The sequence below is a fragment of the Nicotiana sylvestris genome, chromosome 1 (genome assembly GCF_000393655.2).
Source record: "Nicotiana sylvestris chromosome 1, ASM39365v2, whole genome shotgun sequence".
In the NCBI taxonomy this organism is placed as follows: Eukaryota; Viridiplantae; Streptophyta; class Magnoliopsida; order Solanales; family Solanaceae; genus Nicotiana; species Nicotiana sylvestris.
The window spans coordinates 13,393,898-13,465,409 of NC_091057.1; the positions used below are offsets into that span (position 1 = coordinate 13,393,898).

The following is a 71,512-nucleotide window of genomic DNA, read 5'->3' on the forward strand; positions in this document are numbered from 1 at the left end:
AAATCAAAGGTTATAAACCTCAAGGCCAAGGCCCGGGGACAAATCAAGAAGAGCAATGGGAATGATTTGGGAAATTCATACGAGAATAAAAGGTCGGGAAAATGACAGTTTCCAAACTATGCCACAAAAGAAGAGGGATATCCCCAGCAGAAAGGGGTCATTCCCAGCAAATAATATCGTCCCCAGCAAGTTTTTTGGAACGCAGAGCACGGAAGGAGAAAGGGAAAAGTCATCCCCAGTAGGAGTATCACAACCAACCACCACAGTCAAATCTTAAAAGGAAATGGCATTGATGGCGGAAAGGCATGCCACAAGGGAGATTATCAAACTGGGGCAGAAAATTTTCCTTTCATTTAGAAAATTTTCTGGAAGTCAGATACCCATTCGGGGAAGAATAAAGATAGCACCAGTCTCAAGGGAAGTAGTCTTTGAACTAGTTTTACCCCCAGTATAACAAATTTTAATAAAGGAAGTTGTTCCCCAGCGGACAGAACAAAAGGATGAAACTTGTGCTTGGAAAAAAAAAAGCAAAAGGCCAGTATCATTCCCATCAGCCTTCAGAAGAGTGAAGCACTAGTTTTAAAGGAATCAAAATCTCCCAGCAGTGTTATCCTCAACAGCGTTATCCCCGGCTGATAACATTTTATCCCCAGCAATGTTGAGAGAGAAAAGTTTTGAAGGAGGTAGTTTTGGAGAAAAGGGGAAGAAAGGAGACTCCCCAATAATATTATTCCCCAACAGGTAAGTAAATAATTCCCCAGCAGTGTTGTCCCCAGCAGTCTCGGGGAAAGACAACACGAGCTTTTAAAGAAGAAATCCATCCCCAGCAAGGCCACAAATCGGCCACCATTTTAAAAACTGATAAAATTTTCTTTGCTTGAGAGTTGAAACAGGAACAAAGCAGCGCAAGAGAAAAAGAAAAGAAAAGAAGGAATTACAAAGGTAAGTTTCTCAAACCTTTGATCTTTACATTTTCCTCCTAGGATAAAAGTCCTAGTCTGATGAAATTTTCTTCTGAGATATCAAATCTTAGTCCGATGAATCTTTCTCCAAAGCTCGAAAGGAGCTTGATTTATTTTTAAAGTATTAGAGTTGAAGTCAGGATCCCGCCTAGAGAATGGAGGTGTTAAAATTTAAGAAATTGTTAAGGTCAGGAGCCCGCCTGAAGAATGGAGGTGTTAAAATTTAAGAAATTGTTAAGGTCAGGAGCCCGCCTGGAGAATGGAGGTGTTAAAATTTAAGAAATTGTTAAAGTCAGGAGCCCGCTTGGAGAATGGAGATGTTAATATTTAAGAAAGTTGTTGAAATCTCGCAAGCCTAAAGAAAGGAATGGCGTTTTATTTTTCAAAGTTGTCGTTGAAGTCAGGAGCCCGCCTGAAGAAAGGAAAGGCGTTTTATTTTTCAAAATTGCTGATGAAGTCAGGAGCCCACCTGAAGAGAGGAATGGTATTTTATTTTCAAAGTTGTTGAAATCAGGAGCCCGCCTGAAGAGAGGAAAGGCGTTTTATTTTTAAAAGTTATTGAAATCTCGCCAGCCTAAAGAAAGGAATGACATTTTATTTTCAAAGTTGTTGTTGAGGTCAGGAGCCCGCCTGAAGAGAGGAAAGGCATTTTATTTTTAAAAGTTGTTGAAATCTCGCCAACCTAAAGAAAGGAATGACATTTTATTTTCAAAGTTGTTAAGGTCAAGAGCCCGCCTGAAGAAAGGAAAGGCGTTTTAATTTTAAAAGTTGTTGAAATCTCGCTAGCCTAAAGAAAGGAATGACATTTTATTTTCAAAGTTGTTGTTGAGGTCAGGAGCCCGCCTGAAGAGAGGAAAGACGTTTTACTTTTCAAAGTTGTTGTTGAAGTCAGGAGCCCGCCTGAAGAAAGGAAAGGCATTTTATTTTTAAAAGTTGTTGAAATCTCGCCAGCCTAAAGAAAGGAATGGCGTTTTATTTTTCAAAGTTGTTGTTGAAGTCAGGAGCCCGCCTGAAGAAAGGAAAGGCGTTTTATTTTTAAAAGTTGTTGAAATCTCGCCAGCCTAAAGAAAGGAATGACATTTTATTTTCAAAGTTGTTGTTGAAGTCAGGAGCCCACCTGAAGAGAGGAAAAGCGTTTTATTTTTGAAATCTCGCCAGCCTAAAGAAAGGAATGACATTTTATTTTCAATGTTGTTGTTGAAGTCAGGAGCCCGCCTGAAGAGAGGAAGGGCGTTTTATTTTTTGAAATCTCGCCAGCCTAAAGAAAGGAATGACATTTTATTTTTCAAAGTTGTTGTTGAAGTCAGGAGCCCGCCTGAAGAAAGGAAAGGCGTTTTGTTTTTTTCAAAGTTGTTGTTGAAGTTAGGAGCCCGCCTGAAGAAAGGAATGGCGAATTTATTTTCAAAGTTGTTGTTTGAAGTTGGAGCCCACCCATATAATAGAGGAATACATTGCAAGTCAGTAAAGCAAAAGAATCCAACAGGAATCCCCAGCGGGAAACAATAAAAATCCCCAGAACCGGAAAGCGGAAGGTTGCAACAAGAGATCCCAGCGCAAAATCAAGCGCATGAGTCAAAAGAGACTTGAAAGAAGCGGCCTGTGAACATTGAATTATGCGCAGCATAACAAATCCTAAATGAATAAAGCCATATCTCCAGCGGACCGAACCAGACAGTGAGAATTGGTATTCAGAGTAGCAAAAAGTCGGTGTCACCCCCGTCAATTCTCGGAAGAAAGAAGCACCAGAATCGACACGAGCCAACAAGAAAGCAAGGCATCAAGAACAAATGGAAGATAGATGGGATCTCGTAATCCGTAGTCTAGCCTAACTTCTTGATTTTTCTTTTAAGCATGGTGTAATAAGGAGGTCAGCAAACAAGTAAAAGTAGCATACAATAGCAGTAACATTGCAGTCCCATGGTAGTCCCAGCTACCAAAACTTCCCGAACTACATTGACCTGATTCCTGTTTAGCCCAGGATATGTAGGAAACCTCTGAAGCAAAGGTTCGGTCAAATCTTTTTCAAGAAAATGCTTCATACGGAGTACTCGGATGGGCAAAAATCGCTCACTTTATCTTTGCACGAAAACCCTTCGTGTCTTCAGGCAAAGAGGGGCATCTGTAAGCACGTGATTTTTGCCTTATATGAGAATTACTCCCAAAAAATCCCAAATAAAATAATTTTCCTTTGTGTGCAATTTTAGAATTTTTGTGGCATTTTTGATAATTATTTGTATTTCTGTCTGTGCGTGTTTATTTGTTAAAACTAATAAAAAATACAAAATATGTCACATTTGCATTTAGGATTTAATTCTACAATTAGGAGTAATTAAGTTTGTTTTACAAGAATGAAAATTACAAAAATATGCATCGTTTGCATTTTTAGCATTCAATGTCAAATTGTGCAATTTTGTTTTAATGAGTGTTTAATTATATATGATAAATGTTGCTAGGAATTAGTTAGTATTTTTGACAAGTTAATTTAGTTTATAACTTAATTTAGAATTTTAGTTTTATTAATTAGAAAGTAAAAGAAAATAGAGCAAAAAATATATAAAAAAATCGGAATTGGGCATTTTCTTCAATTTTAAATCACAGGCCCAAAGATACCCAACCTTCCCCTACGACCCGGTCCATTTCAAACCGGGTCAACCCAGTCCATAACCCCAAAGACCCACCCCCATTTTCCCATTTTTTATTTTCCACTCCAAAAAACCCTAACACCTAAAACTACTCGCCCTCTCCCTCTTCTTCTTCTCCAAAATCCCAAACACCCCAAGCAACCATGGCAGCCCTTCCCCCTCACACCCCTACCCCCCACATCATCCATGCACGACCAAACAACCCAGCCACCCCCATCTTCATCTTCTTCGTCTTCACCAGTCCAAACGACTTCCAGCCTCGTCGACCAAACGACCCCTCACCGCGAACCAGCACCATGAACGACCTCGAACCCCAGTCCGCCATGGTCACTACCTCTTCTTCTTCGACGAGCTCCAACAGCCATCGCGCAAGCTGCCCATCATCATGTCATCATCTTCGTCGAACCAACAACCTTCATCGTCGCCATCTTCTTCGAGCTCGAGCTGAGCTCTCATGGCTGCGTCTTCTTCTTCTTGTTCATCGCACAGCTCAGTCCATTGAGCTCCATAGACATCCCTTCCCTTATCTTCCTCATCGTCCCAAACAGCCCCCAGCTGAACCCACCGCCATCTCCGTCTTCTTCAGCTCGTGCTGCTGCTGCATCTTCTTCAGCTTCGTGCTGCTGCTGCTTCTTCTCCTCCGTTGTTTGCTGCTATCCGCTAATTCTTTCTTCAAGTTCTTCGTTTGTCCGTTCGTGATCATCTTCGGCGTCAAATGGTTTTGGTGCAATATTTGTTTCCGGGCAGGTTTGTTTTCGTTCGAGTTCATCATCGTTCCGATCCGGTTAGTTGGTTTAAGTTTCGTTCCCGTCCGTAATTTGTTTGATATTTTTCGGATCTGAAATCATTAAATGTTTGATTCTTGTTCTTGATTTTTATTCAGTTGTTTTATTTTTCTTGTTTATTTTTGTAAGAATTGTTAGTTAATTATAATATTGTTAGATTTAAATTGAAGTTCAATTAATTATTTTTCAGTTTGTTTTATTAATTTAAGAGGATTTAATTTTAATATAGAAGAGTGTTGGTTTAATCATTTGGATCCATCATGTTTGTTGTTTAATTCATGTTCATTTTGTTTGAAGTTCGTTTTTAATTCAGTGATTTAATGTGAGTTTATGTTTTGGTTTTTAATTTTTTTATTTAGTTTGAATCAATGTATCTTTGTTATAATTTTGTTGGATTTAATTTAAAAAGATCAATTGATTATTTGAAGTTTAGTGATTTGAATATGTTTATTTGTTTTGTTTAAGCTTAATTCGAGTTTAATTCGAATTTGAATAAAACTTGCTTGTTATTGTTGTTGAATCTTTTCATTTATGTCCATACTTTGTTTGATTGTTCTTGAATCCGAAATTAGTATAAGTTTGATCTTCTTGTTTGTTGATTATCATTTTTGATTATTTCTTCAGTTTGTTTCATGATCTTGTTTAGTTTTAATATAGAAATTGTTGGTTGTAATGTTGTTAGATTTAATTTTAAGTTCAAATGATTATTGAATTTAGAAATCTGAATATACTTGTTTGTTGTTGTTGTTGTTGAATCTGAAAGTAGGTTTGTTTGTTGTTAAAAAATATTGTTCAATCAAAATAATTTTAGTTGTTTCTTTGTTGTTCATCATTTAGTTTGAATTTGTTGTTGAAAATTGTTTAGAAATTGGTTGTATTTGCTGTATTTTGGTTGGAATTGATTAGGTGAATTGGTTATAGCTGATGGGGGTAGATTGGTCAATTGCAATATTTTCAGGGGTAAACGGTAATTTCAATAAGGTCAAAGGGGTATTTTGGAATTAAAATTCTGAACAATTGTTTATTTTGAGTGCTCTATCCATTAAGATTATATAATTTGTTAATAATATTAAAATAATGTAGGCATGAGGGACAAGACATAATGGCGGGGAATAATGTACTTGTTTAATCAAAAGTGGGGAACAAGACATAGTGGGATTGCGGGGCTCAAGAAAAGTTGTTTAGATAAAATAATAATTGTATTTTTAAACTAGTAGTGAGTTTGGTAGGAGAAAGTGATTGTTTTATTAATTGATTAAAAGGTTTGGGATGAGAATAAATAAGAAGAAAAACTTGATCAGATTTTGGGGAGAGAAGACAGAAAAAGATAGAGAAGAAGGAGGAGAGAGAGAAAAAAAGGGAGCTGAATTTTAAGAGAGAGAAAATTCCGAAAATACTAAGAATCCAAAAATAAAAAGAAAAAACATTCTGGAAATTCAAGAGAAGAATAGTATACACCTGATATACAATTTAAATATTTTGATATACGGATTCAGAAATTAAGGGTTGAACATTAATTAGTCTTTCAAATCTGAAAAGATTCCCTTGGCTTCTGTCCGTTGATTGTTGTTGGTGTTTCTGGATTTTTATCTTGAGTTTTAAAATCCATCATTGGTTTCTCATTGCTGGTTGCTGGGTGTCGTTGTTGTTGTATGCTACAGAATTTCTGCTGATCTCACTTTTCTTTTGCTTCTAATTTTAGGTACACAACTGACACGTTGGTTACTGTAAACTGAAACATGAAGCATGAATACGAAAATGCAGAGTTGAAGTTCTAAATTTATTTTAATTATATTCTGAATTTTATTTGTAAATATGAATTATTTAGCTTACTCTAATCAGAATCATGTAGTTGTTTAATATATATAGTGGAATATCTGACGATAGCTTAACGGACGAACTATCTATATATTGACTAATAAATAAATAAATGGTGTAGTAACTCCGTCTAGTTAATTTATTATTGTTGGATGATTACCATGTTTTAAAAAGCACGTTAGTTCATCAAACGAATAAATCATTCCTGAACTTATAGGAATATTGTTTAGTTAAATACTATTGGTTAATTTCAGTATGTAGATGGTCTAGAATTAAAATTAGATTGCTAAGTTTTTTTTTAATTTGATAAACTGTAAACATGCCTAGTATAATGTAACTAGGTAGTAACATGTGAATAAGATGACCCAGGTCTAGTTTTATGCCATACACGTTGGGCCTGGGCCCGCATTGGCAACGGACCGTCCTGTTTGCATCATTTTCAGATTTTATGAATCATATTCGAAACCCAACTATAATAACTCAAGCATGTAAATTAAGACATTTTCTCTTTCATTTTGTAGAGACAAATTTAATAGAAAAAAATGTAGGCATTTTAGGATTGTCCTTTAAAAATAAATGAGATGAGCCTCGCCCAATAAAACGCACCAATTGCGGGGCCCTCATAAAATGTATGTGTTAATTACTTAGAACTCGGGATCGTCCGCTTAGCGAACTCCACGGCCTTACCCAAAAAAATAATAAATACGCTAATCGCTTTAGGCGCGCATTTTAATAATCTTACCTTCTTAAACTCGGGTGTGCATTTCATGCGACCCAAATCCAAATCCCAAAACATTGAATAAAAATATGTTCCGGATTGCGGGTGCATTTCATGTGACGCAATCCAAAGACATGTTTTTAAACGATGTTCACATTCTTTTGAAATATAATAATAAAAGCGGTAAAGAGTTAAAACTTGCACATGAGCGCATAATTGTATAAAATCAGATAAATAAGCCGAATATGACAGTTGAGCGACCGTGCTAGAACCACGGAACTCGGGAATGCCTAACACCTTCTCCTGGGTTAACATAATTCCTTATCCGGATTTCTGGTTCGCGAACTGTAATATGGAGTCATTCTTTTCCTCGATTCGGGATTAAATTGGTGACTTGGGACACCCTAAATCTCCCAAGTGGCGACTCTGAAATAAACAAACAAATCCCGTTTCGATTGTCCTTTAATTGGAAAAAACTCCTTCACCCCTCGCGGGGCGGAAAAAGGAGGTGTGACAGTGACTAGTAGTTGTTCATCTGGAAAAGTTTCCAAAATCTTTTCTACCTCAACCTTCTTTTTAGTTCCTTCCAGCCTGGATAAATGGTCAGCTACTTGGTTCTCTGTTCCCTTTCGGTCACGGATCTCCAAATCAAATTCTTGCAGCAGTAGCACCCATCGAATCAGGCACGGTTTTGACTCCTTCTTTTCAATTAAGTACCTGAGAGCAGCATGGTCAATATAAACAATTACCTTTGAGCCTATTAGGTAAGAACTGAACTTGTCAAATGCGAATACCACTGCTAGCATCTTCTTTTCGGTCACAATGTAATTTAGCTGGGCTCCACTCAACGTTCTACTTGCGTAGTATATTAGATGCATGATTTTATCTTTTCGCTGCCCAAGCATTGCTCCCACAGCATAGTCACTAGTAGCACACATCAGCTCAAACGGTTGCTCCCAGTTGGGGGCAACTATGATAGATGTTGTTACCAGTCTTTTCTTTAATTCCTCAAAAGCTACCCTGCAGTCATTAGAAAATACAAAAGGGCGATCTTTTTTAAGAAATTTATACAAGGGGTTAGCAATTTTGGAAAAAACTTTTATAAACCTCCTATAGAAACCGGCGTGCCCAAGAAAACTTCTGATTGCTTTGACAGAGGTGGGTGGTAGAAGCTTTTCTATCACATCAACTTTTGCACGATCCACCTCAATACCTTTACTTAACACTAGGTGCCCCAAAACTATACCTTCATGTACCATGAAATGGCACTTTTCCCAGTTGAGTACCAGATTAGTCTCGATACACCTTTTCAACGCTCGCATCAAGTTCACAAGGCAATCATCGAATGAATTCCCCACCACTGGGAAGTCATCCATGAAAACTTCCATTATCTCCTCTACCATATCTGTGAAGATGGGCATCATGCATCTTTGGAATGTGGCAGGTGCATTGCATAGGCCAAACAACATTCGCCGAAAAGCATAAATTCCATAAGAGCAGGTGAACGTCATTTTCTCTCTATCCTCCGAGGCAACAAAAATTTGATTATACCCCGAGTATCCATCCAGGAAGCAAAAGTGAGACCTCCTTGCCAATCTATCTAGTATCTGATCGATGAATGGTAGTGGGAAATGATCTTTCCTGGTAGCCAAGTTCAACTTCCTGTAATCCATACAGATTCGCCAACCTGTGACTGTTCGTGTAGAGATCAACTCGTTCTTCTCATTTTTTACTACTGTTATACCTCCCTTTTTAGGTACACACTACACTGGGCTAACCCAGTTGCTGTCAAAGATAGGGAATATGATTCCCGCATCTAACCATTTAATCACTTCCTTTTTCACTACTTCTTCATGTTGGGGTTCATCCTTCTTTGATGTTCTCTAGAAGGTTTGTGCCCATCTTCTAGCCGAATCTTATGCATATAGAAGGCAGGGCTGATCCCCTTAATGTCCACAATGGTCTACCCAATTGCAGTCTTGCACTCAGTTAGTACCTGCAAAAGCTATTCTGCCTACACATCTAACAAACTGGATGAGATAATAACAGGTAAGAGTTGAGTTAGGTCCTAAGAATGCATACTTGAAATGAGAGGGCAGTGGCTTCCGTTCCAACTTTGGTGGCTCTTCTATTGCCGACTTAGTTGGAGGAGTTTTTCTTTCCTTCAAGTGCAAAGGCTAAAATTCAAGCTCCCTTTTCCAAAAACCTTGGCCTCTAAGAGCCAATACCCACTCTGCCAAGTATTCACCATTAGCCTCGTCTAAGTTCATGAGACAAACTGCTAAGGGGTCTTTAACGTTCAATGCTTCATCGCCCTCCTCCAACAGTACATCCACAACATCTATTAAAGAGAAATTGGCAAATTCACCGGGTCTGCGCATAGATTTCTGCGCTTTGAATGTTATCTCTTCATCATTTAACCTCATCTTGAGATTTCCAGTTTCATAATTAATTAAAGCTCTCCTAGTGGCCAAGAATGGTATTCCCAAAATTATGAAAATTTCCTCGTCAACCCGACAGTCAAAGATGACAAAATCTGTTGGGAACACAAACTTCCCAACCTGCACCAATACATCATCTAAAATCTCAGAGGGCCTTTTCACTATTCGGTCAGCCATCTGTAATAGCATAGACGTGGGTCTAGCTCTTCCAATGCCTAGAATTTTGTAGATAGATAGGGGCATAAGATTTATGCTAGCTCCCATATGACACAATTCCTTAGCAAAAACAAGGTTTCCTATTGTGCAAGGGATTGTGAAACTCCCTGGATCAGACAGCTTCTCGGCTATATGTCTCGTCACAACAGCACTACAGGTTTGAGTTAGTGTAACCGTGGCCAAGTCTTGAAAGTTGAACTTGCGGGACATCAAGTCCTTCATCATCTTTGCATACCCAGGCATTTCCTTTAAAGCATCAATCAATGGAATGTTTACCTAAATTTGCTTCAACATCTCCAAAAATTTCTTGTACTGCTCATCTTTTTGATACTTGGCCAATATCTGTGGGAATGGTGCTGGAGGTTGCTTCTTCCTTGTGATTTGGTTCTTCTCTTGTTCAGGCACTGCTTTTACTGTCGGTTCCAGTGCAGCTTCAGTCTCTTTCACAACCTCTTCTTCTTTATTGGTGTTATCTTGTGCATTCTGTATTGTCACCTCAGTTAAACCTACTGAATCATCTATTTCAATGGGTATGGGCACCAGTGTCTCAGTCGGCCTACTTTCGTGAGCAATTTTTTGCTCCAGATCTAAGTCCTTACCATTTTGGAGACTCACTGCCATCAACTACTTTGGGCCCTGCTCTTTTGGATTGATTTGGATATCTGTAGGTAACGTCCTATGAGGACGATATTTAGGGCCATTGAAATTTGTGCTAACTGGATCTCGATATTCTTAATCGCTGACTCATGTGAGTCTACTCTATCAACTAGTTTTCCAGTGGACCCAATCACTTATTGCATCATACCCTCGAGTTTAGCAAACCCATCTTCATGTCTCACAATCCGTTGTTGTGGAGTTTGTTGATACACCTGCTGCTGATTTTGCTAGTAGTAACCTTGTTGTCTTTAGTAAGGCACCATTTGCCCCTGTGGTCGCATAGGCCTATGGTTATTGTTGTTATTGTACTGATGCTGAACTGGTTTGTATTGTTGATTCTGCTGACCCCAATTCTAACTACCTGGTCTTGGTCCCCCGCAGTTAGCCACATAATTCATGTTCTCTTGATATTGTTGATTTTCACCTTCAGCATTCCATGAGCAAACATATGGCTGATTAATGCATGATGTACATAGACCCCCCATTGGTTGCATCAACTATGTGTACCTGCTGCTTCTAGCCTGATTCTTCAACCTTTTTGGGGAGGATGCTTATTTGTGTCATCAGAGTGGCCATATTTTCAGCTATGGAGTTAGTCGGGTCTAGAGCCACTGGGCACTGAGTGAACCACATGAGTGATTGGAGCGTTCCTTGTTGTCCATCCTGAGTTTTGTGCCATCTTGTCAAGTAGGATCTTGCTCTCTCTGAATGTTTTGCTCAAAAATACTCCACCTGCTGAAGCATCAACGTTGGATTTCAAACTATCTGCCAAACGCATGTAAAATCTCTACCCCAACATCTGCTCCGGAATACCATGATGTGGACACGTAACCAGCAGACCCTTGAATCTCTCCCACGTTTCATGTAGTGTCTTAGTTGGTTTTTGTTTGAAGATCAATATCTCATCAATTTGCTAAGTCGTCTTATTGGGTGGATGAAATTTGCTCAAATATTGCTTGACTAATTCCTCCCAAGTAGTGATGGAGTTTATGGGGAGTGAATTAAGCCAAGTTTGAGTTGTTCCTGTCACCGAGAATGGAAACAACAACAAACGTATTGCTTCCCGTGTCACGTTGTGTTGCCTCAACGTGGCACAAATTGAAAAAAAAATTCTTGAGATGCTGCTGAGGATTTTCAACGTATGACCCTGAGAATAGTCCGTTGTTCTGCAACAGATGTGGCATGTTATTTGTGATCTGGAATGAATCTGCTTGTATCTGAGGGACTACAATAGCAGTTGCTAAGTTGTCAGCTGTGGGTTGTACCCAATCATATAGTGCCGCTTCTGGCACAAGAGGTGCCACACCCTAATCATTTGGGTCATTTGTGTTGTTTCTGTTGTTTGGGTCATTCACGTTGTCTCTGTTGTTTAGATTATCGTCTTCCATGTCTGGTTCAATTCTTTCAGTTGAGTTCTGTTATTGTTTGCCTTTCTAGTTTGCACGGTTCAATACCTTGAACACCTTATCAGGATCTAATAATGCTTCAAACAATTCACCAGTTCTTGAGGAGTTTCTAGGCATGCACCTGTAACAACCATGACTACAAACTTTAGAATTTCAATGGTTAGTTTAAATTGAAGAAAATTGACTACACTAAGAATTCTTGCACTTCTTTTTAACTACAATCAATAACACCATAAACTCCATGACAACAACGCTAAAATTTGATCACGCCCAACTATGCCTTATAAAAAGGACAAAGCGGTCGCTGCAAATATATTCCGGTTAACAAGTCCGGAGTCAAATCCCACAGGGAATTATCCTATCGATCACAACTATTGGATTTACAGAAATTCATGTATTCAATCTTCAAAGATATTTGAGTATTGGGTGTTTATTAACTAAATATTACGTAATAAAAATGCAGTAATTAAGAACTAGCTATAAACTGGTTGTAAGCAAGAATGAGAAAGGTCTAAGGTTCTGATTTCCCCTTTTGTCGGAATCCTTTCCGCTATGTTTGCTATAAATTTGCCTAAATCTTCTCTATAGATCATGAGCACTCTGACTGTCGTAACTCTATCCTGAGTAAGTACAACAATATACTAGACATATTCTTCCGAATTACGCTAGCTGGCCTTGATACCTTCTTTTTGGGCGAGCTGGGCTTCTTATAGATTAAGGGGATTTGCCCCCGAACGTACAAATTTACCCCTGAAAATAATGTTCCTCGAAGTGACGAGTACTACCGCGCTTGGACCGCACATTTGCATTCTTTTCTGTCTGACGAGCGCGGCCTGAGTGCGGCCGCGCTTGGCCCGCGCTCATAGAGTTCAGCTGTCTTCCATTTTTTTCTTCTTATTTCACATGCACTCACCTCCGATTGGCCTTCCTTGCTCCAAAATAACTCCAAACACTGTTTAATGTCCTCATCATCAGGACTTGCACCTGCAAAGCAGAAAATTCATAATTAGAGCCATTTGTTATCATTTAACCTTCATATAGCAATAAAGTGTAGCTAAGTTAGGGCGTAAATGGTCGCTAAACTACATGAATATAGCCTATTATTAGTAGTACAGTCCCTTAGGAATATGGTATCCATTGATAACACAATCTTTTACATATAGATGTTGTACTGACAAAGGTACAAGTAGGTGGATGTAATTGTAATACTTCTTTAACAATTGCTTGAAAATACACCAAATTCTTGATATCACCCTCCTCTACCCATCTATCTCTACTAACAACGGTGTCCATCTCTTCTTGTGCTTTCTTCATGACATTCTTATTGTTTATCATTAACGCCATTACCCACTTTATATGAAGTGCAAGTGTGTCTGTTGCATCCAAGACCAAAGTCTATATATGGAAAAAGAACAATTAAAAAGATGACTTACAAAGAAGAAATTAAAGAGATGAAGATTCACGATTGTTCAAATCCTAGTATGCATGAGTTGGGGTTAAGAAAAAAATGAAAATAATCTAGTCAAATCGAACAAATATGTAGATCTTTAATAAAGGTACAAAAGATTCTTTTTTTTTCTTTCAGTGAAATCAGTTGCTACAATGGGTAATAAAAATTCATTACACTACTAGAAATCAAGTGATTTCCGATCGAAATCGGTCGGAAATAAGAGTATTTGGTCGCAAAAATCAACAAAAAATTTTTAAACCCGCATATAATGTATAAAAATAATTATTTATTAAAATTTTTCCAATTCCGACCGATTTCGGTCGGAAAATGGTCAAATATTTGGTCAACCAAAATAATTATTTATTAAAACACAAGACAAAAAAAACCGAAATAATCATAACTCGATATTTCCGACCGAATTCGGTTGTAAAAATGCTTTTATACAGATTAAAATATAAATTTAATAATATTTATGTGTGTAAATAATAAAGAAGTTTTAAGTAAACAATATTTAATACTTATATCAGAAAAAAATAACATTTTCGACCGAATTTGGTCGGAAATTGGTCAAATATTTGCTCAAACCTGTATATAATGTACAAAAATAAATATTTATTAAAATTTTCCAAATTTTCGACCGATTTCGGTCAGAAAGTGGTCAAATATTTGGTCAACCAAAATAATTATTTATTAAAACACAAGACAAAAAAACCGAAATAATCATAACTCAATATGTCCGACCGAATAATATTAAAATATAAATTTAATAATATTTGTGTGTGTAAATAATAAATATGTTTTAAGTAAACACTATTTTTAAGCTAAAATAACAAAAATAAGCTAAAAGCCAAAAACTAGAAATCCTAACTTATGGCTTAAAAGCTATTTTGGCTTAAAATCTACTTAAAATAAGTCCATCCAAACGGGCTCTAAGTAGAAGTAGATTTGTGGTATCTATAAGTGATAATTAATTAGCTGATAAATTGAAAATTATGGGTCATTAATTTTGGTTTATATAATTACGTGTTAGATTCTAAATAATTATAAATTTGATATTGATTCTTGCTAATTTGTTAGTTAGAATTTTATTAATTATGCATTATGATTTCTGTTATACAATATAATATTTATAAGTGAGAGAATTGTTTTAGAATTTAATCATTAAGTTTTCCAATTATTTTAAAAAATAAGTTTGTTTCGGTAATGGAATGTGAGGCAAAAACCCTAACTTTGTTATAAATATATTATATTATGGATGTTCATTTAGTACTCCGTTGTAAATAAGCTTCCTGAAGAAGCTTATCCATATGGGACTCCACCGTAAATATGTTTATCTATTTAGTACTATATTGGAAATAAGCTTCCTGAAGAAGCTTATCACTTCGGTACCCGGTTATGGATAAACATTACCCCCAGTATAAGTTTATCCATACCGGGTATAATAGGCTTATCTTTTCAGTACCCAGTTATGGATAAACATTACCCCCGGTAAAAGATTATCCATACCGGGTATAATAAGCTTATCCATTCAGTACTCCGTTATGGATAAATATTGCTCTCAGTAGAAGATTATCCATATCTGGTATAGCAGCAGCTTACACAGCAGCTTGTAGCAGCTTACACAGCAGCTTGTAGTAGCAGCTTACACAGCAAGCTTATAGTAGCTTACACTGCAGCTTGTAGTAGCAGCTTACACAGCAGCTTGTAGTAGCAGCTTACGGAGCAGCTTCCTTTCTTCTATAAATAGAAGAGATTTCAGTTCATTATGTACATCAGTTTGAATTCGAATAATATATCAGTTTCTCTATATACTTGTCTTTACTTTATAGTCTTTATTTTATAACACGTTATCAGCACGAAGCTCTACCATCTCGAGCAAATATTTTGAAAGTATCTGAGGTAAGAACTTTCTTTTCCTAAATAATGTCAAATCTTTCTAAACTTGAATTTGTAGCCCTGGATATATCGGGCAAAAGCTACATGTCTTGGGTACTTGATGCTGAAATTCATCTTGATGCGATGGGTCTGGCAGACACCATCAAGGATAAAAACCAGGCATCAAACCAAGACCGTGCCAAAGCAATGATATTCCTACGCCATCACCTTGATGAGGGCCTGAAAATGGAATATCTCACTATTAAAGATCCAGTCATACTGTGGAATAATTTGAAAGATAGATATGACCACCTGAAGATGGTCGTTCTTCCACAGGCACGTTATGATTGGACTCATCTAAGGCTACAAGATTTTAAATCTATCAGTGAGTATAATTCTGCTATGTTCAGAATTATTTCCCAATTAAAATTATGTGGTGATAATATTACTGATCATGATATGTTGGAGAAAACTTTCACCACTTTTCATGCCTCGAATATGCTCCTGCAGCAGCAATATCGAGAGATGGGATTTAAAAAGTATTCTGAACTTATCTCACATCTTCTTATAGCAGAGCAACATAATGGGCTATTAATGAAAAATCATGAAAGCCGACCTATTGGTTCTTGTCCATTCCCTGAAGTGAATGAGACGAACTTCCACCAAGCTAAACGTGGAAGAGGTCATGGCCCCAGTCGTGGTCATGGCCGTGGTCGGGGAAGAAACCCCAATCATGGTAATAATAATGCACCAAAGAAGCCTCCTCACCACCAGCAGTGGAAAAGGAAGGAACAAAAGCATGAAGCGGTGCAAGCGCCAAATGCAGAAAATGCATGCTATAGATGTGGAGGAAAAGGGCACTGGTCACGTACCTGTCGTACGCCAAAGCATCTGGTTGAGCTTTATCAAGCCTCCCTGAAGAAGACAGAGAAAAATGCTGAAGCAAATTTTATTTCTGAAGATAATTTAGACTTCATGCATTTGGATGTAGCTGATTACTTTGCACTCCCAGAAGGAGAAATAAGTCATGTAATCGGTAGTGAATCTGTAGAAATGTAAATATTTTAATTTGTGTTGTTTGTAATAAATAGTATGGTTATGTAATTATTGTACATAAATAAAAGTTATGTTTTGATAATGATATTTACTATAATATATTTTATTTATGTTATTTTGAAGAATATGGATAACCCTCAAATTATGTTTGGATCAAAGACAAATCATGAAGATATGTGTGTTATTGATAGTGGAACAACACATGCCATATTCAACGATCAGAAATACTTTTCTTATTTGCATAAGGAAAAAAGCAAATGTTTCAACAATTTCTGGTAATATAAGTTTGATTGAAGGCTCCGGAAGAGCCATAATATTTCTGTCTAAGGGAACAAAACTTATTATAGACAATGCATTGTTCTCCTCCAAGTCCCGAAGAAACTTGTTGAGTTTTATAGATATCCGCCGAAATGGGTATCATGTAGAGACAATAGATGAAATGAACAGGGAATATCTTTGTATTACAAAGAATATTTCTGGCCAGAAATGCATTGTAGAAAAGTTACCAACTTTATCTTCTGGCTTATACTATTCAAAAATTAGTACAATTGAAGCACACTCTATCGTAAACCAGAAGTTTACGGATTCAAATACTTTTGTGCTTTGGCATGGCCGTTTGGGCCATCCCGGATCAATAATGATGAGACGAATTACTGAAAATTCGAGTGGGCATCCATTAAAGAACCTGAAGATTCTTACAAATGACGAATTTTCTTGTGATGCTTGTTATCAAGGAAAAATGATCACTAGACCATCACCAATGAAGGTTGATATTGAATCCCCTGCCTTTTTAGAGCGTATACATGGGGATATATGTGGACCTATTCACCCACCAAGTGGGTTGTTTAGATATTTTATGGTCCTAATAGATGCATCTTCAAGATGGTCTCATGTGTGTCTACTATCATCTCGCAACCTGGCGTTTGCAAAGCTATTAGCCCAAATAATTCGATTAAGGGCACAATTCCCAGATTATCCTATAAAGGCTATTCGCCTTGATAATGCTGGAGAATTCTCATCTCAAGCTTTTGATGATTATTGTTTATCCGTTGGGATAAAAGTTGAACATCCTGTAGCTTATGTTCATACTCAAAATGGCCTTGCAGAGTCATTTATTAAACGCTTGCAATTGATAGCAAGACCACTACTTATGAAAACAAAATTGCCCACTACTGTTTGGGGCCATGCTATCTTGCATGCAGCATCACTTATCCGTCTTAGACCGACACATTATAATAAATATTCTCCGTCACAATTAGTTTTTGGTCATGAACCAAATATTGCCCATCTACGAATTTTCGGATGTGCTGTATATGTGCCAGTAGCACCACCACAACGTAGTAAGATGGGACCACAGAGAAGGATAGGAATATATGTTGGGTTTGAATCACCCTCTATTATTCGCTATCTTGAACCATTGACAGGAGATTTATTTACTGCTCGATTTGCAGATTGTCGGTTTGATGAAACAAATTTCCCACAATTAGGGGGAGAGAAAAAGGAAATCAAAAGAGAAATTGTGTGGAAAGTTTCATCATTATCTCACTTTGATCCCCGTACCCCTATATGTAATCAGGAGGTCCAGAAGATCATCCATTTACAGAATATAGCAAATCAAATGCCAGACGCATTTACTGATTTGAAAAGGATAACTAAGTCACATATCCCAGCAGAGAATGTGCCTATCCGAATTGATGTCCCAATGGGACCATCTACTAGCATGAGAGCTAGTGAACCTAAAGCACGCCTGAAGCGTGGTAGGCCTTTGGGTTCTAAGGATCGAAATCCTCGAAAAAGAAAATCGACAAATGATCAAAACGATACTATGAAGGGATCCCCTGAAGAGACCCAAAATCTGATTAGTTCTGAGATTCCTGAAGAAATCAATGAACCTGAAGCTCATGTGAGTGAGGAACTTTTAATAAGTTCGAACGGTGATGGGATTAATTTAAATCGATTTGAAATAGTGGTGGATAATATTTTTGCATATAATGTTGCACTTAATATTATGCAAGATAGTGAGGATCTTGAACCTCGATCTGTCGAAGAATGTCGACAAAGATTTGATTGGCCAAAATGGCAAGAGGCAATTCAATCGGAATTGAAGTCACTTGCTAAAAGAGAGGTCTTTGGACCAGTAGTCCAAACACCTGCTGGTATAAAACCAGTTGGTCATAAATGGGTTTTTGTGCGAAAAAGGAATGATAAAAATGAAGTTGAAAGATACAAAGCTCGCCTTGTTGCACAAGGATTCTCACAACGACCTGGAGTCGATTTTGATGAAACATATTCACCTGTTATGGATGCCATAACATTTCGATATCTCATCAGTTTAGCACTACATGAAAAGCTTGAAATACATCTAATGGATGTAGTTACAGCTTATCTGTACGGTTCACTTGATAATGAAATTTATATGAAAATTCCTGAAGGATTTAAAATGCCTGAAGCAAAATCTCAGGAAATGTATTCAATCAGATTACAAAGATCTTTGTACGGTTTAAAGCAATCTGGGCGCATGTGGTATAATCGCCTTAGTGAATATTTGCTGAAAGAAGGTTACATAAATGATGTTATTTGTCCATGTATTTTTATAAAGAAAATGGCATCAGAATTTGTTATACTTGCTGTTTATGTTGATGACATAAATCTTGTTGGAACTCCAGAAGAGCTCCAAAAGGCAATTGAATATCTTAAGAAAGAATTTGAGATGAAAGATCTTGGAAAGACAAAACTTTGTCTTGGTCTGCAAATTGAACATTTAGCAGACGGGATCTTTATCCATCAATCTGCCTATACAGAAAGGGTCTTAAAACGCTTTTACATGGACAAAGCGCACCCATTGAGTACACCAATGGTTGTTCGATCACTTGAAGTGAATAAGGATTTGTTCCGACCTCCAGAAGAGGACGAGGAACTCCTTGGTCCCGAAGTACCCTATCTCAGTGCAATTGGTGCACTAATGTATCTTGCTAATGCTACAAGGCCTGACATAGCATTCTCTGTTAATTTACTAGCAAGATATAGTTCTTCTCCTACACGGAGACATTGGAACGGGATTAAGCATATATTGCGATATTTAAAGGGAACTCTTGATATGGGTTTGTTTTATGCTAACAAAGATAGTGCAGACCTTGTTGGTTATGCAGATGCAGGTTATTTATCTGATCCCCATAAAGCTCGATCTCAAACCGGCTACGTATTTACATATGGAGGTACTATCATATCATGGCGCTCCACAAAGCAATCTATTGTTGCTACTTCTTCAAATCACGCTGAGATAATAGCTATTCATGAAGCAAGTAGGGAATGCGTATGGTTGAGATCAATAATTCATTTTATTCGAGAAAAATGTGGTTTGGAATGTGAGAAAAGACCCACAATTTTATACGAAGACAATGCTGCATGCATAGCCCAATTGAAGGGAGGATTTATAAAAGGAGATAGAACGAAGCACATTTCACCAAAATTATTCTACACACACGATCTTCAGAAAAATGGTGACATTGATGTGCAACAAATCCGTTCAAGTGATAATCCAGCAGATTTATTCACTAAATCTTTGCCAACTTCAACTTTTGAGAAGATGGTATACAAGATTGGAATGCGGAGACTCAAATATTTGAAACAAGGTTTTCATCAGGGGAGTAAAATACGCGATGCACTCTTTTTCCCTTACTAAGGTTTTTTCCCATGGGGTTTTCCTTATAAGGTTTTTAATGAGGCACCTAACAATGCGTATTACTAAATATGTGTACTCTTTTTCCTTCACTAGAATTTTTTTTCCCACGTGGTTTTTCCTAGTGAGGTTTTAATGAGACACATTATCTTTTAATGAACATCCAAGGGGGAGTGTTATAAATATATTATATTATGGATGTTCATTTAGTACTCCGTTGTAAATAAGCTTCCTGAAGAAGCTTATCCATATGGGACTCCACCGTAAATATGTTTATCTATTTAGTACTATATTGGAAATAAGCTTCCTGAAGAAGCTTATCACTTCGGTACCCGGTTATGGATAAACATTACCCCCAGTATAAGTTTATCCATACCGGGTATAATAGGCTTATCTTTTCAGTACCCAGTTATGGATAAACATTACCCCCGGTAAAAGATTATCCATACCGGGTATAATAAGCTTATCCATTCAGTACTCCGTTATGGATAAATATTGCTCTCAGTAGAAGATTATCCATATCTGGTATAGCAGCAGCTTACACAGCAGCTTGTAGCAGCTTACACAGCAGCTTGTAGTAGCAGCTTACACAGCAGCTTATAGTAGCTTACACTGCAGCTTGTAGTAGCAGCTTACACAGCAACTTGTAGTAGCAGCTTACAGAGCAGCTTCCTTTCTTCTATTTCAGTTCATTATGTACATCAGTTTGAATTCGAATAATATATCAGTTTCTCTTTATAGTCTTTATTTTATAGTCTTTATTTTATAACAAACTTATCAATTTTCCTTTCTCTTTCGTTCTCCGCCTCACTGCTTCTGCCACTAATCACAGGCTTCACCATCGTCGTCGGCACTCATCCAAGCGGCCATCGTCATCATCGTCGGAAATCCAAGCGCCCATCGTAGGTACTCAGGCTCCTCTCCATCTCCGGTAAGTTTTCTTTTTCTTCCACCTCTTTAACTATTTTAGAGATGCGTTTTTCGGATCTGTTTTGGGCCGTTTCAGTCTAGAGAAAAACGGAACCCTAGTTAGGCCTTTTACGGAGCCTCTTGTTATTCTGATTTCTCTTTTACGAACTAGCTAGGATTGAGGTCTATACAAAGTTCAATCCTTTCTTTCTATATTTTGTAATGGTGCCTAGTACATTGTCATTTGTACATGCTCATTTGCTCATTATTTTTTGAAATAAAATTTTGATCTGTTGTTTATGTATGTTCCATCTCACTGCTTCCCACATAGGAAATATGCTTGAGAACTTGCACTAGATTATTAGCTAACTGATTTACCCAACTTGGAAAATATGCTTGACCACTTGCAGTTGAGTGTTATGATGAGGACCTAGATAGTCCATGAAGATCAATTTCAAATAAGGTCTTAATTGATTGATAGAATTAGAGCATTGCAAACAAATGCGCTATTTTTTGGCAATGATTGTATTTCTTTTGATGGTTATTTGGCTATGCTGGGGGTTAATTACTTAGGTTCTTTTTTTAAATATTAATTGATTGTAGATTGATGTACATGTTTGTGCTTTTACTCCTCTTTAAACCGCAGGAGTTTTGCTGAAAATTGTTTTCTTTTTTCAAGTAATAAAATAAGGCCTGTTAGTGCAATTTGGATAGAATTTTCATTGAATGGATATGTAGTTTAGTAGTACTGTGTTCTATCAAATAAACAAATTCATATCTTACTGCCCTTGTGTTAATAGTTTGCTGCTGCAATCATTTGTCAACAATATGGTCATTTTCTTCTGTCAACACTGCTGCTGCAATCACAATTAACTATGGTTAATATAATTTATTCGTTCTTTATGTAGATGGAATCTCGTAGTTGGATGTATAATAGGAATTATCCTAATCGTCTGTTTTTGAGGGAGGAATTTATAGAAGGGGGTTAAGGAATTTATTACGCATGCAATGTCACTTGAACCGTTTCGGATTGGACGGTTGATTAGGTCTCCTTGTGTGAAGTGCAAGTGTCTGCATTATTTTGGACCGGCGGATGTTAAGACTCATCTTTATAAAAAAAGGTTTATGGATAATTATTTTGTGTGGACTAGTCATGGAGAGATTGATGGTACTGATGGTGTATTTCATAATGTAGTATTGGTGAAAGTAGTAGGTCGGTGGGGAATAACGTTCAACATCCGAGATACCATGAAATGGTTGCGGATGCTCTAGGGATGCCTTCGATTTTTAAACCCACGAAAGTGTTGAACAACCTCCTAATGAAGAAGCAAAATATTTTTATGAACAGTTAGAGGCTGCTAGTCCTCCACTAAAACACGGGAGTATACACTCTCAGTTGTCTGTTGCGGTTAAATTATTAAGTATCAAATCAGATACCAATATTTCTCAAGCAGGAATGGATTCTTTCATTGGCCTTATGAGTGAACTAGTTGACCCAAATTTCAACGTACCTGAAGATTTCTATAAGGCTAAAAGATTGGTTTCTAAGTTAGGACTCTCGTCTATGAGAATTGATTGTTGTGAAGATGGTTGCATGTTGTATTATAAGGGTGATGCAGATGGCCGGTAGGGGTCGAGGTAAGTCTAGGAAGGATAAAAGGCCTACTGATCATGATGATGGTGCTACACCCTCGTTTCCTTCCACTCCACACTTTCATCCCTCTGCTGCCGATGGTCGGCAACAATCTTCTAGGCATAGATCTATTTAACCACATCCATCTACTCATTATACTACCCACCATTCGCCCGTCCAACAGTATTATCACAATTCTCCGCCATAGGGCTATACCCCGCTTCCTCCTAATGATCCTACCAATAGTTACATGGGTGCATTGAGTCACCAGTCACAGTCACAGAGATATGTGATACGCCCGTCATCTGCTCCATTTGCTTCATCTCCAGCCGGATCGCACCCATCTAGATTTCAGATGGCCGGATCGCAGCAGTGGTCTGGATCGCAACAGGGGTCTAGACCTATGCAGGGATGTGGATCGCAGCCATCTTCACGGACCCCGTCTCCCTCTCCGCAGAGTTCGTCTCCTAGTGTTTCTAGACTTCGTCTTCGGGATAGTAGCACTGATCCAAATGCCCTCTCTTCTGTGCATGCTTCAGATTCTTCAGAGGATGATGATCCGGATGATGTGCGTTATGATCATTACCATAGGATGATCATCAGTCCTGAGGGCAATGGGTAAGATTTATTTATTACTTCTTTATTTTTGTTGAATTATAATAGCTACTCTTATTTATTTAATGTAATTGCAATGTTGCAGGTTTATTCCTAATAATCGGGTTACAAAGATAATCACTGATATACTTGGCTCGTTGTATTTAACACCCTATCCGACTTGGAGTGACTTTCCAGAGAGTCTCGTGCAACAGATGTTCAACCAATTTAAGGTTTTAATACAATTCTTATCAATTTAAGTGTTATATTAACAATATTTTCATCTAACATTACTTACTTTATTTGCAGACTAAGTGTTCATGGGAGGACCAGTATAACCGTGAAATTTGTAAAAATTAGAAGTACAAATACCGTAAGAGACTCTCTGATTCCTTCAGCTCCGCTCGAAGGGTTAAAAAGAAGCCTTCATGGGTTCTACCGCATATATGGGTGGATCAGGAAAAGTATTGGACCACCGACAAATTCAAGAAGCAGAGTGAATAGGGAAAGAAGGCCCGATCATCTGAGAAGGGTGGCTCCTTGCACTGTTTGGGTTCAAGGAGCATGGGGATACAAGGAGGCATCTGGTAATTCCTTAAAATATTTCGGTCTATTTTTATCGAACTATATTTATATATCTCCCAAAAGTTTGGAATATCACGGTAAGTTGGCGTTTCAAAAATACACACATAATACTTCGGTACCTATGTTGGTTGGAGGTAATAGGTACGCTGCAAACTCATTTTATACCATCACATTGTACCATCTGCATTTCCAATTTTCTTAAGTCTGCTTGACTAATTTCAAGAATTCATATCTATCATGTTTTTCTCAATTTTATACTGTCTAGAAAAATGGGTCACTCTTGTTTCCCACATGAAAATTACTAGCTATTTAAAGTTAGATAAATTCTAGGACCTTATAAAATCCATAAGGGTCTGGTTTCTTTAAGTCAAGTTTGGTTTTCTTGATTTGACAGACTTGAAATAAGTTACTAAAAAGGGGCTTTATCACTTATATATATGGATTCTTGAATAAAGTTCCAAACTTTATTCCTCTTCTGTGTTACTGAAGTGGTGGGAATGAAGTTTCTTGGGGCAGTGGCACTATTTGTTTTCATTTTGGTACTGCAAAAATTTGATATTAGTTCTTGTACTACTCGACTGAGTCTTTTAACATTCACTTAAGTAAAATATGACCTTTTGATTCCTCTACTAATGGTCTTCCACAAATCTGAAGTAGTATATATTATTAACTGCAGAATTATGTGACTACCATATTTATACTAAATGAGGTTGCTTTTGTTCAGCTTCCTTGCTTAGAGAAATATATATATTACCATACAAATACAGTACCATAATATACAAGTATAGGAAAAATAAAATGTGTGCATTTTAATGGATTGATAGTAGACTGTGGTTAGTTTGTTAGCTGGATGAACGAAATTTATATACAGTTTGAAATCATCAATCCACTCACTGAAAAAAAAAATCAATTCATAGGGGATAATCAGTGAAGCTCAAGTGGACTCCATATAATCCCAGCTTCATGTTGTATTTTTTATTCTATATTTCTCTTAAGGATCTAGTTACTTAAAATTCCTATCTCTTAAATTGCACTCTTCTTTTACAACAAAATAGCTACAGTTTTCGTTAACACGTTTATTATATTTGTAGAAAAAAAATTGGGGAGGAAGATGATTCATGATGAGTTCTTCATGGAGACTCACACCTGGAAGAAGGCACCGACAGATCCAACTAGATGGGTCGAGGACCGGGCAGAGACTACACATGTAAGTTTCATAACTACTATAAATGTTTATAATATTATATAGTTAGTAATTTTCTATCTTCTAAATAAAGGGTTGCTACAAGATCAATTTGGAGGAGTACACTCAGAGCTTGCCACCGAATGAGCAAGGCGAGCGACCGCCCATTTCAGACGAAGAAGAGAATAGGATATGGTTGAGTACTGTCGGTGGTCCTAAAAAGGGGATAGCATACGGCCTTTTAGATAAATTGTTTCGGCGCTACAAGGCTGGATTGCAAGGTATAGGGACTTCCGCCCAAGGCGAGGCGATTGATAGTTCGACTATAGCGTCTAGGGAAGATAAGATTGCAAAGCTGACAGCAGAGCATGAAGAGACCAAGGCTAGTGAAAAGAAGAGATTTGATACCCTTCAAGGTCAGCTAGAAAGGAGGGACAAACAATTTGATCCCCTTTAAGGCCAACTGACCAATCTTCTTGCTTGTGGTGCTTTCTCCATTCCCCGGTCTCCTCCCCCTTCCCCACCTGCCGGCGATGAAAGTCCTAGGATCGAAGATGGAGATGATGCTACATAAAAAACTCATTGAATGTTGTGTATTGTTAAACAAAGTTGTAAACTTGTCAATATTTTGTTGTTGGTTATTTGAATGATGATTATATTATTATTTTGTTATTGAACACTTTAGTAGTTGTTGTGGTTATTAGTTGTTGGGTAATTGTTGTTGTTGGTTGTTATTAGTTGTTATTAGTTGTTATTTTGTTGGGTTTTCATGGTTGAATGGCTGTAAGCTGGCATTATAGGATGTATATTGGTTTAAATTGGCAGGTGGTGTAGCTTAAAAACAACCATTTTCTGCCCAATTTTTACCCAGATTTCCGATTGAATTCGGTCGAAAATTAAATTTTTTTGCCCAGAAATTCATGATTTCCGATCGAATTCGGTCGAAAATTTCAAATAAATTCCCCAGATTATCGAAATTTCCGACCGAATTCAGTCAGAAATTATGAATTTACATTTATTTTTTAAATAAATTAATAATTTACAAATAATTATTTAATTAAACAATATTATTATTTTTTAAGAGTTTCGACCGAAATCGGTCGGAAAACTAAAATTAAAAAAAATAAATAATAATATTTTCCGGCCGATTTCGGTCAGAAATTTGATTTTTTTTTTTTAATAATTTCCGATCGATTTCGGTCGAAAATTTTCGACCAATATTTTCCGATCGATTTTGGTCGAAAATTTCCGACCAACTGCGATCGGTACACGTTTGCGACCATTATTTTTCCGCCCAATTAAAATCGGTCAAAATTTGGTCGGAAATTGCGGACGGAAATTTCCTGATTTCTTGTAGTGTTACCTACGGTAATAGTGTTTATCAACTGAATCTATAAATTAAAATTTTAATTACTTCGAAATACTAAAAGTTTAGAAGAATCTATACACGACTAAGCCATTTAAAAAATAACAATATATATGTAACTGTCTATAAAAATTAAAGTGATATTATATACGAATATAGTAACCTAAAATATAAGATAAATTGCCTCCTACAACATGTTAGAATACAAGCAGAGATTAATTTACTTACGAATACGGTTGCTTTGATGGTAGTGTCATGAGAGTAACCATCACCAAGATATTCGTTGCTCTTCTTGGAAAGCACCACATCAATAAAATCTTGTTAATTTTCACCTCCAACATCCTTTGTTTCTCTCTTCTTAGTGTACACATCTAACCAACCTTGGATAATATTATCAATGCCTTTGAAAGTTTGTTTCATTTCCTTAATATTCCCTGTAAGATCTAACCACTTGAAAAATGGAATGTGAAAAATATCATAGAGCTCAATCTCCATAGCTTGAACCATAAACTTCTGAAAAGCTGCTTTGAGTATTTCTCCATGTCTATTATTATAGCTCTTCCCAACAACCATTTACAAAATGATGTCGAATGTCAATTTATCAATCCAATCACTAAGGGTTATCTTCACCATTGGTGAATCACAATTATACAACTGTTTAATATTTTTCTGAACTATAGAAAATCTAATATGTTTGAATTTTTCGAGCCGACTAATGGAGAGAAGTTCTTGATTGACTAGCTTTCGATTTTTTTCCAGTAAGGGCCATATTTGGCAACAACAAGCATGGCATTGTTATAGCAAAGATATTCTTCGTAAAGTAAAGCTGGCCGATCAGCGAAATGGATATCATTGGTAAAGAAGCATTCTTTCATAGCTTCATAACTACTCACTGCCAAAAATGGCGAAACCCTAACCAGAATGTGAAGACGGGACCATATTTTTCAGCTAAGTCTCTGAGTTTTTGAGAAAAATGGCTATCATCATTGCCATTGTTCTTGAAATAAAAGAGATGGTCGATTACTGGTTTAACAACTTAGCCAGTCGTTTCATGAGTTATCACTCCGTTTCTCCTATTTCTACTTCCTTATATGTTGTTCAGCTATATTTCATCATATCGTATTGGTTGTTCTGTGTTCGGAGTGGTCATGGAGTGAAATGTGACACTTAGTCTCTTATTTGAAAATTTAAGTCGAAAAAGTCAACCGGATGTTGACTTATGTGTAGAAGTTCATGGATGTGAATTCTGATGATTTGGATAGCTTTGTTAGGTGATTTTGGACTTACAAGCGTGTTCGGAATGTAATTTGGAGGTCCGTGGTAGATTTAGGCTTGAATTAGCGAAATTGGAAATTAGGCATTTTCCGATCGGTAGTGAAAATCTTGATATTGAGGTCGGAATCCAATTCCGGAAATTGGAGCAGGTCCATTGTGTCATTTGTGACGTGTGTGCAAAATTTCAGGTCATTCGGATGAGGTTTGATTGGTTTTTGGATCGGCTACAGAATTTGGAAGTTTTGAAATCCTTAGGCTTGAATCCGAGGGTGATTTGGTGTTTCGATGTTGTTTTGAGTGTTCCGATGGTTGGTATGAGTTTGAATGATGATATGTGACTAGTTTGTATTTTTGGTTGAGGTCCCAAAGGCCTCGGGTTGATTTCAGGAGGTTGGCGGATCAAGGATTTGATTTGAGAAAGTGCTAAAGAATTCTTTTAGCTGTCATAACCGCACCTGCGGAGTGGGAACCGCAGGTGCGACGTTCGCATGAGCGAGGAAGCATCCGCAAATACGGCCATAAGTGAGAAGGCCAGGAGCCGCATGTGCGGAAAAAGGAACGCACTTGCGAGACCGCAGGTGTGAGTAGGGAGTCGCAGATGCGGTTAAGGGAAAATAAGTGAAAACCGCAGAAGCGGTTGGCTGGAACGCAGAAGTGTTCTCACAGGTTTGAGAAATGGACCGCAGGTGCGAAAATTGTCGGGCAGAAACTTTATAAACCTCACTTCGCGAATTTCAGTCTTTTATCCACCATTTTTGGCCGAGTTGGAGCTTGGGGATTTCAATTTCAAGGAGGAATTTAAGTGTTTTCAGTGAGGTAAGCTACTTGGACCTTGTATCTTACGTTTGTAGCAATTATTCCATGGTAATAATCATGAAATTAATGGAAACATTAGAGAAGAAATTGGGAGATTAGGGCTTGAAATTGGAGATTTTTTATTGGGGATTTGAGGTCCAATTTTGATGTTCTTGATATGTATAAACTCGTGGGAGGATAAGGATTCTAGTGATGTAATTTTTATCGAATTTCAAGATGTGGGCCCGGGGTCGGGTTTGACCAATTTCGGAAATTTTGAGTTAATTTGATAATTTTCGCATGGGTTGCATTCCTTTAACGTATATTGATGATAATATACTGATTTTGATTAATTCGTAGCATTTGGAGGCCGAATTGAGAGACAATTGCATCGCGGGCTAGAGTTTTGGCTTGACTTGAGGTAAGTTACGCTTCCAAACTTGGTTCTGAGGGTTGGAAACCCCGAACTATGTATTCTATGATTACTATCGAGGTGACAAAAATGCCAAGTGACAGGTGTGTGGGCATGCATCGTGAGAATTGCAGCCTGCATCACTCCATGGCACCACTTAGTGACTCTTTCTTGCTGATATCTGTGTTATAATTATATGATTAAGTTAATGAGCTGTAAATCATGCTAATTATCATGTTAAGGCTTCACGCTGATACTGTTGAGACTCGAGAGGTCATTTCTTGCTGTTATATCATTAGCTTTATTGATATTCTATACTCAGTCCTGTTCATGCATATTATATCATGCCTCAGTCTCGATTATTGTTATTTGGCACATCATATCATTGTGTGTGCTAGTATCATGACATTTTGAGCCCGTGTGTGTGATACTGGAGAGTGATGACTGAGTGAGGCAAAAAGCCTAATATTGAGTGACAGTATAAGATCGGGCTGTACGCCGCAACGAGATATTGATTATGCCTTCGTTGGCTTGTTATAGCGTTTTGGCTGAAAGGAGCCCCTCCGGAGTCTTTACACCCCCGGTGAGCGCAGTTGATGATATTGAGGGATGGATCTTCCCTTGACATGGATCTTGTCCGAAGTATTGATACCTGGAGATGGATCTTCTCCATAGGGCTGGAATGGCCATCTTCAATACTGGATGACTGCGGTTAGTGATGTGTATATATTCCGGGATGGATCTTCCCTGGGCCAGATGGCCATATACAGTACCGACTGGTTGAACACTTGTGAGTGGAGGTACATGGAACATTGTTCATGCTATCTGTGCATTGGGACATAAAGATTTCCTGAGTTTTATACTCCGCACTGTTCAGATTGTATTTATTTACTGTAGAGTTTTTACTTAAATTGCAAGCATGTCTACTTTTCTGTATAGTTTAATTGTATTACCTGTTGAGGTTTGGTTCGTCACTACCTGTCAGTCAATAGTTTGGACTCATTACTTTCTGAGTTGGTATACTCATGTTACCCCCTGCACCCTGTGTGCATATCCAGGTATCTCAGGACACGGTAGCGGCTGTTGACTATTCCAGTCGTAGACTTCACGGAGATAGCGAGGTAGCTGCCTGGCAATCACAGTTCCGCTTTTTCTCCTTCTTTATCTTCCTATTAGTACAATGTTATTATTTCCAAACTATTTTAGTCTTGTCTTGTTTCAGAACTATTATAGCGTTGCTCATGACTTAGTGACACCCGATGTTGGACTTGTATTTTCCGCTTTGTTAAATTTTGATTTTATATCTTTATCGGATTTCTGTTGAAAAATTATTTTACTTAAGTTTTAAATGAAATGTGGATTATTTTGGAAATGAGTTGGCTGGCCTAATTTCACGATAGGCTCCATTACGACTGGGTCGGTTTTGAGGTCCTGACAAGTTGGTATCAAAGCATAGGTTATATAGGTTTCACGAGTCATGAGTAGGTTTAGTAGAGTCTCGTGGATCGGTATGGAGACGTCAGTACTTATCCTCGGGAGGCTGCAGAACCTTTAGGAAAAACTTCACATTCTTGAATTCTTGTCGTGCGAATCTATCGACCCTAGTAACTAAACTTCTGTTATTCTATTCTCTCACAGATGGTGAGGACACGTGTTAACGGTCAGGGTGGACGAACACCAGTACCACTAGTTGAGGCCACGAAAGGCCAGGGACGCGGTCGAGGCCGCGGTAGGGGAAGGGGTGTAACTCGCAAGGGTAGCACCTGCAGATCCACCAGCCGCCCCAGTTCATGATCATGTCCCAATTGCGTATACTCCAGCAGGACCAACTCAGACACTGACTGCGCCTATTGTTATTCCGGGTCATCAGGAAACCTTGGCTCAGATCTTGACCGTGTGCAATAGCCTTGCTCAGGCGGTCGCAGTTTCTACTACAACAACTACTTCTCATGCTAGGAGAGACATTCAGACTACTACCGCCCGTACACCCGAGTAGGTTGTTTAGGGACTGCAGACACTGGAGGCACCACCAGCCCAGCCGGTTGCTCCTGCTCAGGATTATGTGGTTCCAAATATGCCTGATGACAAACAGTGTTGATTGGAGAGGTTTGGTAGACTTCAGCCTTCGACTTTTAGTGGTGCTGAGGGCGAGGATGCCTAGGGTTTCTTGGACAAGTGTCAGAAGATGTTATGTACAACGGGTATTCTAGAGACTAGTGGGGTCTCATTTACTACTTTTAAGTTTTCTGGAGTTGCCTTCACTTGGTGGGAGGCTTATGAGAGGCGTAGGCCTATTGGTGCAGTGCCCCTTACCTGGCATCAGTTCTCCATTCTCTTCCTAGAGAAGTATGTACCGCATTCGCGTAGAGAGGAGTTGCGTAGGCAGCTCAAGCAGTTGCATCAAGGGGATATAAACATGACGCAGTATGAGATGAGATTCTCTGAGTTGGCCCGTCAGGCTATCTGGCTAGTTCCCACGGATAGGGATAGGATCAAGCGGTTCGTTGATGGCTTCACTTATCAGCTACGGATTTTTCTGACCAGAGAGAGCATTTGGCACTTCTTTTAAACAGGTGTTGACATTTCCATAGAGATAAAGTCAGTTCATCGCCAGGAGCGAGATGAGAGGGAGGCCAAGAGGCCTCGGGAATGTGGTAGTTTTGGTGGTGTTCCTTCGGGAGGTTCATCCCAACAGAGGAGTCAACCTTCGGTTTCAACACCAGTTACTTCCCCACCCACCCAGTCAACTAAGGGTAGAGGTCAGTTAGGAAGGGGTCACCCTAGAGGGGGAGGTCGATCAGGTGGTGGTCAGGCCCGTTTCTATGCACTCCTAGCCAGACCAGATGCTATTGCTTCAGATGCCGTAATTACAAGTATTGTCTCCATATGCCACAGAGATGCCTCTGTATTATTTGACCCCAGTTCCACTTTTTCATATGTGTCATCATATTTTGCTCATTATTTGAATGCGCCCCACGAGTCTCTTGTTTCATACGTTCAAGTATCTACTCCGGTGGGCGATACTATTATTGTGGACCGCGTATATTGGCCGTGTATGGTGACTATTTGTGGTTTGGATACCCGAGTGGATATCTTGTTGCTTAGTATGGTTGATTTTGGTGTGATATTGGGCATAGATTGGTTATCTCCATATCATACTATTTTGGACTGTCATGCCAAGACAATGACGTTGGCCATGCCGGGGTTACCACGGATTGAGTGGCGAGGTTCGACAGATTATGTTCCTAGTAGAGTGATTTCATTTTTAAAGGCCCAACATATGGTTAAGAAGGGTTGTTTTTCTTACTTAGCCTTCGTGAGGGATGTCAGTGCAGAGAATCATACCATTGATTCAGACCTGGTAGTGAGGGAATTTCCGGATTTGTTTCTTGCAGACCTGCTGGGCATACCACCAGATAGGGATATTGACTTTGGTATTGATTTGGTGCTGGTAACTCAGCCCATTTCTATTCCACCGTATCATATGGCACTGGCGGAGCTGAATGAGTTGAAGGAGAAACTTCAGGAACTCCTCGATAAGGGGTTTATTCAGCCTAGTGTGTCACCTTGGAGTGCGCCTATTCTATTTGTGAAGAAAAAGGATGGCACGATAAGGATGTGCATTGATTATAGGCAGTTGAACAAAGTTACAATCAAGAACAAGTATCCTTTTCCTCATATTAATGATTTATTTGACCAGCTTTAGGGAGTGAGAGTGTTCTCCAAGATTGATCTCCAGTCAGGGTATCACCAGTTGAAGATCAACGACTTGGATATTCTTAAGACGACTTTTAGAACCTGATATGGTCATTATGAGTTCCTTGTGATGTCTTTTGGGTTGACCAATGCCCTAACAATATTCATGCATTTGATGAACAACGTGTTTAGGCTTATCTCGACTTGTTCGTTATTGTATTCATTGATGATATTTTGGTATACTCGCGTTGTCAGGAGGAGCACGCGGAGCATTTGAGAGTGGTATTGCAGTGGTTGAGGGAGGATAAGCTTTATGCAACATTCTCCAAGTGTGAGTTTTCGCTCGGTTCAGTGGCTTTCTTGGGACACGTGGTGTCCAGTGAGGGTATTCAGGTTGATCCGAAGAAGATAGTGGCGGTTTAGAGTTGGCCCAGACCATCCTTAGCCATAGAGATTCGCAGCTTTCTTGGTTTGGCTGGCTATCACTGTCGGTTAGTTTAGGGATTTTCATTTATTGCATCACCCTTGACCAAATTGACTCAAAAGGGTACTCCATTCAGGTGGTCGGATGAGTGTGAGGCGAGCTTTCAGAAGCTCAAGACTTCCTTGACCACAGCTCCAGTGTTAGTTTTGTCATCAGCTTCAGGTTCATATACAATGTATTGTGATGCTCTGAGAGTTGGTATTGGGTATGTGTTGATGCAGGATGGTAGAGTGATTGCCTATGCTTCTCGTTAGTTGAAGCCCCATGAGAAAAACTACCCTGTTCATGATTTGGAGTTGGCTGCCATTGTTCACACATTGAAGATTGGAGGCATTATCTCTATGGTGTGTCTTGTGAGGTGTTTACTGATCATCGTAGCCTCCAACACTTGTTCAAGCATAAGGATCTCAATTTGAGGCAGCAGAGGTGGTTGGAGCTGCTAAACGACTATGATATTACTATCTTGTACCACCCAGGGAAGGCCAATATAGTGGCCGATGCTTTGAGTAGGAAGGTGGTGAGTATGGGCAGTCTTGCATTTATTCCTATTGGGGAGAGACCTCTTGCAGTAGATGTTCAGGCCCTGGCCAGTTGGTTTGTGAGGTTGGATATTTCGGAGCCCAGTCGGGTCTTAGCTTGTGTGGTTTCCCGATCTTCCTTGTTTGATCGCATCAGAGAATGCCAGTATGATGATATTCATTTGCTTGTCCTCAAGGGCAGAGTTCAGCACAACAATGCTAGAGATGTAACTATTGGTGATGATGGAGTGTTGAGAATGCAGGGCCGGATATGCGTGCCCAACGTAGATGGGCTTCAGGATTTGATTATGGAGGAGGCCCATAGCTCATTGTACTCTATCCATCCGGGTATCGTGAAGATGTATCAGGATTTGAGACAATATTATTGGTGGAGAATAATGAAGAAGGATATTGTGGGATTTGTAGCTCAGTGTCTCAATTGCCAGCAGGTGAAATATGAACATCTGAGACCGGGTGGCTTGCTTCGGCGGTTAGATATTCTAGAGTGGAAGTGGGAGCGGATCACCATGGATTTTGTAGTTGGACTCCCACGGACTTTGAAGAAGTTTGATGCCATTTGGGTAATTGTGGATCGGCTGACCAAGTCTGTGCACTTCATTCCTGTGTGTACTACCTATTCTTCAGAGAGGTTAGCTGAGATTTATATTCGAGAGATTGTTTGCCTGCATGGTGTTCCAGTTTCCATAATTTCAGATAGAGTTACTCAGTTCACATCGTAGTTTTGGAGAGTCGTACAGCGAGAGTTGGGTACTAAGGTTGAGTTAAGCACAACTTTTACCCTTAGATGGACGGTCAGTCAGAGCGCACTATTTAGATATTGGAGGACATGTTGCGTGCTTGTGTTATTGATTTTGGAGGGTCATGGGATCAGTTTCTACCGCTCGTGGAGTTTTCATATAATAACAGTTACTAATCAAGTATTCAGATGGCTCCATATGAGGCTTTTTATGAGAGACGGTGTAGGTCTCCAATAGGTTGGTTTGAGCCGGGCAAGGCTAGACTTTTGGGTACGGACTTAGTGCAAGATGCTTTGGACAAGGTGAAAGCGATTCAGGAGCGGCTTCGTATAGCACAGTCGAGACAAAAGAGTTATGCTAACAGGAAGGTTCGTGATGTGTCTTACATGGTTGGGGAGAAGGTTCTACTGAAGGTTTCACCCATGAAGGGTGTTATGAGATTTGGGAAGAAAGGTAAATTGATTCCTCGGTTCATTAGGCCTTTTGAGGTGCTTCGGAAGATTGGTGAGGTAGCTTATGAGCTGGCTTTGCCACCTAGCTTGTCGAGTGAGCATCCGATATTTCATGTTTCTATGCTCCGAAAGTATATTGGTGATCTGTCCCATGTTTTGGATTTCAGCACGGTTCAGTTACACGGTGATTTGACTTATGATGTGGAGCCAGTAGCTATTTTGGAGCGTCATATTCGAAAGTTGAGACCAAAGGATATAGCTTTAGTGAAAGTGCAGTGGAGAGTCCGTCCTGTAGAGGAGGCTACCTGGGAGACCGAGCAGGAGACGCGGAGCAGATATCCTCACCTATTTGAGGCTTCAGGTATATTTCATGACTCGTTCGAGGACGAACGTTTGTTTAAGAGGGGGAGGATGTAACGACCTTCCGGCCGTTTCATGAGTTACCGCTCCATTTTCCCTATTTGTGCTTCCTTATGTGTTGTTCAGCTGTATTTCATCATATCATATTGGTTGCTCTGTGTTCCGAGTGGTCATGGAGTGAAATGGGACACTTAGTCTCTTATTTGGAAGTTTAAGTTGGAAAAGTCAACCGGATGTTGACTTATGTGTAGAAGTTCTCGGATGTGAATTCTGTTGATTTGGATAGCTTCTTTAGGTGATTTTGGACTTAGGAGTGTGTTCGGAATGTAATTTGGAGGTCCGTGGTAGATTTAGGCTTGAATTGACGAAATTAGAAATTAGGCATTTTCTGGTCGGCAGTGGAAATCTTAATATCAGGGTCAGAAAGAAATTCCAAAAATTGGAGTAGGTCCATTGTGTCATTTGTGACGTGTGTGCAAAATATTAGGTCATTCGAATGAGGTTTGATAGGTTTTTGGATCGGTTGCGGAATTCGGAAGTTTTGAAATCCTTAGGCTTGAATCCGAGGGTGATTTAGTGTTTCGATGTTGTTTTGAGTGTTCCGAGGGTTTGTATGAGTTTAAATGATGATATGTGATTTGTTCGTATTTTTGGTTGAGGTCCCGAGGGCCTCTGGTTGATTTTGGGAGGTTGGCGGATCAAGGATTTGATTTGAGGAAGTGCTGAAGAATTCCTTCAGCTGTCATAACCACACATACGGAGTGGGAACCGCAGGTGCAACGTCTGATAGAGCGAGGAAGCAGCCACATATGCGGCCATAAGTGAGAAGGCCATGAGCCAAAGGTGCGGAAGAAGGAACACACCTACATGACCACATGTGCGGGTAGGGAGTCGCAGATGCGGTCAAGGGAAAATAAGTGAAAACCACAGAAGCGGTTGTCTGAAACGCAGAAGCGGTCCCACAGGTGCGGGAAATGGACCGCAGGTGCAAAAATCGCCGACCAGAAACAATATAAACCTCACTTCGCGAATTTCAGTCTTTTATCCACCATTTTTGGCCGAGTTGGAGCTTCGAGATTTCGATTTCAAGGAGGAATTTAAGTGTTTTTAGTGAGTTAAGCTACTTGGACCTTGTATCTTACGTTTGTGGCAATTATTCCATGGTATAATCATGAAATTAATGAAAAAATTAGAGAAGAAATTGGGAGATTAGGGCTTGAAATTGGAGAGTTTTCATTAGGGATTTGAGGGGCCATTTGAGATCCGATTTTGATGTTCTTGGTATGTATAGACTCGTGGGAGGATAAAGATTCTAGTGATATGATTTTTATCGAATTCCGAGACATGGGCTGGGGGTTCGGGTTTGGCCAATTTCGGAATTTTTAAGTTAATTTGATAATTTTTGTATGGGTTGCATTCCTTTAGCATATATTGATGATAATATACTGATTTTGGTTAGATTTGTAGCATTTAGAGGCCGAATCGAGAGGCAAGGACGTCACAAGCTAGAGTTTTGGCTTGGCTTGAGGTAAATAACGCTTCCAAACTTGGCTCTGAGGGTTCGAAACCCCGAAATATGTGTTCTATGATTACTATTGAGGTGACGCAAATGCCAAGTGATAGGCATGTGGGCGTGCACCGTGAGAATTGCGGCCTGCATCATTTCATGGAACTGCTTAGTGACTTTTTCTTGCTGATATATATGTTGTGATTATGTGATTAACTTAACGAGCTATAAATCATGCTAATTATCATGTTAAGGCTTCAAGCCGATACTGTTGAGACCCGAGAGGTCGTTTCTTGCTATCATATCATTAGCTTCATTGATATTCTGTACTCAGTCCTGTTCATGCATATTATATCATGCCTCAGTCCCGATTATTATTATTTGGTACATTATATCATTGTGCGAGCTAGTATTATGACATTTTGAGCCTGTATATGTGAGACTGGAGAGTGATGACTGAGTGAGGATGAAAGCTTGATATTGAGTGACAGTATGGGATCGGGCTGCACGCTACAACGAGATATTGATTATGCCTTCGTTGGCTTGTTATAGCGCTTGGGCTGAAAGGATCCCCTCCGGAGTCTTTACACCCCCAGTGAGCGCAGTTGATGATATTGAGGGACGGATTTTCCCTGGACATGGATCTTGTCCGAATTATTGATACCTGGAGATGGATCTTCTCCATAGGGCTGGAATGGCCTTCCTCAGTACTGGATGACTATGGTCAGTGATGTGTATATATTCCGGGATGGATCTTTCCTGGTCCGGATGGACATATACAATACCGAGTGGTTAAGCACTTGTGAGTGGAGGTACATAGAACATTGTTCATGCTATTTGTGTATTGGGACATAGAGATTTCCTTAGTTTTATACTCCGTACTGTTTAGATTGTATTTATTTACTGCTGAGTTTTTACTTGAATTGCTAGCATGTCTACTTTTCTGTACAATTTAATTGTATTACCTGTTAAGGTTTGGTTCATCACTACCTATCTGTCCATAGTTTGGACTTGTTACTTACTAAGTTGGTGAACTCACGTTACCCCCTGCACCCTGTATGCAGATCCAGGTATCTTAGGACACGATAGCGGTTGTTGACTGTTCCAGTCGCAAACTTCACGAAGATAGCGAGGTAGCTGCCTGGTGATCGCAGCTCTGCTTTTTCTCCTTCTTTATCTTCCTATTAGTACATTGTTATTATTTCCAGTCTATTTTGGTCTTGTCTTGTTTCAGAACTATTATAGCGTTGCTCATGACTTAGTGACACCCGAGGTCAGGCTTGTATTTCTGATTTGTTAAATTTTGATTTTATAACTTTATCGGATTTCTGTTGAAAAATGGTTTTACGTAAGTTTTAAATGAAATGTGGATCATTTTGGAAATGAGTTGGCTGGCCTAGTTTCACGATAGGCGCCATCACGATCGGGTCGATTTTGGGGTCTTGACAAGATGGTATCAGGTTGGATTCCAAAACCAATTGCATATCCGGGCTCAAGGGTGAATGGGTAATTGGTGTTTGGTCTGAACTTCGAGTCTTGACCAAGCGGGCTCGGGGTCGATTTTTGACTTTTTGGGAAAAGTGGTAGAAAACCTTTAGATATGCATTGTAGTTGAATTATTTAGTATTTATTGTTGTTATTGAGTTAATTATGACTAGATACCAGTAAATTAGTGGTGGAATCGAGAGGTACAACGGTGATTGAGTGTTGAACTACCCGTTGTCTTGAGGTAAGTGTTTGGTCTAACCTTGACTTGAGGGAATAGGAATCCCCAACTTATTTGCTATGTGAAATTTCATGTGTGTGGCGTATAGGTATGGTGACGAGTACCTATGCGCCACCAAATTACCATTTTTAGTTTATTCCCTGTCCCATTTCCTATTATACTATTTCTTGTCTTAATTGCTACTTGCTTATAACCGTTTCTATGTCTTAATTTCTACTTGCTCACAAATGTTTCCATGCCTAATTGCTTCGTATTAACTGTTGCTCTCTTTATTGAAGTATCTAATTGTCTCATGGTTTTGCTTTATTATACCGTTGGCTTATATTGGCTTGTTGGCGCTTTATGGTACACCTTGGTTGGTCTCGCTGAGTAGTTTTCACTGGTGAAGTTTCATAATCATAATGATATTCCGTTGTGTGGGTTGAGGTACAAGTATATTGGAGGATTTGAATTAATCTGTGAAACACTTGTCTTTATTTTTTTGTGATTGGTGTTGATTTATATATTGGGATCAGGTTGCACACCTCAATAGGAGGAATAAGGAAGAATGTGATTTTTAGTGGGATCGGGTTGCACGCCGCAACAAGGTGTAATAAGGGTGAACAGGTGGGATCGGGTTGCGCGCTGCAACAGGAGGAATAAGGGTGATATGTGTTGAGGAGTAATAAGGGTGGATAGGTGAGATCGGGTTGCACGCCGCAACAAGGAGGAATAAGGGTTAATATTGATACTGTTGTTGATTATATGATGGGATCAGGATGCGTATTACATCAGTTGTTCTTATGTGTAAATATCCGTTGAAGTTCATTATTGTGATGTTGAAACACCCTTAAGGATTGGTTATAGTTGAATACTAGTAGAACAGTTGAGTACCGAATTTACTTAATGCCAGTTATTACTTTATTACATTTCATATTTCCTTTCTATTTAGTATAAACTGTTGCAGGTTGTATATGTTGTATGCCCCGCCGTAGCCTCGTCACTACTTCGTCGAGGTTATGTTCGGCACTTACCAGTACATGGGGTCGGTTGTACTAATACTGCACTCTGCACTTTCTGTGCAGATTTTGGAGCTAGCGGCTGATCGTGAGGTTGGTTGCTATCACTGCGTACCGGAGACTCAAGGTAGTCCTACAGGCGTCCGCAGGCCCTGACGTCCCCTTCTATCCCATTCCATTTTCTGTTTTATCTACTTTCAAGACAGATGTAAAATTTTCGTTCAGACCTTTATTTGTAGTAATCTTAGACGGTTCATGAGTTGTGACACCAGTTCTGTGTGGATGTTATTTCGATTTTCTTATTGCATAAAGTTAAGCTTTTAAACTGTTTTCTTCCGCATTTATTTCCGCTGGTTTATTTTTGTTAATTCTTAAATATTTGAAAGATAAAGGAAAAAGGTAGGATATTCTGAAATGTTGGCTTGCCTAGCAGGTAAAATGTTAGGCGCCATCACGGTCCCCATGGTCCGAAATTCGGTTAGTAAGAAATTAAGTTGTTCAAATTTAAAAGAAGTGAAAAAACATTCTGACAAAGGGTGTTCAATATGTGTTATATACCTCTAAAACATAATATTTTACCTATATACATAGTATAATTTTTCGACGAAGGCAGGGGCGGCTCAACAACATCCAAAACCTAAGGCAAAGCCTTAATAATAATAATAATAATAATATATGTATATATATATATATATATATATATTAAATAATATATATATATATATATATATATATATAATAATAATAATAATAATAATATATGTATATATATACATATTATTTAATGAGCATAAGTTTTTGAAAAATTAGAAAAGTGAGTATGTGAAATGAAAAAAATGAGAACTTGGTTATATAAAGTACAAAAAATTAAATGAATTTAATGTTGATTGCATCGCAACTGAAATGAGAAGACTCAGAAAACATATTTTCTCCGTCCCAACTTATGTGACTCCTTTTTTTAGTCAGCCCCTTTCTATATTTGGTAATAATTCAACTTTAGATTTTTCTTTTTTACCCTTAATGAGATGATTTCGAATCACACAAGTTCTATGATTTATTTTAGATCACAAGTTTCAAAAATGTTCCTTTATTTATTAAACTTCATGTCCAGTTAAACACTTTCATATAAATTGGGACGGAGAGAGTATAATTTATATGGGAAAAATAAATGATAAGTTAGATTATTAGATATAGTTTAGTGACAAACTAATGAATAGAGAAATATAATTCAGTTAAAACAAAAAATAAATTGACAGAAAATTATTTTTGTTATATAATTAGAGGAAGAAATTGAGTTATTAAAAATAATATGACAATAAAGACATAAATTTATTAATAAAAAGAAATAATTTTATAAATAATATACTACTCCCCCCGTTCCAATTTATGTGAACCTGTTTGACTTGGCACGAAATTTAAGAAAAAATAAAGACTTTTGGAATTTGTGGTCCTAAACAAGTCAAAAAGGGGTTTCGAGTACTTGTGTGGTTATAAAAACTTATCATTAAGGGTAGAATTGTATGTTTACATTAAATTGTTTCCAAATTTAGAAAGGGGTCATTCTTTTTGTGACGGACCAAAAAGGAAATATGTTCACATAAACTGGAACGGAAGGAGTATATATAAAGAAACATTAATTTTTGGAGGCTAAAGCAAGTGCTTCACTTGCTCTGGCCGCCCATGGACAAAGGGTGGTCAGTTGACCACCCTTATTACCATGTGTCTTCGCCACTGCTTACAGGAGAGGGACATTGTTCTAATAAGAAACTTCTCTATTCAAAAGATGTACAGGAAGATTAGAAAAGAGTTTCCAAGATGTTCTTGGAGAAGACTGATATGAAATAACTATGGCTCTCCTAAATGGGCGTTCATATTGTACCTAAACTTACAAGGGAGACTGCAAATCAGAGATAAAATTGCCAAATGGAGTCCAATAGAAAATATGGCACATGCCCACTGTGTTGAAGTGAGCCTGAAATAGCTGACCACTTATTTTTTAAATGTGCAGTGTCATAACAAGTTTGGGAGATGATCTTAGAAACGGCATGGTATTATAAGGAGGGCTCAAGGATGGTCTGATGAGGTCCTATGGACATTGGATCAAAAGGCCATTCAGCTGCGACAAATGTGTATAGTATGTGCATGTCTGCTAATGTTTATCACATATGAATGGAAAGAAATTTGAGGGTCTTCAAAGGAATGTCCAGGACAATGGATAGCATTATATATACGAATGATAGCACATGATCAGGTGCATAGTTGTGGTAATATGAACAGAAAGATAGCTGGAAAACTACAAGACATGAAATGGTATCCTAGAGGATGTGTACATCCATACTTGTAATCCATTAAGAGTTTACTGGTAGTATAGGATGATGTTCTTTTTGAATCAAGGACTTGGGGCATGATGTCCAAATTCTTAGATGAAGTTGCTTTGTAATCGATTTTGGTTTATATATATTATTTGACTCAAAAGATATTGAAACTTTTTTGAACAAATCATTCAAAGATGAAGGGGTAAATCTTAGTCAGACGTAATAAATTCCAGATCAAAGAGCTAGCTGTATGAATCATATGTAGGATGAAGGGAATGCAAATGATCTTATTGAAATTCAATATTATATCTCCCATCAATCGATGAGGAGATTGCTTTACATATTTCTCTATAAATTCATTCTTATCTCTTAGGAATAATAGACGAAAGCTATTTTTGGCATTTCTAGAGAGATAGCCCCTGCAACCCCCTTGGTTGAACGCTTTCCCTGGCTATATATAGTCGTGGCACCCTTGACCTTTGCTCGACTCGACGTCCTCTTGCTGCTAATATGTCTTAGTTGTTCTTTTAGAGGCAACTCTTACCGACTCGTCAGATGTCAGGGAGGAAAGATGGAGTAGGCTATATCAACTTACTGCCTAGTTACTTAGGTGGGATGTCGGTCAACTTGGTCGTGACGGTCAGATTTTGACCAATACAGTTAGTCCCTCCGTCTGTCGGGGTCGTCCTATGTCGGGCTCGGTAGACGAATCATGATTGTCACGAATTTGAGAGAAATTTGACTTACGACTATTCGTTCCTTATTACCTTTTATGGGTTGTTAGCGGAGTGGCGGCGTTCTATCGATTCCCATGGATTGTTGCGACGGTTTCGGAACCAAAACGTCGTTTGGTATCGAGGCATTGTTTTGTGGTTATTGCCATTATAACATACGTTCCTGGGGAACTAAAACATTTCATGCCCTATCATATTCGACTGGCGACTCTTGGATTTCGTGCTCGGGGGATTTATGTCTCTTATAAATAGAGGAAGCTTGTCATTCAATTGACACACTTCCTTATATTTCACTTGGGAGAATCCTGCTGATATACTCTCTTTCTGATACCTCGAATTTTTGCGTGCCCCCTTGTTCACTGATAACTTTCATCTCTTCTTTTTTGTTATTTCTTTGGCGTATTTTCTAATAAGAATGGCTGGTGATTCTTATGACAATCTCCCTGCCACTAATCCGGTGCCAAAAAGTACCGCTCAGGTCAACGGAGGGGCAGATGCGGTAGAGGATAAGGCAGTCCCATCAGTGATTGAGATCCTGCCTCGCCCTGGGAGAGAATTGACTAACTTTAGTACTCCCTCCAGGGTCGAACCGGAACCTGTTCACTCCGTTATAAGGGATAGGGATATTGCAGAGTTGAAATAAAGGTGGGGAATCCCCGGGTACGTTGATATGTGGCAGGCAGTGGGGAAAGACATAGTTCATTTCCACCGCCCCAGGTACTGTGTGTTCTATGCCTACCCCTTCATCATAGGGTACACACTTCCTCTTCCTCTATTGGTGGTGGATTTTTGCCATTTTTACGAAGTGTGCCCCGCCCAACTTTCATCGTATTTGTACAAGTTATTCCTTATGTTGTTCAAGTATGTGGAGATCCCCGCCCGCGAGGTCACTTTGGATCACATGCTCAACATCTTTGCTCCTCAACTTATTTGCGGTTCGATGATTCACATGCGTCCTCGGGGGTCGAGGAGTATGGTGGTGAAGATAGACGACAGGACCAACCGTTGTTTCTAAGAGAATTACTTTTATGTGCGGACTGAGCACATTGTGGGGGACCCAATAGGATTCCCTGAGCAGTGGAACTTTGCGCGTAAGTTTGTATTTTTAGTTGGTGATATGCTCGACCGTTTTCCATTGGTACTAAACTTTATTACGTCCTTGCAGCTTAGAGATTGCCCCCTCCGTCTGTTGAAGGTATCCATGAATGGGTGGGTGCCATATTTCCCCGTACAGTGGGGAGGCATACATGGTCGACCTTTCATGAAAGGTTCGAGCGCAGGCCCCTTACAGGTGAGATGACGTTTCTGTCTACTATTCTCTCTCTTTTTGCTTACCTTTTTATGTGTCATTTGTTGATGTCAGGGAGAGTACGGAGAGGAAGGGCCCCTCCGTTAGCTTTTCGTCAATCGGCCGCATCTGCTCACCCTATCATGGTACCCATTGCCCGACCTTTGTCGAGGGATGCTTTAGTTGAGTCTGCGGCCTTGGTTACTCATGCGAGGGCCGCTTCTCAGGACGAGGCCCAGACCGATGTTGTTCGCCCAATGCGCGAATCTCCGTCTATTGGGGAAGAGGAGGGGCCGTCAAAGAGACGGAGAGTGGAGTTTGAGACTGCGCCCCCAACGGTAATTCATCTGGACGACTCTTCCCCGATGGGCTCTAGAGAAGGTGTTGTTGTGGCTCCCCCTGTAGGGACGGAACAGACCGACAGAATTGTCGGTGTCAGTGATCGACAATTAGGAATTCCTGCCATTGACTTGGCTCAATCAGAAATCCCTACCATTGTTGGTGACCAACAACCTGTCATGGTGGAGAATCAGACTTACAGGGTCGTTATGATTTCAGACATACACTCATCTTCTGCAGTAGGTTATGCTTCCTCTTCAGCAGCAGAAAGAGGAAAAGGCATGGTGGTCGACGACTATGAATCTGAGTTGGATCTGGACCCCGATGATGTCAGGATGTTTGAAGAGGGCCTTACTCATTAGGTGGTTCATGCGGGGGGCTCGACCCGTATTATTCAGATCCCTTCTGGTGTCAATCTCTTGGGGGAAAGAGAGGATCTAGTGCCTCAGTTCAGCCTGCTATGCTCCGAAGCCAAAAATGAGTCCCTTCGGTCTCTTCCTGATGCTGATTTGATGGACTAGGTGGCCGTTATGGGCTTACGGTACATTGCATTTTACTTTCATTTTCTTCCTTTGACCTTCTCGAGAATACTAGTCGACTTCGTCTTTGTGTTTTTCAGACGTATATGGTAGAAGTGGAAAGCATTCGCAGGGCCAACATCGGGGCCAAGATTTTATTAAAGATGTTGGAGAAGTATCGTCGGTTCGGAAACATGTGTCGCGAGATGCATGAGCGGCTGAGGACAAACCCTAGTAACCGGTCTCTTGGTGAGGAGTTGGAGAAAAGGGACCAGGAATTGATGCAAACTAATCGCAGCAAGAGCACGCTCGATGAGCAACTTCGAATTAAGGACGAGGAGCTTGAGTTGGGTAAGGGATTCACTGCAGAATGTGAGCATCTACAGGGTAAGTTGAGGTCGATGTTGTCGGAGATGGATCATAACTTGATCAAGGTCAAGGCGATGAGCGTGGAGTGGATGAGGAAATTGACCGCGCTCGAGAGCAAAGTCGCCGGGTTAGAGAGCATCGAGAGTGCCTAGTCCGAAGCTTCGACAAAGGCGGTGACCTTGGAGAACACCATCCGTGTCCTCCAATCCGCACAGGATTCGGAGAGAGCGACAGCTACCCTTATGAACCCAAGGCTCGAGGAGTGCATCAGCGAGATCAATCAAGAGGCATAGGATCTAGGAGATCTGGTCGCGGTACTGGAGGCAGAAAATGAGTGATTACTGGCTTAAGTTGAGTCTTCCTCCATTGCCGTCCCCCGCCATATGCACGAGCTCTAGGTTTATGTCGAAGCCCAGCGGGATATATATAAGAGTTTGTGGGAGGCGGGTATTGTGATTGAGGATGCCTATGAAGAAGTGCGAGAGAAAGCATGAGAGGCTTGCATTAATTGTGCGTATGATGCGGCGACTCCCGAAGCTAATGGGGGTGCGGATGATGGCATTGGAAATCCTCTTGGAGATGGTGATGGTGGTGGCGGTGATGATGCCGAATGAAGAATGTAGTTCTTGCCTATTCTTACTTTCAGTTGTTTGTCGTTAGTTGTTGTTTCTTATTTCTTCCCCCATTTTTTATCGTTGGCTTGGTCCATATGTAAGCAGAGATAGTCCGCATAATGACTTTGTATAAAAGAGAGTCTTTTCTTCGTTATTTGCCATGTACATACCTTTATTCCATTTGTTTATGGCTTTTGAAGCGAGATAAACGCCTATAAGGCGAGTCCAAGTCCTTCTTTCTGATGGCTTTTGGCCTCAGAAGCATTTCGACCTAAACAAAATAGTGCCTCATCATTATTTGATCGAGGTCGAAATTTTCTCTTATTTGCGGAGGCCCTCGGCCTTAAAAGGTGTTATTTCGAACTTATCGAAATAGTAACCCGTCGTCGTTCGACCGAGGTCGGTCTCTTCTTTTTTTCGGCGAAGGCCCTTGGGCTTAAGGGGTGTTATTTCGAACTTATCGAAAAAGTAACCCGTCGTCGTTCGATCGAGGTCGAACTCTTCTGCTTTTTGGCGAAGGCCCTCGGCCTTAAAGAGTGTTAATTCAAACGTATCGAAAAAGTAACCTGTCGTCGTTCGATCGAGGTCGAACTCTTCTGCTTTTTGGCAAAGGCCCTTGGCCTTAAAGGGTGTTATTTCGAACTTATCGAAATAGTAACCCGTCGTCGTTCGACCAAGGTCGAACTCTTTTGCTTTTTGGCAATGGCCCTTGGCCTTAAAGGGTGTTATTTTGAACTTATTTAAATAGTAACCCATCACCGTTCGATCGAGGTCGAACTCTTCTTCTTTTTGGCGAAGGCCATTGGCCATAAAGGGCGGTATTTCGAACTTATCGAAATAGTAGCCCATCGTCATTCGATCGAGGTCGAACTCTTTTGCTTTTCAGCGAAGGCCTTTGGCTTTAAAGGGCGTTATTTTGAACTTATCAAAATATCGATGTCGAACTCTTCTTCTTTTCGGCGAAGGCCTTTGGCCTTAAAGGGTGTTATTTTGAACTTATTGAAATAGCTCGTCGTTCGATTGAGGTCGAACTCTTCTGCTTTTTGGTGAAGTCCCTTGGACTTAAAGGTCATTATTTAGAACTTATCGAAATAGTGTCCTGTCGTCGTTCGATAGAGGTCGAACTCTTCTGCATTTTGGCAGAGGCCCTTGGCCTTAAAGGGTGTTATTTTGAACTTATCGAAATAGTAACCTGTCGTCGTTCGATCGAGCTTGATCTCTTCTTCTTTCTGGTGAAGGTCATTGGCCTTAAAGGGTGTTATTTCGAACTTATCAAAATAGTAACATGTCGTTGTTCGATCAAAGTCGAACTCTTCTTCTTTTTGGCGAAGGCGCTTGGACTAAAAGGGTATTATTTTGAACTTATCGAAATAGTAACCCATCATCGTTCGATCGAGGTCGAACTCTTCTTCTTTTTGGCGATGGCCCTTGGCCTTTAGGGGTGTTATTTCGAACTTATCAAAATTGTAACCCATCATCGTTCGATCGAGGTCGAAATATCCTTCTTTTTGGCGAAGGCCCTTAGCCTTAAAGGGTATTATTTCGAACTTATCAAAATAGTTACCCGTCATCGTTCGATCGAGGTCGAACTCTTCTTCTTTTTGGCGATGGCCATTGGCCTTAAAGGGTGTATTTCGAACTAACCCGTCGTCATTCGATCGAGGTCGAACTCTTCTTCTTTTTGGCGAAGGCCCTTGGCCATAAAAGGGTGTTATATCGAACTTATCAAAATAGTAACCCGTCGTCATTCGGTCGAGGTCGAACGCTTCTTTTTTTTGGCGAAGGCCCTTGGCCTTAAGGGGTGTTATTTCAAAATTATCGAAATAGTATACCATCGTCGTTCGATCGAGGTCGAACTCTTATACTTTTTGGCAAAGGCCCTTGGCCTTAAAGGGCGTTATTATGAACTTATCGAAATAGTAGCAAGTCGTCGTTCGATCGAGGTCGAACTCTTCTACTTTTTGGCAAAGGCCCTTGGCGTTAAAGGGCGTTATTATGAACTTATCTAAATAGTAGCACGTCGCCGTTCGATCGAGGTCGAACGCTTCTGCTTTTTGGTAGAGGCCTTTGGCCATAAAGGGTGTTGTTTCGAACTTATCGAAATAGTAACCCGTCGTCGTTCAATCGAGGTTGAACTCTTCTTATTTTTGTCGAAGGCCATTGGCCTTAAAGGTTGCATTTCGAACTTATCAATATAGTAGCCCGTCGTCGTTCGATCGAGGTCGAACTCTTCTGCTTTTTGGCAACATCCCTTGGCCTTAAAGGGTGTTATTTTGAACTTATCAAAATAGTAACCCGTCACCGTTCGATCGAGGTCGAACGCTTTTTCTTTTTGGCGAAGGCCATTGGACTTAAAGGGTGTTATTTCGAACTTATCAAAATAGTAACCCATCGTCGTTCGATCGAGGTCGAACTCTTTTTCTTTTTGGCAAAGGCCCTTGGCCTTAAAGGGCGGTATTTCGAACTTATCAAAATAGTATCCCGTCGTCGTTCGATCGAGGTCGAACTCTTCTGCTTTTTTACGAAGGCCCTTGGCCTTAAAGGACGTTATTTCGAACTTATCCAAATAGTAATCCGTCGTCATTCGATCGAGGTCGAACTCTTCTTCTTTTAGGCGAAGACCCTTGCCCTTAAAGGGTGTTATTTTGAACTTATCGAAATAGTAACCCGTCGTCGTTCTATCGAGGTCGAACTCTTCTTCTTTTTGTCGAAGGCCATTGGCCTTAAAGGGTGTCTTTCGAACTTATCGAAATAGTAACCCATCGTAGTTCGAACGAGGTCAAACTCTTCTTCTTTTTGGCAAAGGCCCTTGGCATTAAACTACATTATTTTGAACTTATCAAAATAGTAGCTCGTCGTCGTTCTATCGAGGTCGAACTCTTCTAATTTTTGGCGAAGGCCGCTGGCCTTAAAGGGTGTTATTTCGAACTTATCAAAATAGTAACCCTTCGTCGTTCGATCCACTTTTTGGCAAAGGCCCTTGTCCTTAAGGGGTGTTATTTCGAACTTATCGAAATAGTAGCCCGTCATCATTCGATCGAGTTCAAACTCTTTTTCTTTTTGACGAAGGCCCTTGGACTAAAAGGGTATTATTTCAAACTTATTGAAATAGTAACCCGTCATCGTTCGAACGAGGTCGAACTCTTCTTCTTTTTGACGACGGCCCTTGGCCTTAAGGGGTGTTATTTCGAACTTATTAAAATTGTAACCCGTCATTGTTCGATCGAGGTCGAAATCTCCCTCTTTTTGGCGAAGGCCCTTAGCCTTAAAGGGTGTTATTTCAAACTTATCAAAATAGTTACCCGTCGTCATTTGATCGAGGTAGAACTCTTTTTCTTTTTGGCGATGGCCCTTGGCCTTAAAGGGTGTATTTAGAACTTATCGAAAAAGTAACTCGTCGTCGTTCGATCGAGGTCGAACTCTTCTTCTTTTTGGCGAAGGCCCTTGGTCTTAAAGGGTGTTATTTTGAACTTATCAAAATAGTAGCACGTCGTCGTTTGATCGAGGTCGAACTCTTCTGCTTTTTGGCGGAGGCCCTTAGCATTAAAGGGTGTTATTTTGAAACTTTCGAAATAGTAACCAGTCATCGTCCGATCGAGGTCGAACTCTTCTTCTTTTTGGTGAAGGCCATTGGCCTTAAAGGGTGTTATTTCGAACTTATCAAAATAGTTACCCGTCATCGTTCGATTGAGGTCGAACTCTTCTTCTTTTTTGCGTTGGCCCTTGGACTTAAATGGTGTATTTCGAAATAACCCGTCGTCATTCGATCGAGGTCGAACTCTTCTTCTTTTTGGCGAAGGCCCTTGGCCATAAAAGGGTGTTATATCGAACTTATCAAAATAGTAACCCGTCGTCATTCGGTCGAGGTCGAACTCTTCTTCTTTTTGGCGAAGGCCCTTGGCCTTAAGGAATGGTATTTCAAGCTTATCGAAATAGTATACCATCGTCGTTCGATCGAGGTCTAACTCTTATACTTTTTGGCAAAGGCCCTTGGCCTTAAAGGGCATTATTATGAACTTATCGAAATAGTAGCACGTCGTCGTTCGATCGAGGTCGAACTCTTCTACTTTTTGGCAAAGGCCCTTGGCGTTAAAGGGCGTTATTATGAACTTATCTAAATAGTAGCATGTCGCCGTTCGATCGAGGTCGAACGCTTCTGCTTTTTGGTAGAGGCCTTTGGCCATAAAGGGTGTTGTTTCGAACTTATCGAAATAGTAACCCGTCGTCGTTCAATCAAGGTTGAACTCTTCTTATTTTTGTCGAAGGCCATTGGCCTTAAAGGTTGCATTTTGAACTTATCAAAATAGTAGCCCGTCGTCGTTCGATCGAGGTCGAACTCTTCTGCTTTTTGGCAACATCCCTTGGCCTTAAAGGGTGTTATTTTGAACTTATCGAAATAGTAACCCGTCACCGTTCGATCGAGGTCGAACTCTTTTTCTTTTTGGAGAAGGCCATTGGCCTTAAAGAGTGTTATTTCGAACTTATCAAAATAGTAACCCGTCGTCGTTCGATCGAGGTCGAACTCTTTTTCTTTTTGGCAAAGGCCCTTGGACTTAAAGGGCGGTATTTCGAACTTATTAAAATAGTATCCCGTCGTCGTTCGATCGAGGTCGAACTCTTCTGCTTTTTGACGAAGGCCCTTGGCCTTAAAGGACGTTATTTCGAACTTATCCAAATAGTAATCCGTCGTCGTTCGATCGAGGTCGAACGCTTCTACTTTTTGGCAAAGGCCCTTGGCGTTAAAGGGCGTTATTATGAACTTATCTAAATAGTAGCACGTCGCCGTTCGATCGAGGTCGAACGCTTGTGCTTTTTGGTAGAGGCCTTTGGCCATAAAGGGTGTTGTTTCGAACTTATCGAAATAGTAACCCGCCGTCGTTCAATCGAGGTTGAACTCTTCTTATTTTTGTCGAAGGCCATTGGCCTTAAAGGTTGCATTTCGAACTTATCAAAATAGTAGCCCGTCGTCGTTCGATCGAGGTCGAACTCTTCTGCTTTTTGGCAACATCCCTTGGCCTTAAAGGGTGTTATTTTGAACTTATCGAAATAGTAACCCGTACCGTTCGATCGAGGTCGAACTCTTTTTCTTTTTGGCGAAGGCCATTAGCCTTAAAGGGTGTTATTTCGAACTTATCAAAATAGTAACCCGTCGTCGTTCGATCGACTTTTTGGTGAAGGACCTTGGATTTAAGGGGTGTTATTTTGAACTTATCGAAATAGTAGCCCGTCATCGTTCGATCGAGGTAGAACTCTTCTTCTTTCTGACGAAGGCCCTTGGACTAAAAGGGTATTATTTCGAACTTATCGAAATAGTAACACGTCATCGTTCGATCGAGGTCGAACTCTTCTTTTTTTTGGCGATGGCCCTTGGCCTTAAGGGTTGTTATTTAGAACTTATCAAAATTGTAACCCGTCATCGTTCGATCGAGGTCGAAATCTCCTTCTTTTTGGCGAAGGCCCTTAGACTTAAAGGGTGTTATTTCGAACTTATCAAAATAGTTACCTGTCGTCATTCGATCGAGGTCGAACTCTTCTTCTTTTTTGTGATGGCCCTTGGCCTTAAAGGGCGTTATTTCAAACTTATCGAAATAGTAGCCCGTCGTCGTACGATCGAGGTCGAACTCTTATGCTTTTTGGCAAAGGCCATTGGCCTTTAAGGGCATTATTTTGAACTAATCGAAATAGTAGTCCGTCGTCGTACGATCGAGGTCGAACTCTTCTGCTTTTTGGAGGAGGCCCTTGGCCTTAAAGGGTGTTATTTTGAACTTATCGAAATAGTAACCCGTCATCGTTCGATTGAGGTCGAACTATTCTTCTTTTTGGCGAAGGCCATTGGCCTTAAAGTGTGTAATTTTGACCTTATCAAAATAGTTACCCGTTTTCGTTCGATCGAGGTCGAACTCTTTTTCTTTTTGTTGAAGGCTCTTGGCCTTAAAGGGCGTTATTTCGAACTTATCAAATTAGTAGCTCGTCGTCATTCGATCGAGGTCGAATCTCCTGCTTTTTGGAGAAGTCCCTTGGCCTTAAAGGGTATTATTTCAAACTTATCAAAATTGTAACCCGTCGTCGTTCGATCGAGGTCGAACTCTTCTTCTTTTTGGCGACGGCCCTTGGCCTTATATGGTGTTATTTTTAACTTATAAAAATAGTAACCCGTCCTCGTTCGATCGAGGTCGAACTCTTCTTCTTTTTGTCGAAAGCCATTGGTCTTAAAGGGTGTATTTCAAACTTTTCGAAATAGTACCCCGTCATCGTTCGATCGAGGTCGAACTCTTCTTCTTTTTGACGAAGGCCCTTGGCCTTAAAAGGAGTTATTTCAAACTTATCAAAATAGTAGCAAGTCATCGTTCGATCGAGGCTGAACTCTTTTACTTTTAGACAAAGGCCCTTGGCTTTAAAGGGTGTTATTTCGAACTTACTGAAAAAGTAACCTATCGTTGTTCGATTGAAGTCGAACTATTCTTCTTTTTGGCAAAGGCCCTTGTCCTTAAGGGCTGTTATTTCGAACTTATCGAAATAGTATCCCGTCTCGTTCGATCGAGGTCAAACTTTTCTGCTTTTTTACAAAGGCCCTTGGCCTTAAAGGGCGTTATTTTGAACTTATCGAAATAGTACCCCGTTGTCGTTCGATCGAGGTCGAACTCTTCTGCTTTTTGGTAGAGGACCTTGGACTTAAAGAGTGTTAATTCAAACTTATCGAAATAGTAACCCGTCACCATTCGATTGAGATCAAACTCTTCTTCTTTTTGGCGAAGGTTTTCGGCCTTAAAGGGCGTTATTTTGAACTTATCAAATTAGTAGCCCGTTGTCGTTCGATCGAGGTCGAACTCTTCCACTTTTTGGCGACGACCCTTGGCCTTATGGGGGTGTTATTTCGAACTTATCGAAATAGTAACACGTCGTCATTCGATCGAGGTCGAACTCTTCTTCTTTTTGGCGACGACCTTTGGCCTTAAGAGGTGTTAATTCGAACTTATCAAAATTGTAACCCGTCGTCGTTCGATCGAGGTCGAAATCTCCTTCTTTTAGGAGAAAACCCTTAGCCTTAAAGGTTGTTATTTCAAACTTATCGAAATAGTAGCCCGTCGTCGTTCGATCGAGTTTGAACTCTTCTTCTTTTTTTAAAAGGCCCTTGGCCTTAAAGGGCGTTATTTCGAACTTATCAAAATAGTAGCCCATGCTCGTTCGATCGAGATCGAACTCTTTTTCTTTTTGACGAAGGCCATTGGTCTTAAAGGGTGTATTTCAAACTTTTCGAAATAGTACCTCGTCATCGTTCGATCGAGGTTGAACTCTTCTTCTTTTTGGCGAAGGCTCTTGGACTTAAAGGGCGTTATTTCGAACTTATCAAAATAGTAGATCATCGTCTTTCGATCGAGGTCGAACTCTACTGCTTTTTGGCGAAGGCCCTTGGCCTTAAAGGGCATTATTTCAAACTTATCAAAATAGTAACCCGTCGTCGTTCGATCGAGGTCGAACTCTTCTTCTTTTTGGAAAAGGCCCTTGGCCTTAAAGGGCGTTATTTTGAACTTATCAAAATAGTAGCCCGTGCTCGTTCGATCGAGGTTGAACTCTTTTTCTTTTTCTCGAAGGCCATTGGTCTTAAAGGGTGTATTTCAAACTTTTCGAAATAGTACCCCGTCATCGTTCGATCGAGGTCGAACTCTTCTTCTTTTTGGCGAAGGCTCTTGGCCTTAAAGTGCGTTATTTCGAACTTATCAAAATAGTAGATCATCGTCGTTCGATCGAGGTCGAAATCTACTGCTTTTTGGCGAAGGCTCTTGGCCTTAAAGGGCGTTATTTCGAACTTATCAAAACAGTAGATCATCATCGTTCGATCGAGGTCGAACTCTACTGCTTTTTGGCGAAGGCCCTTGGCCTTAAAGGGCATTATTTCAAACTTATCAAAATAGTAACCCGTCGTCGTTCGATCGAGGTCGAACTCTTCTTCTTTTTGGAAAAGGCCCTTGGCCTTAAAGGGCGTTATTTCGAACTTATCAAAATAGTAGCCCGTGCTCGTTCGATCAAGGTCGAACTCTTTTTCTTTTTGACGAAGGCCATTGGTCTTAAAGGGTGTATTTCAAACTTTTCGAAATAGTACCCCGTCATCGTTCTATCGAGGTCGAACTCTTATTTTTTTTTTTGGCGAAGGCTCTTGGCCTTAAATGGAGTTATTTCGAACTTATCAAAATAGTAGATCATCGTCGTTCGATCGAGGTCGAAATCTCCTGCTTTTTGGCGAAGGCCCTTGGCCTTAATGGGCATTATTTCGAACTTATCAAAATAGTAACCCGTCATCGTTTGATCGAGGTAGAACTCTTCTTATTTTTGGAAAAGGCCCTTGGCCTTAAAGGGCGTTATTTCGAACTTATCAAAATAGTAGCCCGTGCTCGTTCGATCGAGGTGAAACTCTTTTTCTTTTTGTCGAAGGCCATTGGTCTTAAGGGGTGTATTTCATACTTTTCGAAATAGTTCCCCGTCATCGTTCGATCGAGGTCGAACTCTTCTTCTTTTTGGCGAAGGCCCTTGGCCTTAAAGGGCGTTATTTCGAACTTATCAAAATAGTAGCTAGTCATCGTTCGATCGAGGCTGAACTCTTTTACTTTTAGGCGAAGGCCCTTGGCTTTAAAGGGTATTATTTCGAACTTACTGAAATAGTAACCTATCGTTGTTCGATTGAGGTCGAACTATTCTTCTTTTTGGCAACGACCCTTGTCCTTAAGGGTTGTTATTTCAAACTTATCGAAATAGTATCCCGTCTCGTTCGATCAAGGTCAAACCTTTCTGCTTTTTTACAAAGGCCCTTGGCCTTAGAGGGCGTTATTTTGAACTTATCGAAATAGTACCCCATCGTCGTTCGATCGAGGTTGAACTCTTCTGCTTTTTGGTAGAGGCCCTTGGCCTTAAAGAGTGTTAATTCAAACTTATCGAAATAGTAACCCATCGCCGTTCGATTGTGGTCAAACTCTTCTTCTTTTTGGTGAAGCTTTTTGGCATTAAAGGGCGTTATTTTGAACTTATCAAATCAGTAGCCCGTCATCGTTCGATCGAGGTCGTACTCTTCTTCTTTTTGGCGAAGACCCTTGGCCTTAAGAGGTGTTAATTCGAACTTTTCAGAATTGTAACCTATCGTCGTTCGATCGAGGTCGAACTCTTCTGCTTTTTGGCGAAGACCCTTAGCCTTAAAGGGCGTTATTTCAAACTTATCGAAATAGTAGCCCGTCGTCGTTCGATCGAGGTCGAACTCTTCTGCTTTTTGGCAACGGCTCTTGGCCTTAAAGGGTGTTATTTTGAATTTATTGAAATAGTAACCCGTCACCGTTCGATCGAGGTCGAACTCTTGTTCTTTTTGGCGAAGGCCCTTGGCCATAAAGGGCGGTATTTCGAACTTATCGAAATAGTAGCCTATCTTCGTTCAATCGAGGTAGAACTCTTCTTCTTTTTGGCAAAGGCCATTGTCCTTAAAGGGTGTTATTTCGAACTTATCAAAATAGTAACCCATCATCGTTCGATCGAGGTCAAACTCTTTTTCTTTTTGGCGAAGGACTTGGCCTTAAAGGGCGTTATTTCGAACTTATAGAAATTGTAACCCGCCGTCGTTCGATTGAGGTCGAAATCTCCTTCTTTTTGGCGAAGGCCCTTAGACTTAAAGGGAGTTATTTCGAACTTATCAAAATAGTTACCCGTTGTCGTTTGATCGAGGTCAAACTCTTCTTTTTTTTGGTGATGGCCCTTGGCCTTAAAGGGCATTATTTCAAACTTATCGAAATAGTAGCTCGTCGTCGTTCGATCGAGGTCGAACTCTTCTGCTTTTTGGCAAAGGCCCTTGGTCTTTAAGGGTATTATTTTGAACTAATCGAAATAGTAGCCCATCATCATTTGATCGAGGTCTAACTCTTCTACTTTTTGGCGGAGGCCCTTGGCCTTAAAGGGTGTTATTTGAACTTATCGAAATATTAACTCGTCGTCGTTCGATTGAGGTCGAACTCTTCTTCTTTTTGGCGAAGGACATTGGCCTTAAAGGGTGTTATTTCGACCTTATCAAAATAGTTACCCGTCTTCGTTCGATCGAGGTCGAACTCTTTTTCTTTTTGGCGAAGGCCCTTGGCCTTAAAGGGCGTTATTTCGAACTTATCAAAATAGTAGCCCGTCGTCGTTCGATCGAGGTCAAACTCTCCTGCTTTTTGGCGAAGGCCCTTGGCCTTAAAGGGCATTATTTCAAACTTATCAAAATAGTAACCCGCCGTCGTTCGATCGAGGTCGAACTCTTCTTCTTTTTGGCAAAGGCCCTTGGCCTTAAAGTGCATTATTTCGAACTTATCAAAATAGTATCCCGTCCTTGTTCGATCGAGGTCAAACTCTTCTTCTTTTTGTCGAAGGCCATTGGCTTTAAAGGGTGTATTTCAAACTTTTCGAAATAGTACCCCGTCATCGTTCGATCAGGTCGAACTCTTCTTCTTTTTGGCAAAGGCCCTTGGCCTTAAAGGGCGTTATTTCGAACTTATCAAAATAGTAGACAGTCATCGTTCGATCGAGGCCGAACTCTTCTATTGTTAGGCAAAGGCCCTTGGCTTTAAAGGGTGTTATTTCCATATTACAGAAATAGTAACCCATCGTTGTTCGATTGAGGTCGAACTATTCTTCTTTTTGGCAAAGGCCCTTGTCCTTAAGGGGATTATTTCGAACTTATCGAAATAGTATCCCGTCTCGTGCGATCGAGGTCAAACATTTCTGCTTTTGACAAAGGCCCTTGGCCTTAAAGGGCATTATTTTGAACTTATCGAAATAGTAGCCCGTCGTCGTTCGATCGAGGTCGAACTCTTCTGCTTTTTCGTAGAGGCCCTTGGCCTTAAAGAGTGTTAATTCAAACTTATCGAAATAGTAACTCGTCGTCGGTCGATTGAGGTCAAACTCTTATTCTTTTTAGCGGAGGTCCTTGGCCTTAAAAGGCGTTATTTTGAACTTATCAAATTAGTAGTCCGTTGTCGTTCGATCGAGGTCGAACTCTTCCACTTTTTGGAAAAGGCCCTTGGCCTTAAAGGGTGTTATTTCGAACTTATCGAAATAGTAAGCCGTCGTCATTCGATCGACTTTTTGGCGAAAGTCCTTGGCCTTAAGGGGTGTTATTTTGAACTTATCGAAACAGTAGCCTGTCATCGCTCGATCGAGGTCGAACTCTTTTTCTTTTTGGCAAAGACCCTTTAACTTAAAAGGTATTATTTCGAACTTATCGAAATAGTAACCTGTCATCGTTCGATCGAGGTCGAACTCTTCTTCTTTTTGGCGATGACCCTTGGCCTTAAGGGGTGTTATTTAGAACTTATCAAAATAGTAACCCGTCGTCGTTCGATCGAGGTCGAACTCTTCTTCTTTTTGGCGAAGGCCCTTGGCCTAAAATGGAGTTATTTCAAACTTATCGAAATAGTATCCCATTGTCGTTCGATTGATGTCGAACTTTTCTGCTTTTTGGCGGAGGCCCTTGGCCTTAAAGGGTGTTATTTCGAACTTATCGAAATAGTAACCCGTCATTGTTAGATCGAGGTCGAGCTCTTCTTATTTTTGTCGAAGGCCATTGTCCTTAAAGGGTGTATTTCGAACTTATCGAAATAGTAGGCCGTCATCGTTCGATCGAGGTCGAACACTTCTACTTTTTGGCGAAGGCCCTTGGCCTTAAAGGGTGTTATTTCGAACTTATCAAAATAGTAACCCGTCGTCATTCGATCGAGTCCGAACTCTTCTTCTTTTTGGCGATGGCCATTGGCTTTAAAGGGTGTATTTCAAACTTATCGAAATAGTAACCCTTCGTCGTTCGATCGAGGTCGAACTCTTCTTCTTTTTGGAGAAGGCCCTTGGCCTTAAAGGGTGTTATTTTGAACTTATTGAATTAGTAACCCATCACCGTTCGATAGAGGTCAAACTCTTCTTCTTTTTGGCGAAGGCCCTTGGCCATAAAGGGTGGTATTTCGAACTTATCGAAATAGTAGTCCATCTTCACTTAATCGAGGTCGAACTCTTCTTCTTTTTGGCAAAGTCCATTGGCCTTAAAGGGTGTTATTTCGAACTTATCAAAATAGTAACCCGTCATCGTTCGATCGAGGTCATACTCTTTTTCTTTTTGGCGAAGGCCCTTGGCCTTAAAGGGCGTTATTTTGAACTTATCGAAATGGTAACCCGTCGTTGTTCGATTGAGGTCGAACTCTTCTTCTTTTTGGCGAAGGCCCTTTGCCTTAAACGGCGTTATTTTGAACTTATCAAAATGGTATCCCGTAGTCGTTCGATCGAGGTTGAACTCTTTTACTTTTTGGCGAAGGCCGTTGGCCTTAAACGGTGTTATTTCAAACTTATCAAAATAGTAACCCGTCGCCGTTCGATCGACTTTTTGGCGAAGGCCCTTGGCTTTAAGGGGTGTTATTTCGAAATATCGAAATAGTAGCCTATCATTGTTCGATCGAGGTCAAACTCTTCTTCTTTTTTACGAAGGCCCTTGGACTAAAAGGGTATTATTTCGAACTTATCAAAATGCTAACCCGTCATCGTTCGATCGAGGTAGAACCCTTCTTCTTTTTGGTGATGGTCCTTGGCCTTAAAGGGAGTTATTTCAAACTTATCGAAATAGTAGCCCGTTGTTGTTCGATCGAGGTCGAACATTTCTGCTTTTTGGCAAAGGCCCCTGGCCTTTAAGGGAATTATTTTGAACTAATCGAAATAGTAGCCCGTCATCGTTCGATGAGGTCAAACTCTTCTGCTTCTTGGCAGAGGCCCTTGGTCTTAAAGGGTGTTATTTTGAACTTATCGAAATAGTAAACCATCGTCATACGATTGAGGTCGAACTCTTCTTCTTTTTGGCGAAGGCCATTGGCCTTAAAGGGTGTTATTTCGAACTTATCAAAATAGTTACCCGTCTTCGTTCGCTCGAGGTCGAACTCTTTTTCTTTTTGGCGAAGGCCCTTGGCCTTAAAAGGCGTTATTTCGAACTTACTAAAATAGTAGCCCGTCGTCGTTCGATCGAGGTCGAACTCTACTGCTTTTTTGCAAAGGCCCTTGGCCTTAAAGGGCATTATTTCAAACTTATCAAAATAGTAACCCGTCGTTGTTCGATCGAGGTCAAACCCTTCTTCTTTTTGGCGAAGTTCCTTAGCCTTAAAGGGCATTATTTCAAACATATCGAAATAGTAGCCCGTCATCGTTCGATCGAGCTCGAACTCTTCTACTTTTTGGCGGAGGCCCTTGGCCTTATATGGTGTTATTTTTAACTTATCAAAATAGTAACCTGTCCTCGTTCAATCGAGGTCGAACTCTTCTTCTTTTTATCGAAGGCCATTGGTCTTAAAGGGTGTATTTCAAACATTTTGAAATAATACCCCATCATCGTTCGATCGAGATCGAACTCTTCTTCTTTTTGGTGAAGGCCCTTTGCTTTAAAAGGCGTTATTTCGAACTTATCAAAATAGTAGCCAGTCATCGTTCGATCGAGGCCGAACTTTTCTACTTCTAGGTGAAGGCACTTGGTTTTAAAGGGTGTTATTTCGAACTTACTGAAATAGTAACCCATCATTGTTCGATTGAGGTCGAACTATTCTTCTTTTTGGCGAAGGCCCTTGTCCTTAAGGGGTGTTATTTCGAACTTATCAAAATAGTATCCCGTCTCGTTCGATCGAGGTCAAACGTTTCTGCTTTTTGACAAAGGCCCTTGGCCTTAAAGGCCGTTATTTTGAACTTATCGAAATAGTAGCCCGTCGTCGTTTGATAGAGGTTGAACTCTTCTCCTTTTTAGTAGAGGACCTTGGCCTTAAAGGGTGTTAATTCGAACTTATCGAAATAGTAACCTGTCATCGTTCGATCGAGGTCGAGTTCTTCTTCTTTTTAGGGACGATCCTTGGCCTTAAGGGGTATTATTTCGAACTTATCAATATAGTAACCCGTCGTCGTTAGATCGAGGTCGAACTCTTCTTCTTTTTGGCGAAGGACCTTGGCCTTAAATGGATTTATTTCGAACTTATCGAAATAGTTTCTAGTCGTCGTTCGATCGAGGTCGGACTCTCTGCTTTTTGGCGGAGGTCCTTGTCCTTAAATGGTGTTATTTCGAACTTATCGAAATAGTAACCCTTCATCGTTCGATCGAGGTCGAACTCTTCTTTTTTTTGTCGAGGGCCATTGGCCTAAAAGGGTGTATTTCGAACTTATCGAACTAGTTGGTCGTCGTTGTTCGATCGAGGTCGAACTCTTCTGCTTTTTGGCGAAGGCCCTTGGCTTTAAAGTGTGTTATTTCGAATTTATCAAAATAGTAACCCGTCGTCGTTCAATCGAGGCCGAAATCTCTCTCTTTTTGGCGAAGGCCCTTAGCCTTAAAGAATGATATTTCGAACTTATCAAAATAGTTACCCGTCGTCGTTTGATCGAGGTCGAACTCTTTTTCTTTTTGGCGATGGCCCTTGGCCTTAAAGGGTGTATTTAGAACTTATCGAAAAAGTAACTCGTCGTCGTTCGATCGAGGTCGAACTCTTCTTCTTTTTGGCGAAGGCCCTTGGTCTTAAAGGGTGTTATTTTGAACTTATCAAAATAGTAGCACGTCGCCGTTTGATGGAGGTCGAACTCTTCTGCTTTTTGGCGGAGGCCCTTAGCATTAAAGGGTGTTATTTTGAACTTTTTGAAATAGTAACCAGTCATCGTTCGATCGAGGTCGAACTCTTCTTCTTTTTGGTGAAGGCCATTGGCCTTAAAGGGTGTTATTTCGAACTTATCAAAATAGTTACCCGTCATCGTTCGATCGAGGTCGAACTCTTCTTCTTTTTGGCGATGGCCCTTGGCCTTAAAGGGTGTATTTCGAACTTATCTAAATAGTAACACGTCGTCGTTCGATCGCGGTCGAACTCTTCTTCTTTTTGGCGAAGGCCCTTGGCCATAAAAGGGTGTTATATCGAACTTATCAAAATAGTAACCCGTTGTCGTTCGGTCGAGGTCGAACTCTTCTTCTTTTTGGCGAATGCCATTGGCCTTAAGGGGTATTATTTCAAACTTATCGAAATAGTATACAATCGTCGTTCGATCGAGGTCGAACTCTTCTACTTTTTGGCTAAGGCTCTTGGCCTTAAAGGGCGTAATTATGAACTTATCGCAATAGTAGCACGTCGTCGTTCAATTGAGGTTGAACTCTTCTACTTTTTGGCAAAGGCCCTTGGCCTTAAAGGGCGTTATTATGAACTTATCAAAATAGTAGCACGTCGTCGTTTGATCGACGTCGAACGCTTCTGCTTTTTAGTAGAGGCCTTTGGCCATAAAGGGTGTTATTTCGAACTTATCGAAATAGTAACTTGTCGTCGTTCAATCGAGGTTGAACTCTTCTTCTTTTTGACGAAGGCCATTGGCCTTAAAGGGTGTACTTCGAACTTATCAAAATAGTAGCCCGTCGTCGTTTGATCGAGGTCGAACTCTTCTACTTTTTGGCAACAACCATTGGCCTTAAAGGGTGTTATTTTGAACTTATCGAAATAGTAACCCGTCACCGTTCGATCGAGGTCGAACTCTTTTTCTTTTTGGCGAAGGCCATTGGCCTTAAAGGGTGTTATTTCGAACTTATCAAAATAGTAACCCGTCGTCGTTCGATCGACTTTTTGGTGAAGGACCTTGGATTTAAGGGGTGTTATTTCGAACTTATCGAAATAGTAGTCCGTCATCGTTCGATCGAGGTAGAACTCTTCTTTTTTTTGACGAAGGCCCTTGGACTAAAAGGGTATTATTTCGAACTTATCGAAATAGTAACCCGTCATCGTTCGATCGAGGTCGAACTCTTCTTCTATTTGGCGATGGCCCTTGGCCTTAAGGGGTGTTATTTTGAACTTATCAAAATTGTAACTCGTCATCGTTCGATCGAGGTCGAAATCTCCTTCTTTTTGGCGAAGGCCCTTAGACTTAAAGGGTGTTATTTCGAACTTATCAAAATAGTTACCTATCGTCGTTCGATTGAGGTCGAACTCTTCTTCTTTTTTGTGATGGCCCTTGGCCTTAAAGGGCGTTATTTCAAACTTATCGAAATAGTAGCCCATCGTCGTACGATCGAGGTCGAACTCTTCTGCTTTTTCGCAATGGGCCTTGGCCTTTAAGGGCATTATTTTGAACTAATCGAAATAGTAGTCCGTCGTCGTACGATCGAGGTCGAACTCTTCTGCTTTTTGGAGGAGGCCCTTGGCCTTAAAGGGTGTTATTTTGAACTTATCGAAATAGTAACCCGTCGTCGTTCGATTGAGGTCGAACTATTCTTCTTTTTGGCGAAGGCCATTGGCCTTAAAGGGTGTTATTTCGAACTTATCAAAATAGTTACCCGTCTTCGTTCGATCGAGGTCGAACTCTTTTTTTTTTGGCGAAGGCCCTTGGCCTTAAAGGGCGTTATTTCGAACTAATCAAATTAGTAGCTCGTCGTCGTTCGATCGAGGTCGAACTCTCCTGCTTTTTGGCGAAGGCCCTTGGCCTTAAAGGGTATTATTTCAAACTTATCAAAATTGTAACCGGTCGTCGTTCGATCGAGGTCGAACTCTTCTTCTTTTTGGCGACGGTCCTTGGCCTTATATGGTGTTATTTTTAACTTATCAAAATAGTAACCCGTCCTTGTTCGATCGAGGTCGAACTCTTCTTCTTTTTGTCGAAGGCCATTGGCCTTAAAGGGTGTATTTCAAACTTTTCGAAATAGTACCCCGTCATCATTCGATCGAGGTCGAACTCTTCTTCATTTTGGCGAAGGCCCTTGGCCTTAAAGGGAGTTATTTCAAACTTATCAAAATAGTAGCTAATCATCGTTCGATCGAGGCTGAACTCTTTTACTTTTAGACAAAGGCCCTTGGCTTTAAAGAGTGTTATTTCGAACTTACTGAAAAAGTAACCTATCGTTGTTCGATTGAAGTCGAACTATTCTTCTTTTTGGCAAAGGCCCTTGTCCTTAAGGGGTGTTATTTCGAACTTATCGAAATAGTATCCCGTCTCGTTCGATCGAGGTCAAACTTTTCTGCTTTTTTACAAAGGCCCTTGGCCTTAAAGGGCGTTATTTTGAACTTATCGAAATAGTACCCTGTCGTCGTTCGATCGAGGTCGAACTCTTCTGCTTTTTGGTATAGGCCCTTGGCCTAAAAGAGTGTTAATTCAAACTTATCGAAATAGTAACCCGTCGCCGTTCGACTGAGGTCAAACTCTTCTTCTTTTTGGCGAAGGTTTTCGGCCTTAAAGGGCGTTATTTTGAACTTATCAAATTAGTAGCCCGTTATCGTTCGATCGAGGTCGAACTTTTCCACTTTTTGGCGACGACCCTTGGCCTTAAGGGGTGTTATTTCGAACTTATCGAAATAGTAACACGTCGTCATTCGATCGAGGTCGAACTCTTCTTCTTTTTGGCGAAGGTCCTTGGCCTTAAAGGGCGTTATTTTGAACTTATCAAATTAATAGCCCGTCATCGTTCGATCGAGGTCGTACTCTTTTTCTTTTTGGCGACGACCCTTGGCCTTAAGAGGTGTTAATTCGAACTTATCAAAATTGTAACCCGTCGTCGTTCGATCGAGGTCGAAATCTCCTTCTTTTAGGCGAAAACCCTTAGCCTTAAAGGGTGTTATTTCAAACTTATCGAAATAGTAGCCCGTCGTCGTTCGATCGAGTTCGAACTCTTCTTCTTTTTTTAAAAGGCCCTTGTCCTTAAAGGGCGTTATTTCGAACTTATCAAAATAGTAGCCCGTTCTCATTCGATCGAGGTCGAACTCTTTTTCTTTTTGACGAAGGCCATTGGTCTTAAAGGGTGTATTTCAAACTTTTCGAAATAGTACCCCGTTATCGTTCGATCGAGGTCGAACTCTTCTTCTTTTTGGCGAAGGCTCTTGGCCTTAAAGGGAGTTATTTCGAACTTATCAAAATAGTAGATCATCGTCGTTCGATCGAGGTCGAACTCTACTGCTTTTTGGCGAAGGCCCTTGGCCTTAAAGGGCATTATTTCAAACTTATCAAAATAGTAACCCGTCGTCGTTCGATCGAGGTCGAACTCTTCTTCTTTTTAGAAAAGTCCCTTGGCCTTAAAGGGCATTATTTCAAACTTATCAAAATAGTAGCCCGTGCTCGTTTGATCGAGGTCGAACTCTTTTTCTTTTTGATGATGGCCATTGGCCTTAAAGGGTGTTATTTCGACCTTATCAAAATAGTTGCCCGTCTTCGTTCGATCGAGGTTGAACTCTTTTTATTTTTGGCGAAGGTCCTTGGCCTTAAAGGGCGTTATTTCGAACTTATCAAAATAGTAGCCCGTCGTCGTTCGATCGAGGTCAAACTCTCCTGCTTTTTGGCGAAGGCCCTTGGCCTTAAAGGGTATTATTTCAAACTTATCAAAATAGTAGCCCATCGTCGTTCGATCGAGGTCGAACTCTTCTTCTTTTTGGAAAAGGCCCTTGGCCTTAAAGGGCATTATTTCGAACTTATCAAAATAGTAGCCCGTGCTCGTTCGATCGAGGTCGAACTCTTTTTCTTTTTGACGATGGCCATTGGCCTTAAAGGGTGTTATTTCGACCTTATCAAAATAGTTACCCGTCTTCGTTCGATCGAGGTCGAACTCTTTTTCTTTTTGGCGAAGGTCCTTGGCCTTAAAGGGCGTTATTTCGAACTTATCAAAATAGTAGCCCGTCGTCGTTCGATCGAGGTCAAACTCTCCTGCTTTTTGGCGAAGGCCCTTGGCCTTAAAGGGCATTATTTCAAACTTATCAAAATAGTAACCCGTCGTCGTTCGATCGATGTCGAACTCTTCTTCTTTTTGGAAAAGTCCCTTGGCCTTAAAGGGCGTTATTTCGAACTTATCAAAATAGTAGCCCGTGCTCGTTTGATCGAGGTCAAACTCTTTTTCTTTTTGACGATGGCATTTGGCCTTAAAGGGTGTTATTTCGACCTTATCAAAATAGTTACCCGTCTTCGTTCGATCGAGGTCGAACTCTTTTTCTTTTTGGCGAAGGTCCTTGGCCTTAAAGGGCGTTATTTCGAACTTATCAAAATAGTAGCCCGTCGTCGTTCGATCGAGGTCAAACTCTCCTGCTTTTTGGCGAAGGCCCTTGGCCTTAAAGGGCATTATTTCAAACTTATCAAAATAGTAACCCATCGTCGTTCGATCGAGGTCGAACTCTTCTTCTTTTTGGAAAAGGCCCTTGGCCTTAAAGGGCATTATTTCGAACTTATCAAAATAGTAGCCCGTGCTCGTTCGATCGAGGTCGAACTCTTTTTCTTTTTGTCGAAGGCCATTGGTCTTAAAGGGTGTATTTCAAACTTTTCGAAATAGTACCCCGTCATCGTTCGATCGATGTCGAACTCTTCTTCTTTTTGGCGAAGGCCCTTGGACTTAAAGGGCGTTATTTCGAACTTATCAAAATAGTAGCTAGTGATCGTTCGATCGAGGCTGAACTCTTTTACTTTTAGGCGAAGGCCCTTGGCTTTAAAGGGTGTTATTTCGAACTTACTGAAATAGTAACCTATCGTTGTTCGATTGAGGTCGAACTATTCTTCTTTTTGGCAACGACCCTTGTCCTTAAGGGGTGTTATATCGAACTTATCGAAATAGTATCCCATCTCGTTCGATTAAGGTCAAACTTTTCTGATTTTTTACAAAGGCCCTTGGCCTTAAAGGGCGTTATTTTGAACTTATCGAAATAGTACCCTGTCGTCGTTCGATCGAGGTCGAACTCTTCTGCTTTTTGGTAGAAGCCCTTGGCCTTAAAGAGTGTTAATTCAAACTTATCCAAATAGTAACCCATCGCCGTTCGATTGAGGTCAAACTCTTCTTCTTTTTGGTGAAGCTTTTTGGCATTAAAGGGCGTTATTTTGAACTTATCAAATCAGTAGCCTGTCATCGTTTGATCGAGGTTGTACTCTTCTTCTTTTTGGAGAAGACCCTTGGCCTTAAGAGGTGTTAATTCGAACTTATCAAAATTTGTAACCTGTCGTCGTTCGATCGAGGTCGAACTCTTCTGCTTTTTGGCGAAGACCCTTAGCCTTAAAGGGCGTTATTTCAAACTTATCGAAACAGTAGCCCGTCGTCGTTCAATCGAGGTCGAACTATTATGCTTTTTGGCAACTACTCTTGGCCTTAAAGGGTGTTATTTTGAATTTATTGAAATAGTAACCCGTCACCGTTCGATCGAGGTCGAACTCTTCTTCTCTTTGGCGAAGGCCCTTGGCCATAAAGGGCGGTATTTCGAACTTATCGAAGTAGTAACCTATCTTCGTTCAATCGAGGTAGAACTCTTCTTCTTTTTGGCGAAGGCCATTGTCCTTAAAGGGTGTTATTTCGAACTTATCAAAATAGTAACTCGTCATCGTTCGATCGAGGTCGAACTCTTTTTCTTTTTGGCGAAGGCCCTTGGCCTTAAAGGGCGTTATTTCGAACTTATAGAAATTGTAACCCGTCGTCGTTCGATTGAGGTCGAAATCTCCTTCTTTTTGGCGAAGGCCCTTAGACTTAAAGGGAGTTATTTCGAACTTATCAAAATAGTTACCCGTCGTTGTTCGATCGAGGTCAAACTCTTCTTTTTTTTGGTGATGGCCCTTGGCCTTAAAGGGCGTTATTTCAAACTTATCGAAATAGTAGCTCCTCGTCGTTCGATCGAGGTCGAACTCTTCTGCTTTTTGGCAAAGGCCCTTGGCCTTTAAGGGAATTATTTTGAACTAATCGAAATAGTAGCCCGTCATCGTTTGATCGAGGTCTAACTCTTCTACTTTTTTGGCGGAGGCCCTTGGCCTTAAAGGGTGTTATTTTAAACTTATCGAAATAGTAACTCATCGTCGTTCGATTGAGGTCGAACTCTTCTTATTTTTGGCGAAGGACATTGGCCTTAAAGGGTGTTATTTCGACCTTATCAAAATAGTTACCCGTCTTCGTTCGATCGAGGTCGAACTCTTTTTTCTTTTTGGCGAAGGCCCTTGGCCTTAAAGGGCGTTATTTCGAACTTATCAAAATACTAGCCCGTCGTCGTTCGATCGAGGTCAAACTCTCCTGCTTTTGGCGAAGGCCCTTGGCCTTAAAGGGCATTATTTCAAACTTATCAAAATAGTAACCCGCTGTCGTTCGATCGAGGTTGAACTCTTCTTATTTTTGGCAAAGGCCCTTGGCCTTAAAGTGCATTATTTCGAACTTATCAATATAGTATCCCGTCCTCGTTCGATCGAGGTCGAACTCTTCATCTTTTTGTCGAAGGCCATTGGCCTTAAAGGGTGTATTTCAAACTTTTCGAAATAGTACCTCGTCATCGTTCGATCAGGTCGAATTCTTCTTCTTTTTGGCAAAGGCCCTTGGCCTTAAAGGGCGTTATTTCGAACTTATAAAAATAGTAGACAGTCATCGTTCGATCGAGGCCGAACTCTTCTATTTTTAGGCAAAGGCCCTTGGCTTTAAAGGGTGTTATTTCCAAATTACTGAAATAGTAACCCATCGTTGTTCGATTGAGGTCGAACTATTCTTCTTTTTGGCAAAGGCCCTTGTCCTTAAGGGGTATTATTTCGAACTTATCGAAATAGTATCCCATCTCGTGCGATCGAGGTCAAACCTTTCTGCTTTTTGACAAAGGCCCTTGGCCTTAAAGGGTATTATTTTGAACTTATCGAAATAGTAGCCCGTCGTCGTTCGATCGACGTCGAACACTTCTGCTTTTTGGTAGAGGCCCTTGGCCTTAAAGAGTGTTAATTCAAACTTATCGAAATAGTAACTTGTCGTCGTTCGATTGAGGTCAAACTCTTCTTCTTTTTAGCGGAGGTCCTTGGCCTTAAAGGGCGTTATTTTGAACTTATCAAATTAGTAGCCCGTTGTCATTCGATCGAGGTCGAACTCTTCCACTTTTTGGAAAAGGTCCTTGGCCTTAAAGGGTGTTATTTCGAACTTATCGAAATAGTAAGCCGTCGTCATTCGATCGACTTTTTGGCGAAGGCCCTTGGCCTTAAGGGGTGTTATTTCGAACTTATCGAAATAGTAGCCCGTCATCGCTCGATCGAGGTCGAACTCTTTTTATTTTTGGTGAAGGCCCTTGGCCTTAAAGGGCGTTATTTCGAACTTATCGAAATAGTAACCTGTCATCATTCGATCGTGGTCGAACTCTTCTTCTTTTTGGCGACGACCCTTGGCCTTAAGGGGTGTTATTTCGAACTTATCAAAATAGTAACCCGTCGTCGTTCGATCGAGGTTGAACTCTTCTTTTTTTTGGCGAAGGCCCTTGGCCTTAAATGGAGTTATTTCAAACTTATCAAAATAGTATCCCATCGTCGTTCGATCGATGTCTAACTTTTCTGCTTTTTGGCGGAGGCCCTTGGCCTTAAAGGGTGTTATTTCGAACTTATCGAAATAGTAACCCGTCATCGTTAGATCGAGATCGAACTCTTCTTCTTTTTGTCGAAGGCCATTGGCCTTAAAGGGTGTATTTCGAACTTATCGAAATAGTAGGCCATCATCGTTCGATCGAGGTCGAACTCTTCTGCTTTTTGGCGAAGGCCCTTGGCCTTAAAGGGTGTTATTTTGAACTTATCAAAATAGTAACCCGTCGTCATTCGATCGAGGTCAAACTCTTCTTCTTTTTGGCGATGGACATTGGCTTTAAAAGGTGTATTTCGAACTTATCGAAATAGTAACCCGTCGTCGTTCGATCGAGGTCGAACTCTTCTTCTTTTTGGCGAAGGCCCTTGGCCTTAAAGGGTGTTATTTTGAACTTATTGAATTAGTAACCCATCACCGTTCGATCGAGGTCAAACTCTTCTTCTTTTTGGTGAAGGCCCTTGGCCATAAAGGGTGGTATTTCGAACTTATCGAAATAGTAGCCCATCTTCATTCAATCGAGGTCGAACTCTTCTTCTTTTTGGCGAAGTCCATTGGCCTTAAAGGGTGTTATTTCGAACTTATCAAAATAGTAACCCGTCATCGTTCGATCGAGGTCAAGCTCTTTTTCTTTTTGGTGAAGGCCCTTGGCCTTAAAGGGCGTTATTTCGAACTTATCGAAATGGTAACCCGTCATCGTTCGATTGAGGTCGAACTCTTCTTCTTTTTGGCGAATGCCCTTTGCCTTAAACGGCGTTATTTTGAACTTATCAAAATGGTATCCCGTCGTCGTTCGATCGAGGTCGAACTCTTTTACTTTTTGGCGAAGGCCATTGGCCTTAAACGGCATTATTTCGAACTTATCAAAATAGTAACCCGTCGTCGTTCGATCGACTTTTTGGCGAAGGTCCTTGGCTTTAAGGGGTGTTGTTTCGAAATATCGAAATAGTAGCCTGTCATTGTTCGATCGAGGTCGAACTCTTCTTCTTTTTGACGAAGGCCCTTGGACTAAAAGGGTATTATTTCGAGCTTATCGAAATGCTAACCCGTCATCGTTCGATCGAGGTCGAACTCTTCTTCTTTTTGGCGATGGCCCTTGGCCTTAAAGGGTGTTATTTTGAACTTATCAAAATTGTGACCCGTCATCGTTCGATCGAGGTCAAAATCTCCTTATTTTTGGCGAAGGCCCTTAGACTTAAAGGGTGTTATTTCGAACTTATCAAAATAGTTACCCGTCGTCGTTCGATGGAGGTCGAACCCTTCTTCTTTTTGGTGATGGTCCTTGGCCTTAAAGGGAGTTATTTCAAACTTATCGAAATAGTAGCCCGTCGTCGTTCGATCGAGGTCGAACATTTCTGCTTTTTGGCAAAGGCCCCTGGCCTTTAAGGGCATTATTTTGAACTAATCGAAATAGTAGCTCGTCGTCGTTCGATCGATGTTAAACTCTTCTGCTTTTTGGCGGAGGCCCTTAGTCTTAAAGGGTGTTATTTTGAACTTATCGAAATAGTAAACCGTCTTCGTTCGATTGAGGTCGAACTCTTCTTCTTTTTGGCGAAGGCCATTGGCCTTAAAGGGTGTTATTTCGAACTTATCAAAATAGTTACCCGTCTTCATTCGCTCGAGGTTGAACTCTTTTTCTTTTTGGCGAAGGCCCTTGGCCTTAAAGGGCGTTTTTTCGAACTTACTAAAGTAGTAGCCCGTCGTCGTACGGTCGACGTCGAACTCTACTGCTTTTTGGCGAAGGCCCTTGGCCTTAAAGGGCATTATTTCAAACTTATCAAAACAGTAACCCGTCGTTGTTCGATCGAGGTCAAACTCTTCTTCTTTTTGGCGAAGTTCCTTGGCCTTAAAGGGCATTATTTCAAACGTATCGAAATAGTAGCCCGTCATCGTTCGATCGGGGTCGAACTCTTCTACTTTTTGGCGGAGGCCCTTGGCCTTATATGGTGTTATTTTTAACTTATCAAAATAGTAACCCGTCCTCGTTCGATCGAGGTCGAACTCTTCTTCTTTTTATCGAAGGCCATTGGTCTTAAAGGGTATATTTCTAACGTTTCGAAATAGTACCCCGTCATCGTTCGATCGAGGTAGAACTCTTCTTCTTTTTGGCGAAGGCCCTTGGCTTTAAAAGGCGTTATTTCGAACTTATCAAAATAGTATCCAGTCATCGTTCGATCGAGGCCGAACTCTTCTACTTCTAGGTGAAGGCCCTTGGCTTTAAAGGGTGTTATTTCGAACTTACTGAAATAGTAACCCATCATTGTTCGATTGAGGTTGAAGTATTCTTCTTTTTTGGCGAAGGCCCTTGTCCTTAAGGGGTGTTATTTCGAACTTATCAAAATAGTATCCCGTCTCGTTCGATCGAGGTCAAAATTTTCTGCTTTTTGACAAAGGCCCTTGGCCATAAAGGCCGTTATTTTGAACTTATCGAAATAGTAGCCCATCGTCGTTTGATAGAGGTTGAACTCTTCTGCTTTTTGGTAGAGGACCTTGGCCTTAAAGGGTGTTAATTCGAACTTATCGAAATAGTAACCTGTCATCGTTCGATCGAGGTCGAACTCTTCTTCTTTTTAGCGACGACCCTTGGCCTTAAGGGGTATTATTTCAAACTTATCAATATAGTAACCCTTCATCGTTCGATCGAGGTCGAACTCTTCTTCTTTTTGGCGAAGGCCCTTGGCCTTAAATGGAGTTATTTCAAACTTGTCGAAATAGTTTCCAGTCGTCGTTCGATCGAGGTCGAACTCTTTTGCTTTTTGGAGGATGTCCTTGGCCTTAAATGGTGTTATTTCAAACTTATCAAAATAGTAACCCTTCATCGTTCGATCGAGGTCGAACTCTTCTTCTATTTGTCGAAGGCCATTGGCCTAAAAGGGTGTATTTCGAACTTATCGAACTAGTTGGTCGTCGTTGTTCGATCGAGGTCGAACTCTTCTGCTTTTTGGCGAAGGCCCTTGGCCTTAAAGTGTGTTATTTCGAACTTATAAAAATAGTAACCCGTCGTCGTTCGATCGCGGTCGAAATCTCCCTCTTTTTGGCGAAGGCCCTTAGCCTTAAAGGGTGTTATTTCGAACTTATCAAAATAGTTACCCGTCATCGTTTGATCGAGGTCGAACTCTTTTTCTTTTTGGCGATGGCCCTTGGCCTTAAAGGTGTATTTAGAACTTATCGAAATAGTAACCCATCTTCATTCAATCGATGTCGAACTCTTCTTCTTTTTGGCGAAGGCCATTAGCCTTAAAGGGTGTTATTTCGAACTTATCAAAATAGTAACCCGTCATCGTTCGATCGAGGTTGAACTCTTTTTCTTTTTGGAGAAGGCCCTTGGTCTTAATGGGCGTTATTTCGAACTTATCGAAATAGTAACCCGTCGTCGTTCGATCGAGGTCGAACTCTTCTTCTTTTTGGTGAAGGCCCTTGGCCTTAAATGGGTTTATTTTGAACTTATCAAAATAGTAGCCCGTCATCATTCGATCGAGGTCGAACTCTTCTACTTTTTGGCGAAGTCCGTTGGCCTTAAAGGGTGTTATTTCGAACTTATCAAAATAGTAACCCGTCGTCGTTCGATCGAGGTCGAACTCCTCTTCTATTTGGCAATGTCCCTTTGCCTTAAAGGGCGTTATTTCGAACTTATCGAAATAGTAGCCCGTCATCATTCGATCGAGGTTAAACTCTTCTACTTTTTGGCGGAGGCCCTTGGCATTATATGGTGTTATTTTTAACTTATCAAAATAGTAACCCGTCCTCGTTCGATCGAGGTCAAACTCTTCGTCTTTTTGTCGAAGGCCATTGGCCTTAAAGGGTGTATTTCAAACTTTTCGAAATAGTACCCCGTCGTCGTTCGATCGAGGTCAAACTCTTCTTCTTTTTGGCGAAGGCCCTTAGCCTTAAAGGGCGTTATTTCGAACTTATCAAAATAGTAGCCAGTCATCGTTCGATCAAGGTCGAACTCTTCTACTTTTAAGCGAAGGTCCTTGCCTTTAAAGGGTGTTATTTCGAACTTACTAAAATAGTAACCCATCATTGTTCGATTGAGGTCGAACTATTCTTCTTTTTGGCGAAGGCCCTTGTCCTTAAGG

General features: G+C 40.4%; 3 protein-coding genes and 1 pseudogene across 3 annotated transcripts; 2 read left to right on the forward strand and 2 right to left on the reverse strand.

The window, feature by feature from the left end:
• Window positions 1-9,102: 9,102 nt before the first annotated feature.
• Window positions 9,103-9,825, reverse strand: LOC104213150 (uncharacterized). Its single transcript, XM_009762584.1, has one exon. The coding sequence runs from the start codon at window positions 9,823-9,825 to the stop codon at window positions 9,103-9,105; it is 723 nt and encodes a 240-aa protein (XP_009760886.1).
• A 2,923-nt stretch (window positions 9,826-12,748) lies between these two features.
• LOC104227494 (nicotine N-demethylase CYP82E3-like) lies at window positions 12,749-30,777 on the reverse strand (annotated as a pseudogene).
• Window positions 20,475-23,428, forward strand: LOC104227493 (uncharacterized). The gene is made up of 4 exons (XM_009779739.2): window positions 20,475-20,636; window positions 21,523-22,865; window positions 22,948-23,074; window positions 23,151-23,428. The coding sequence occupies exons 2-4, from the start codon at window positions 22,498-22,500 to the stop codon at window positions 23,199-23,201; spliced, it is 546 nt and encodes a 181-aa protein (XP_009778041.1). The 5' UTR covers window positions 20,475-20,636; window positions 21,523-22,497; the 3' UTR covers window positions 23,202-23,428.
• LOC104227492 (uncharacterized) lies at window positions 23,155-25,324 on the forward strand. The gene is made up of 3 exons (XM_009779737.2): window positions 23,155-23,428; window positions 24,518-24,633; window positions 24,704-25,324. The coding sequence occupies exons 2-3, from the start codon at window positions 24,538-24,540 to the stop codon at window positions 25,064-25,066; spliced, it is 459 nt and encodes a 152-aa protein (XP_009778039.1). The 5' UTR covers window positions 23,155-23,428; window positions 24,518-24,537; the 3' UTR covers window positions 25,067-25,324.
• Window positions 30,778-71,512: the final 40,735 nt, after the last annotated feature.

Excerpts from the sequence above, each read along its gene's own strand:
- LOC104213150 (XM_009762584.1), bottom strand. The coding sequence starts at position 9,825 with ATGCCTGGGTATGCAAAGATGATGAAGGACTTGATGTCCCGCAAGTTC.
- LOC104227492 (XM_009779737.2), top strand. The coding sequence starts at position 24,538 with ATGATTCATGATGAGTTCTTCATGGAGACTCACACCTGGAAGAAGGCA. Across the intron at positions 24,634-24,703 it reads ACCGGGCAGAGACTACACAT|GGTTGCTACAAGATCAATTT; the intron begins GTAAGTTTCATA and ends TTCTAAATAAAG.
- LOC104227493 (XM_009779739.2), top strand. The coding sequence starts at position 22,498 with ATGGGTGCATTGAGTCACCAGTCACAGTCACAGAGATATGTGATACGC. Across the intron at positions 22,866-22,947 it reads ATCAGTCCTGAGGGCAATGG|GTTTATTCCTAATAATCGGG; the intron begins GTAAGATTTATT and ends GCAATGTTGCAG. Across the intron at positions 23,075-23,150 it reads AGATGTTCAACCAATTTAAG|ACTAAGTGTTCATGGGAGGA; the intron begins GTTTTAATACAA and ends CTTTATTTGCAG.